The sequence below is a fragment of the Somniosus microcephalus genome, chromosome 6 (assembly GCF_052327205.1).
Source record: "Somniosus microcephalus isolate GS21.2 chromosome 6, FLI_Smic_1.0, whole genome shotgun sequence".
NCBI lineage: Eukaryota > Metazoa > Chordata > Chondrichthyes > Squaliformes > Somniosidae > Somniosus > Somniosus microcephalus.
Window position 1 is genome coordinate 123059254 of NC_140992.1, and position 72089 is coordinate 123131342.

At 47.0% G+C, this 72089-nt stretch overlaps 1 long non-coding RNA gene across 2 annotated transcripts; it reads left to right on the top strand.

Annotated features, from left to right (window-relative positions):
- The first annotated feature begins 1740 nt into the window (after positions 1-1740).
- On the top strand, positions 1741-44397 carry LOC147116052 (uncharacterized). 2 transcript variants are annotated; one of them, XR_015078737.1, is made up of 4 exons: positions 1741-1902; positions 33074-33201; positions 35301-35373; positions 43145-44397. It is a non-coding gene; the product is annotated as an uncharacterized LOC147116052 (long non-coding RNA). The 2 variants fall into 2 exon arrangements; XR_015078736.1 differs by lacking the exon at positions 1741-1902 and adding an exon at positions 22685-23124.
- Positions 44398-72089: the final 27692 nt, after the last annotated feature.

Genomic DNA, 72089 nt, shown 5'->3' on the forward strand with positions numbered 1-72089 from the left:
AACTCTTGCTATCTGTTTTTATATTTTTTGCTAGTTTACTTTCATAATCTATCTTCCCTTTCTTAATTAATCTTTTAGTTATTGTTTGCTGGCTTTTAAATGCTTCCCAATCTTCTATCCTCCCACTAGATTTGGCTACTTTATATGCCCTTGTTTTCAGTTGGATACTATCCTTTATTACTTTACTAAGCCACGGATGGCTGTCTTTTCTTTTATTCCCCTTTTTCCTCAGTGGAATATATTTATCTTGAAAGATGTGAAATACCTCCTTGAATGTAGACCACTGCTCTTGTACCGTCTTACACTTTAATCTGTTTTCCCAGTCCACTTTAGTCAATTCTACTCTCATACCTTCATAGTCTCCTTTATTTAAGCTCAGTACGCTGGTTTGAGATCCAACTCTCTCATCCTCAAACTGAATTTGGAATTCAACCATATTATGGTCACTCATTCCAAGGGGATCCTTTACTAGGACATTTTTTATTAATCCTGTCTCATTACAGGTTTAAGGGGGTGGATTTAAGGGTACAATTAACATGAGTTGTTGTCCCTCGATGTTCCGTGTGTTTCCTTATTTCATGATGATTTTTGTCGAGTATAAGATGCCTGTATTTGCCTTAGTTAGTATTGTGTCGTTATGATTTGTTTGTGTTTTTCCCTCCCATGTACTCTCTTATCTGCTTGCATTTGATTTATTTTTCCTTATGCAATAAAATTTCATTTTGTTTCATCAAACTTGGTCTACAAGAGTTTTCTCTGCATTGTAGTTCCTGCCCCAAAGTCCAGAGTATAGAATCTAAGGGGCGAGTGGGTCGAACCACTCAAGGTTTTACTGTGCAAGAGGGAGAGGCTTCTAGAGAGAGAAACCTGTGCGATCGAAAACCCCTTACACCTCTTCCATTATTTGAAGGGGCTGCTCCTCTATTTCTGGCTGCACTTCAGTCCCACACTCCTGATCTTTGGCCAGCCGGTGCGGAGGGGAGCGGGCAGGTTGGAGGACCTCCTCGTCGGCCTGCTCCTAGCCCTGGCCATCAACAGGTCCAGGCAGGGCACGATCGGTGAGGGTGGTCGCTCTGGCTGCCTGCCTGCCTGCCGCTCTTCCGCGACTAAGTCCACGCCCAGGTGTCCCTGGAGAGGGAGCACGCGGTACCCGCCAGAGTTATCTCCGGTGTCCTGGCCAATATTTATTCCTCAACCAACATAAACAAAAACAGATTATCTGGTTATTATCACATTGCTGTTTGTGGGAGCTTGCTGTGCGCAAATTGGCTGCCGCGTTTCCCACATTACAACAGTGACTCTACTTCAAAAATACTTCATTGGCTGTAAAGCACTTTGAGACGTCCGGTGGTCATGAAAGGTGTTATATAAATGCAAGTCTTTCTTTTACACTTGAGGCTTTCCGCGACCGGTGTTCACCGGAGGGACTGGTGTGCATTGCGAATAAAGGGAACAAAGTTACAATTTGAGACTTTTTTCTGGAAGTTAATTCTGACCTCATTTGAAACTTATGTTTGTGCCCCTCTAAAAAGGGGGCATTTATGGTTTAAATATGGATTATATGTTCCTGTGTGATGATTTAATCATCCTTGCTGATTAACTAAAGGAGTTGAATAGCCCTGCCTGTTTACACGCTTGCAATCTGAGCGAGCACTTTAGAGACGAGCCCTAAAGGGAGGGGGCAGAATGATACTTTCCTTTGTCCTTTTCAAGCACGTGGTGGGAGGCTTTTGGTAAAAAGTGAATGAAAAGTTGGAGAGCTTTGTTTTTCTCCCTCCCCCCTCTTGGTGAGTCAGCATTTGATACAAGTTTCTTGCTGCCGTACTGAGGTCTGGATTACAGAAATATCTAAAGGTTTAACAAGTTGGGCAGCAGCCAGTGCCTGTAATCTACGAGAGAGCTGTGAGTAAATATTTCAGGAGACTTTGCACTGGGACGATGGTTGTAACCCACGCGTTTAGCAGCAATATTGTGTGTGTGTTTTTTAACGTTTCCAACTTGTTAGTGACTTTGCTTCATTATACAGCAGGTTTAAAGGGATTTTGATCAGTCGGTAGCTCTTTTAATGCCTTTCCTTTTTTGAATATCGGATTGTAATATTTTGGAGGCAGCAGTTCCCCTCCAATCACGCGAAGAAATTCTTGCAAACTGAGGTTTTTAGTTTACAATAAAAATCCGATTTGTTTTTGGAACTTTTACAGAGCAGTCCCAAAATAAAGGAATTGCGTTTTTTAAAAAAAAAACAAGGCAGGTTGATGGGAAATTAGAGCTTTAAAATAATTTTAAAAAACCTCTGCAAGTACTGGAAATAAAACCAGAAAATGCTGGGAAACACACAGCAGGTTTCCACCAACACGGAGCAAAAACGTGCCTAAAAGGCTGCGTTGAACGAGATGGTGGCAAATTACTGGAAATGTGTCTCGGTGCTTTTTGTGAAGTGAATTTGTTTGGTTGAACAGATTGGAGCAGAGCAGTTAAAAGTTGCAAATACACAGCAGGCCAGTCAGCTTGTGAAAATGCCTCCTTTTACCACCAGCTCACTCAAAAGAAGCAGTCCTGATCCTTTGTCTTTTCCAAATTTCCTGCCTGGGCAATGCTTTGTACACGCGGGATCACCTTTTTCCACAGTGATGTAATTCTGTTTTAAATGGTGGAAGTTTGCACGATTCCTCTTGTCACCATTTGTGGGGTTGAGAGAGTGGTGACCATCCCCCTGGGTCACTTTGGCAGTTGGTTAAACGCGGCATTGTGTTGAATCAAAGCTTTCACTGTCTGCGTATTTTTTTTTAAAAAGAGGGGATTCCCAACTCCAGGGAGTGGCAGATCTGTGTAACTGTTTTCAAAGAGGGATCCCTGCAACTCTTCTCGTCATAGAATCATACAGCACTGAAGGAAGCCATTGTGCCAGTGCTGGCTCTGTGAAAGAGCTGTCCAATTAGTCCCATTCCCCCGCTCTTTCCCCATAGCCCTGCAAAATTTTCTTTTTCAAGTCTATATCCAATTCCCTTTTGAAAGTTACAATTGAATCTGCTTCCTCCGCCCTTTCAGGCAGTGTATTGCAGACCATCGTAACTCGCGTAAAATTCTCCTCCTCTCACCCCTGGATCTTTGCCAATTATCTTCAATCTGTGTCCTCTGCTTATTGATCCTCTTGCCCCTGGGAACAGTTTCCCTTTATTTATTCTACCAAAACCCTTCATAATTTTGAAGATTTCTATTAAATCCCCCCTCCACCTTCTCTGCTCCAAGGAGAACAATCCCAGTTTCTCTAGTTGTTATTACATTCCTTTTGAAAGTTGCTTTTGAATCTGCTTCCACCACCTGTTCAGGCTGTGCATTCCAGAAATCCAAATTCAAATAGAAGATGCTGGAAATACAGATCAGGTTCTGAAAAGATAGATTAACGATTTGGGTGTAGATATTTTGTTAGAATGTAAAATTTGTGTATCATCAGTCTTTGCGTCATGAAGGTTGAGCTTTTTGATGTCTTTCATGGAGCTTTTGTGACTAACACTAGTCCTACTGCAGGTTTGCTCTCCTCAGTTTTATCTGTTGGATGAACTCTGTCATCCTTAATTTGACCATGCAGAATTTCATAATTTTGTTCATTGAATAATTTTATCGCTGAGATTACATGCTGATGCATTTTCACGATTTGGACATCAGCTTTCAGTTGAATTGATGAGAATAGTTTTTTCTACCATCGCCGGAAAGGGGTGGGGGCGGATTTAAATGTTTTCAAAGGGTCAGTACAATTGGATTGAAGTGCAAAGGGAATGATCCACAAGGAGAGATGAGGGACGCTTAATCTTACAGTATCGAATGGAGCCACTGTTTGTCTGGGAGGTAATGGACTCCTCAAGATATGTGATCTATTAAATTGAGGCAAACGATGAATGTTACTTTAAAGTACATGCGGCCATTACATTTGTGAAAAGTAAACTTGTAACTATTCAACAAAAAGTCTCTCCTCAAACGATAACATACTTGTTGCATTTATATAGCGCCTTTAACGTAGGAAGACAACCCAAGGCACTTCACAGGAGTGTAAATCAGACAAGCATTGACACCAATCCAAAGGCGAGATATTGGGAGGGGTGCATAAAAGCTTGGTCAAAGAGATGGGGGTTTTAGGAGGGTCGCAAAAGGTGGAGAGAGGTTTAGGGAGGGAATTCTAGAGCTTGGGGATAGCTGGCTGAAGGCACGGCTGCCAATGGTGGGGCGAAGGGTGATTTATAATTGAGTGGAGTCATAGAGAGAAAATGTTTTGAAGATGTTCAAATACAGTTGAGGGGTGAGATTGGGGAATTTGGGTACTAGAGGAATGAGCTTTGGGCGATTTTTGTCTTTTCCTCATCCTTAAGTGCTACTTGCGTCATTGCAGAAAATAGCCTGAATGATACTAATTTAGTTATTTCTCTTAATTCCTCCTTGGCCTAAATCTGCTGGTAATTTCTGTGACTTCTGTTTGAGGCTAGATGCTTCAGAAGCAGGTCTGGGTGGGAGGTGGTTCTAGCTGCCCATGCCTATCTTGTACCAGTCAGTGTGGACCTTGTGCCTGCTGACGACCTGCCTCCATCTTCCAGTGTCAGTGCATTGAATTGCGTCCTTGTTATCAGTCCTTGTATGAAGTAACCCATGCTGTGGGATAGACTTGATATGTGATCAGATTCGTGCTGATCGATAATTTGTATGCATAGTGTGGGTGGGAATCAATTGTTGAGGTGCTGTTTTTGCATGGCCTTAGCGTGTCATTTAGCAGCTTCACCCACTCTACAGATTCCAATCCACAAATTGTCAGGATTGAAGGAGGTGTGTGTTTATAATTTTTTTCATTCTCTTGAGAGTGAAGTTTTATCACTTGTCCATCCCCCAATTCCTGCTGTCGACCATTGGCGGCCATTTCTGGTTTTAGAAGGACAAAAGGTCCCATGAGTCATCCAACGAGGCTTTGTATGGTCGGATTGACTTCGTCAAGTGAAGTGGGAGCAGAATGGTGAAAAAAAAATGCAGCAGCCTTCAAAAAGGGAATAATTTGGAACATGTTATTGGGCAGTAAAAGAGATCTAACAGTGTACCTTAAACAGCATGTTGTAACCTTGTCACACCTCGGTGTAAATCGTGAGCTCACAGCCCATAATTTGCCATCTATTAATCTTAGTGCAGCTCAGGAAATCACAGGCATTATCTGCAAATTGGGAGCACCATATCACTGAGTCACAAGGTACATGTACGCTTTCAGTGAACTCATTTGATCTATTGTGCATTTGTATCAATCACTCGAGAGACACATTTTATTGTTGCCTGTTATACTACTTGTACAATTGTTTTAGTTTGTCATCTCAAATTAATCCTGCTGTGTAACCTGTGCAGTACATAAAAACATTAGGAACAGGAGTAGGCCATTCAGCCCCTCTGGCCTGTCCCACCATTCAAATCGATCATGGCTGATCTGTACCATAACTCCATTTACCCACTTTTGCTCCGTGTCCCTTGATACCCTTATCTAACAAGAATCTACCGCACTCAGTCTTGAAAGTTCCAAATATCCGAGCATCCACAGCCTTTTAGGGGAGAATACCCCACCCTGAGCCTAGAAATTAGGGGACACATTCATTTGTCTGCTAATTTAGCCGAGGCACTAACCCCTTTAAACACGGGCGCTAACTTGTTTATTTTAAATAGAAAGGAAAGAAAGACTTGCATTTATCTAGCGCCATTCATGACCTCAAGATACCGCTTTACAGCCAATGAAGTACATTTGATCTGTAGTCACTATGGTTATGTAAGAAACGCAGCAGCCAATATGTGCACAGCAAGCTCCCACAAACAGCAATGTGATCATGACCTAGATAATCTGTTTTTAGGTGTTGGTTGAGGGATAAATATTGGTAAATCTTCTTCGAATAGTCTTATGTGCCATGGGATCTTTTACCCGAGAGGGCAGACGGGGTCCCGGTTTAACATCTCATCCGAAAGATGGCACCTCCGAGTGTCAGCCTAGATTTTGTGCTCAAGTCCCTGGAGTGGGAACCCACAAATTTCTGACTCCGAAGCTAGAGTGCTACCCACTGAGCCACAGCTAACACAAAGGTGGCACATTTGAAATTGGGAGCTCACTGTGTGGGAGATCAAGGTACACAGACCTCTCTATCCCATGGCACATAAAAGGAAGACACTGACTGAGATTGCAGTTTCGACAAAAGGTTGGTGCATACCCCCGAGGTTAAAGGTTAACCTAAGCTTAAAGATGTCCTGGGAAAGCAGCATCGAGGCCTTTTCAATGTGATACTTTTCAATTCTTCCATTGACCTGTAATGGTTGTATTTAAAGGGGCATTGTCCTTGCACATTGGCGAACATTTGGGTAGCTTCAGTTTCCCAGAAAGCTAGGAAACTGCATTCTGCTTAAATGGCATGCTGGCCTCCGGGGTTAAGTCCAGCAGTGCAGCCTCTGCTACGGCAGGAGCCCGTGCAATCATTTATAATAATTGGTTGTCAGGAATCTCGGTGGGGGAGGGGGGCGATAATTCCAAAACCAGCCTTCACTTACCAGTTGTTTACATAACTGTGCTGTACAAACTTGGTAGAAACACTGAAAAAAAACAAAAATCATCTTTTAACGTGACATTGTTCCACTTCTTGTTTTTTCTGAACGTTATTGTTCAACCTGACATGGAGACGGGACATTTTCCCATTTCGGAAAGCTAGAAAAATGTATTCTGCTTAAATGATTTTGCATTGGCCTCTGAGGTTCAGCTCAGCTCAGCACTTCAACCCAGTGTCGGCTTCAAACATTCCCAGGTCAGATAAAGCTCCCTCACGGTCTGCCCTAAGAATGCCCCTTAGCCCCACCTTGAGCTGAACACTCTCTAGTGCGCCAGTGGGCATTGTGGATCCATTTATCCTGTTCTTTTGCAGCAAATTTTACGATTCATTTAATCAAGGACCCTTCCAGTGAGCAGAGAGAGGAGACTTCCATCCTTTTAGTCTATGCTGGGTTTGAACCCAGATGTGAAAGGACAGTGTGCTAACTAATGTACTTTGGGTCAGGCCAAATGTTGGGCAGTCTTGGGCCACACATTTTTAACCATCCAGTGTTTAGAATAAACTTCACTGATGTTGATAAACAGGAAAATGGAATGTGTCCAGGTAACTCCTCAACCTTAACTGCTGTGGTCTCCCAATTATATGTGATTGGCAATATATAATTAATTGGATTAGACAATCACCATTCTGTTGAAATGTGGGTGTGTGAAATTATCTTCAAATATGAATGCTTAAATTTCTGTATTTGGGTTGTGGTTTGTAATGGGTGAGATTTTGACAAGTCACTGGCATGTGAAAATTTCACTGAACATTGAGTTTTGATGAAGCATATGAACAGATTCAAATTTCTTTCATAAATCCTTCAAAAAAAATCCCATAGCACTTTGCATCGAATGTTACATTTTTCATTTGTATAGATAAACATGGGTGACCATTTTGTGAGAAGCAAGGTCCCACAAAGAGCAGTGAGATGAATGGCCGGTTAATCTCTCTGGAATGTTGACTAAGACACGGGGAGAACTCCTTGTGCTTCTTGGAATAGAGTCATGGGATCTTTAATTTCTATGACCTGAACAGACAGATGGAGCCTTGGTTTATGCCTCATCCACTGACCGTGCAGCACTCGCTCAGTTGTGCACTGGAGTGTCAGCCTAGATTATGTGCTCAAGTCTCTGGAGTGAGGTCTGTACCCTTTGAGGTGGGGTGAAAGCACCACTGATTGAGGCAAGCAGGTTCAGAGTTGATTTGGGCACGACTCTACAACAATGAATACCAAGTAAAGTGGCATAGCTATTTCACTACATGCAGAGTAACCAGATACCTGGTCAAGTATATTTGAAAGCATGTATTTTTAAAAACACGTATTTGTCTTCTTTTATAGCGAATGTATGTCCCCACCAAACAAAGATCGTGCATTTATATAGCGCCCGTCACGACCTCAGGATGTCCCAAAACACGTTACAGCCAATGAAGTACTTTTAAAGTGTAGTCACTGTTGTGACGTAGGAAACGCAGCAGCCAATTTGCGCACAGCAAGCTCCCACAAAGATCAATGTGATAAATGACCAGATAATCCGTGTTAGCAATGTTAGCTGAGAGATAAATTTGGCCAGGACACCGGAACTCCCCTGCTCCTCTTCAAATAGTGACGGGGGATCTTTATGTCCACCTGAGAGGGCAGTCGGGGCCTCGGTTTAATGCCGCATCAGCAAGAAGTGGTGCTGGCGAATGGAACACTTTATATAAAAAATCTGTCCCCAGTATCTTCAGGAACCATTCCTAGTTAGCCCTCGTGTTCATTCGGGGATTCCTACACTTGCTTATCTTTAGTCTGCGGTGTGAAACTTGCCTGCTGTGGCAGTGATCTGTAACCAAGGGCCTGAAACCGTGGCAATACGGCAGCTGTGATAAATGTAGGTGCCTGTAATGTTGGCCCGCTTCTCCTGATGACACTGCCTTGCTGCGATACGGGCCCGCAGACAGCAGTGTAAGCTCGGTTAGTATGTTTGCCACCGCAGGTTGGCGAAACACACTGCCAGTTTTGTGCTGTGGACTCATGCCCACTATACACTCAGACACTTCTAGTAGGGGAAAGGGAGTGATTTTGATCCTGTCAGTTTGGGTTGGATTTAAATGCTTGTCCCCCAGAAGTGAGAGGACAGGATTCTAACATAATGTGAGCCCACATCTTAAACTATCTGAAAGAATCGTATTTCAAAAAGCACCTATTATCAGCTGCTTGTGTAAAGCAAACACACACAACAAAATGGGCCAGTAATTTGTTGGGATACAGTCCCGGAGAAGAGGCAGCAGGTCAGATTCTGAGCATTTGCTGATGCAGTGTGTTCTTCTGTGTGCATTCATTCCCACACAGACGTTGTATGTAAAATTGCTCCTCTTCCCAATACACCGCAATCAGAGGCTGAACAAGTCAAGGTCCTCGTTTAGTCTGTGGCGCTACGGGGATTTTGTCAGTAATTTGTGGATGGCACTTCATTATTCCATCAATTTAAACTAGACCTGTTGGTTCATAGTGACTTTCCATTTTTTAATGACCATATGGGATTCTAGGAATTTTAGGAGTGTTTTGGAAATCAACTAACATTATTTGATCCATTTTTCTGTTAAAACTGTTGATCAGTGGCCTTGCTTATAATGCTCAGTGGCCTTGCTTATAATGCTTTAACCTGCCACTCTTTTAGATCCAAGATGCCCAAAATGACCGATTCCTTTTGGATTATTTAGTTTCTGTTCAATATCAACAACAGCTTGCATTTATATAGTGCTTTTTAATGTAGAAACAGCCAAGGCACTTTACTGGTGTGGGGAATTTAAATAGATATCAAGGGAGTAAAGGAACAAACAAGATTTGTCAACAAGAATCAAATGCACCACCAGATTTTTAATGTGCCTGGTAGGCTGAACGGTTGCATGCATGTCAGCTGTGCTCAGTGGTAGCACTCTCTCCTCTGAGTCAGAAGGTTGTGGGTTCAAGTCCCACCCCAAAGACTTGAGCACAAAATCCAGGCTGACACTCTAGTGCAGTACTGAGGGAGTGCTGCATTGCCGGGGGTGCCGTCTTTCGGATGAGACATTCAACCAAGGCCCCGTCTTCCCTCTCGGGTGGATGTAAAAGATCCCATGGAACTATTCAAAGAAGAGCAGTCAGCGGAGTTCTTCCTAGTGTCCTGGCCAATATTTTATCTCAACCAATATCACTAAAACAAGTCATTATCTCATTGCTGTTTGTGGGACCTTGCTGTGCGCAAATTGGCTGCTGCATTTCCCGACACTTCAAAAGAACTTCATTGGCTGCGAAAGGTGCGATATAAATGCAAGTTCTTTCTTTTATGTAAACGCATTGTGGAATGTGATTGAATAGTTGGGGACGGAGTTGTTTAGTTGACTTATGAAACCTTGATTTGCCCTGTGATGCCCAGAGTCCCTAACAGCTTGAAATTGTGACCCCCCCCCCGCCTGACCTCTGAGAAATGGGGCCAGGCTGCATTCAGCCTCGGACAAAAGCAGCAGCCGATCAATTGGACCCCAACAAAAGCCCTACCCAGACGGCCAAGTGACCCTTCAGGTTTTATCTGCTTTTCTAATCGGAGCGGAGTTGCCCTTTCAGATGTCCTCGGCCTTTTGAAAAAGAAAAAGAAACTTTTAGATTTCTTCCATTTGTGCCAGTGCGGGCACGTTTACAATGGGGGAAAATGCTAGGTTTGTGAAACAGCAACATTTGGAGAAATTTGTTGGGCTGTCCCAAGCTGGGATTTAAATATTTAATCATTTGAAAAATGCCTCTCATCAGTGGCCTCCTGGCGAAGCCACCGCCTGGTGTAGCACTAAGCCATGCATACCAGAAGAACCCAAGTTTGATCCTTTTCTTTGGGATGGCTTGGTTGACCTCGCCTGTGGTTGAAGTTGAGGTGCCGAAATTAAGCTCCGCATACGAGGCAACTCGTGCAAGGTTTTCCTGCTCCTGATCATACCGCCCCCAGCTGAGGCCCCTGATTGCATGCATGCTCATAAACACCAGATGAACGCAGGGATGGTCTTGGCCATGTTGGTCTTCACAGTTCAACAGCTTGCAGGAGGCTTGGCGTCTAGGCTTGCACGTGAATGATCCACTTGAGTGAGGTAGAAAGAACTTGCATTTCTGTAGCATCTTTCGTGATCTCAGGACGTCTCAAAGCTCTTTACAGCCATTGAAGTACTTTTGAAGTGGTCACCGTTGTAAGGCAGGAGATGCAACAGCCAATTTGTGTGAGCCAAGCTCCCACAAACAGCAATGAAATAAATTACTGATCATCTGTTAGTTGAGGGATAAATATTGGCCAGGATACCAGGTGAACTCCCTTGCTGTCCTTCGAATAGTAACATGGGAACTTTTATGTCCATTTTCGAGGGCAGTCGGGGCCTCCGTTTAACGTCTCATCCGAAGCATGACACTTTCGACAGTGTAGCACTCCCTTAGTACTGCACTGAAGTATCAGCATAGATTATGTGGACAAGTCTCTGGGGTGGGGCTTGAACCCACGATCTTCTGACTCTGGTGTTATGTCTGAGCCAAGGGTGACATCTTGGATACTGGTGGCGGGTTGAGGGGTGGTGGATGGCTGTCAGTCCCCCTGAAACCACCTCCAAAGAGCCAGTAAAGTAGGGGAGAAAATTGGCAGGAACAAAAACTTCACTTTCTGGCTGGCTGGTGAAAAATCCAAGATCATGTTTACACAAGGGGCCTGCTCCCAAGAGGGTTAATACCTTCCGAGGCTTTGCTGCTTTTGAAAGCCAGAGATCTGGTTTCCTCCACATGGGGCTGTGCAGATGTCGTCTTCAGGCTTTTTCTTGTTGGCAGATGAGGAAAATAATGGCACAAAGGCAGCAAATGGAGAAATAACATTGCATTTTGATGTCTTGCCGGAGATCATCAGTGATGTGACCTCTTTTGTCTGAGAGGCGGGACTCGGCTTTCACGGGCATCTCTCTGGAGACCTTTGTCTTGTAGGACAAAGAACAGCAGGTACAGAAAGGCCACTGAATGACTGCGCACCCCCCAACGCCCTGGCTCACAAAAACCAGAGGTTCAAAGTATCTTGCCTCTTAAATCTACAAAAGGCAAAGGCTGTGGAGCCGAGTCGCTTCTACTTTTATCTCTTGATATAATTCAGTGCTGTCCCTAAGATCTCTTAATTGTAGGTGTGTGAAACTTTCACACTGTATCTTGAACTGTGAATGACGCAGTACAATTCTAGATGGTGTCTTTCCAAACTGGGGTTGTTTGTAGGGCGCATTTTGACCGTTTAATTAAAAAAAATCTGAGATGTGGGCAACGTTGCCCAGAGGAGGCCACGGCTCCCATGATGCTTTTAGATGGGCGATTCCAGGATTTTGACCCAGTGTCGATGGAAGAGGCTGTGACACACAGGACGGTGTGTGACTTGGAACTGACGGTGTTCCCATGACCTGGCTGCTCTTGACCTAACTCGGGGCGGGGGCACTATTGATATTGCCATGCGCTCATGGTACATTTGATGGGATGTAAGGTGAGATTCCATTCTGGTCTGCAAGTGGATTTCCTGCTTCAGGATGGTTGGAAAAGACTGTCTGAGTTCAGAGAGATTCCAGGTCTGCCATTTGAGGGTCATTGTGCAGTCCCCAAAAAATTGGAGCGGATTACTGTAATACTGCAGCAGGGGTCCCTGGAAACTGAAACACACCTGCCACCCTCTGCTGGTTTTCTCTCTTCTGGCTTCGGGCGCACCTGCTGCTACAACTGTTTTTCTTTGCTCAATTTGGAGAAGTTTTGAAAGTGTATATGTCATAACGAAGGCATTAATTCATAGAGCCACTGCATTGATCGAGAGAGATTCCTGATTGCTATTCAGGGTCTGCAACTAGAGAGTGCCGAGGTGCAGATGGCTGGGTCAGGACGGGATCTGGCTCGGCTGCAGGAGCCCCCTCGGGTAGTCTCTGACAACATGCACTTCCAGGCCCCACACACAATAGCCGTTTGGATGAGGTTCTGGACTGTCGAATGTGCTGGATGAATAGTCCCCAGCACGTCTGGGAGAAGAGCCTGACTTGGCTCAGTGCGTAACGCTCTCACCTGAGTCAGAGGGTTCCGAGTTCGTGCCCCACTGCAGGACTTGAGCGCATAAGCAAGGCTAACACGTTAGTGCAATACCGAGGGAGTGCTGCACTGTTGGAGGTACCATCTTTTGGATGAGATGTTAAACAGAGGTCCTGTCTGCCCTCTCTGGTGGATGTAAAAGATCCCATGGCACTAAGGAATGGGAGTCCTGGCCAACATTTATCCTTCAACCAAGACCACCACCAAGATCATTCATCTCGTTGCTGTTTGTGGGATCTTGCTGTGTGCTGACTGCCATGTTTGCCTACAAAACCGCAACTACACTTCAAAAGTGCTATAAAATACTTGGGGAGAATGGGTGCACACACAGGGACAAACTTTAAGTGAGAAGGAGTTGAGCTATTGTGTCTCTTAATTTATTTATACTCCAGATCAGTGAACATCAATTCAGGGAAAACGGGATTTAGCCAGGAAAGTACAGATTAAAATGCGGGGTTGGGTGGGGAGGGGGGGGGTGGTGGTTGGAGTGGCGGCTGCGGTGGTAGAAGAGGAAATAATTTAAGAATGCAAACCAAATAGTTTGGATGGAAAAAGATGCGCTTTTAAGCATCTGGGCCAGTTGGCCACTCTAAAATCGGGTGTGATGTTCTGATCACATTAACGTAATATCTCCAAATCAATAGGTAGTGATCTGTGTTACAAAAATAATTGATTTTGTTTATTTAACCTCCCTCTCTCTCTTTCCAGTTTACCTTCATGTGGTCCACGAGACTTCTGATGGTCCGGTGTTTTGGGATTTTGACCAGTGACATATATGTTTAGAATATAACAGGATTCTCTTTTTACCTTTTTTTTCCCCCACTCCATTTCCCCATTCCCCTCCTGCAGGTGTCACTCCAGGTAGGGTACAGTTTCACGGGTGCCAGCTGTCTTCTGGTATCTTGGCCAAATGATCATTCTTCACGTGTGGGTTTAGGCAGTATTGCTGAGGCTTTCTATATTGGTTATAGAATCATGCAGCACAGAATCTTGCGGTCCATCGTATCTTTGAAAGAGCTCTCCACTTAGTCCCACTCCACTGCTCTTTCCCCATTACCCTGCAATTTTCTCCCCTTCAAGTATTTATCCACTTCCCTTTTGAAAGCTACTATTGAATCTGCTTCCACTACCTGCACTCCAGATCATCACAACTCGCTGAGTTTATAAAAAAAAAAAAAAAAAAAATTCTCATCTCGCCTCTGGCTATTTTGCTAAATACCCTAAATCTGTGTCCTCTGGTAACTGACCCTCCTGCCACTGGAAACAGTTTCTCCTTATTTACTCTTATTAAAACCCTTTGTGATTTTGAACACCTCTCTCCCCTTAATCTTCTCTGCTCAAAGAACAGCAGTTGCTCCAGTCGCCATGTAACTGAAGTCCCTCATCCCTGGTAACATCCTAGTAAATCTCCTTTGCACCCTCTCAAAGGCATTGACATCTAAAGTGTGGTGTCCAGCATTGGAATATGGGGAATCTCTGGGGGTGGGAGCGGGACTTCCACCCACCCTGCCGACGATGCCCGCCCCCCCCCCCCCCCCCCCCGACCCCAGCTGTTTATCCAGCCGCAGGGTCATTTACACGTGGGAGCTGGGCTCCCCAGCCAGCAGCCGTCTAGGCTCCACACTCTGGAATTCCCTCACTAAACCCATCCACCCCCTTCTCCTGTAAGACCCTCCTTAAAGATCCAACTTAAAACCCATCTCCTTCACCAAGCTCCTTATCTCCCCTTCTTTGTTTCGCTGCCCATTTGTGTCTGATTCCACTGCTGTGAAGCACATTAAGACGCTATAAAAATGCATGGTGTTGTTGGTGATACTCTGAGGGGCAGCAACCTGCTGTGGGAGGCCTTGGGCCCAGCCACAGTGAGGGGAAAGGCAGCCAGTGAGGTGCCTGTTGCCCCCACCCACCCCCCACCCCCCCCCCCCCCCCACCCAAGAAAAAAGAAAAGCTCTCTTTCAAAGAAAATGTATTTCATTGGAGCCTGTCCACGGCTGCGCTGTGAGAAAACTTGCACCAGCCTCCTCTTCTCTTCATGCCCCAAGGCCCCCTCCATAGATCTCCGGACAATGGCGGCTCCTGTAGCCAGTGCTCAGAGCAGCAATGGCGGGGAAACCAAGCAGGGGCTGCACTTTCCATATTTACACATCGTATGCTTCACATACTGGCAAGCATATTGTTCCCTGACGGGACTGGCCTCCAGTCAATGCTGGTGGGGCAGCAGAGCTTTCCATCTCCACCTGCCCCAGACCCACTGTAAATTCAGAGGTGGAAAGGCTTGGCCTCCATGTCTTGGAAGCCCTACTTGCCATCTTTCTTTAGTTCGATTTTATATAAGGTTGGTGTTGACTGACACCTTTTTCTCCCCTGTACCTGTTGTTGCTGGGCTACAGTTCCATGATCCCAGGCACCTTTCAATACCTTGCTCAAATCACCATTCTTCATCAGTATTGAGAATTTCAGCAGGCTACTTCACCACGGAGTTGGGGGTGGGGGCTGATACTACCCTCCCAGGCCCCGAGGGACAAAGATCAATGATAGTGCCCCAGTGAGCAAGGTTGAGGACATCTGTCATTTTAGGGTTAGGGTGTTGAACAGGCTTTTGGTGAAGAAATCAATTGAGCGATATAACTAGTGAACTGTGTATTCTGGTTTTGAACACCAGGGCCTGGTCAGAGGGATTGAGATGGTCATTTTGGATCATTCTTGTGTTTCTACAAATGTTCTGCTGGCTGAAATGAGCAACAACACCGTACATTTATATATTGCCTTTAACATAGTAAAACATCCCAAGTAGCAACTTCAGCACGGACCAGAAATTGAATATGGAGTCTTTTGGCTAGTCTGGCTTTGTGTTATATTTGGCTACTTTTACTGACTAGGTTAATGAGGGCACTTCACCACCTCTCTATGTTCGTTTGTCTATTTACATTTGGTTTAGACTAATGGTTGGACTGTTTTTTTTTTAAAACACTGCAATAGTGCAGATATGTCCAAAATAAGAGCGGAGCTGTGTTAGCTGATCTCTCCCGATATGGTGCTGAACCACAGATCTGGATTGGCCCAACTTCCATCTTTGGTCTGTGCTCAGTTAGCTGTTCTCGCGTGGGGATTCCATTTCCATTTGGTTTTGGCGGGGGAGAAGCTCCTCCACATAAACACGGCAGTTGGCTCTGAGGTGAAGTGACCGGCAATTGCTGCAGATCACTACCTGGTCTCTGCTGAGTTAGCTGATTTCAGCCAGGGTTATTGTAGTCGACGTCCGATTGCCCCAGGTTTAGGAAGGAGAAAGTTGGTCAGGTTAGCCGCTCCAGGAACTTTAACCTGTTGAATCTTTTACAGTGTATCTGCGTAGTTCTGGCCTGCAGATCTCCCTTGGGATTGTTTGTGGTGGGACAGTTTTATATCGATAGTGTTAGTAATGGAGTTTGAGTGGGCAGGTGTTGCAGGAAGTGAATGTGACGCATACAGGGAGTGCGTGCTATATCGCAAAACCTTTAATATATTATAGGTGTATGCATTTAGGATGTATAAAGTTGTTGCTGCTTGACTTTGAGTGTGGTAAGTGTGCTATTTATAAAAAAAAAAAAAAAATTACAAATTTTGAGGGGCCAGCTTCCATCACTATTGCCATTATTAAAGAATGGCCCGGTGTCTGGGCCAACATTCCTCCCTCTACCACCACCCAAAACACATTCACTGCTTAGCTCATTCAGTTCGTTCACTGATTTGCAGGATGTTGCTGCATGCAAATTGTAGCCAGTGATTACACTTCAAAGGTAATCCATTGGCAGTAAAATGCATTGGGATGTCCTGAGAGCGTGAGGAGGGGTTTATAGAAACTCAAGTTTGCAGGTTCGTTATTTACAGAAGTGGCTATTGGACGCAGAGACTATGGGGTCGTTTTACCAGTCAGTGCTGCCGGCAGCAACATATCTGGAGTTCGGACACACGCTGCCATTTTCCAACGATCTATGGTCAGAAAATTGTAGGACCTCCTTCCTACATTTCTGATGTCTGTTGTCAATGGACGAAGCTCCCTCGTCCCCAAATCTCTCGTTTTAAAAGAGAATTAGGTCAGTATTTGAGAAGAGAGGATATGAGGCCATGGTAGGGAAATGGATTCGTGCAGTTTGCATTTGAAGAGCTAGCACCAGCACAGTGGTCTGAATGACCTGTTTCTCTGCTCTAAATTCCATGCTTCACTGAAGCATTTTATTGGATGAATATTAAATAGGAGCACCACGGATGCAATTGTTTTTTTTAAGTAGAGTTGAAGTGCAATGCTGGTCATTAAAAGATTTAAATGACAAAATAGTGGCTGACAATCCTTTTTCCTTTTTTAAGTAGTTGAAGCCAGTGGGGAGCATTGCTGTGACAGTCCTTGGTTGGACTAGTCCTCCTATGGAAAGGGAGATGTCGTTGCGTAGCACGTGGGCAGAAGCAGCGTGAGTAGAGTAAAGCTGAGGTTTGAAGGTAGAATTAGTCCTGGAAATGCTGGTTCAGGATCTGATGCCGCCAAAACACTTGTGGTTCTCCAGCATTTTGATAAGAGGCCATTTGGCATTCAACTGCTGCAATATTGAGTTTTTACCACTAGATGGCCTTGGGGATCAATTTGAAGAGAGTAGAAAATGGATACTGGAGCATTTCAATTTCCTCCACAGATCCAAAAGATTCTTGCAGAAATTCCCAATTATATATTTGGAAATTTAGAGAACTGCATGGCCAAGTTAGACACTGGTCTTTCTCCTTCTTGGACATGGGTTCAATGCAACTTGGTCTGCTTGATGATGAATGAGGTCTGTTCAGTGTCAATTCAGTGCTGAGGGCACAGCACAACAGACAAAATTGTCCCTAATTCAACACCAATTTGCAATCTCATGTGGATCATAGGATGCCTGGTGTAGGAAATGGAAAAACATTGCATTGATGCAATAGGGGTTGAGGCACATTGTTGGAGTGAAGTAAGGGAGCTTAATTCCGCATCAAATCTTACCTGGCAGTTCTTGATGCTGAGACTGGGCGCTTGAAATGGAAATCGTGGTGTTAACATATCACACTTCGAACACACATAAATCCTCAGCGTAACATAGTTTCAGTCTTCAGTGAACTGAGCTTTGTTTGTAATGCAAATTCATTCACCTTCTCTCCTGAAATCATGACCTTTTTGCTGGGGTATAATTGGTTGCCCTCTGGTATCTTACCCATGTGACGGTTAATATGAGCTGAAGCTGGGAGTATTGGCAGGCTGTTTGACCATGGTGGCGCTGCTTCATAGCCAAGCTCAATTCTATTCTCTCCCAGAATCTACACACGCGCACTTTCCCACAGGTGTTGCTGGGTAATGATCAGCAGCAGAAACCCTGGCTGGTTCTCCCCACCGCCCCCCCCACCCACCCTGTCCTAACCAGTTGCTCCCTTCCTGCCGCCTCTGGAGAAACCAGAGATGGAAGCTGGGCTGATCTTGCCTGTGTGGCTGTGTATCGTACCAGACCACACCCTTTACATGTTCGCTTCTGGAACCACATAAGCATTGCAACTTGAAATTTGTAACTTCAGGACGGATTTCTTTCCCAGCTAGGGATTTCCTTGGGATGGTTTGCCTCGAGATTTGAGAGGCTATAGCTTTGAAGCCTATTTTGACGAGATTGGTGCGTGTCAGAGGATTCATTCCTGATGAAGTGAGAAGATGAACTCTTTGTTGGATGGAATGATTCAGCTTGTCCCTGCAATGTCTGGACTCCTTTCCATGGTGTAATTTCAATATGTCTTGATGTAAAGGTCCCCCCCCCCCCCCCCACCCCAGTGGATGGATAACCAAGGGAGTATATCGAAGTCCGATGCTGCTTTACAATGGTTGTAAAATCATTTATAATGGATGTGATTCTACATCAGTCGTTATTAATTGGCAAGATGATTAAAGGAATTGATCGGGTAGATCGAGAGAACCTGTTTCTCTAGTGGGCGAGCCCATAACAAGGGGGCATAACCTTAAAACTAGAGAGAGGTCGTTCAAAGGTGATGTCGGGAAGGACAGTGGAAATCTGGAACTCTACCCCAAAAAGCTGTTGAGGCTGGGGGGGGTCAGTGAAAATGTCAAAACTGAGATAGATAGACTTTTGTTAGGCAAAGGGCATCAAGGGATTTGGAACCAAGGTGGTTAAATGGAGTAAAGATCCAGATCAGCCATGATCTAATTGAATAGTGGAGCAGGTTCGAGGGGCTGCATGGCCAACTCCTGTTCCGATGCAAGTTTTATAACCTGGTACCCATTTGAATTTGCACTGATCCAAAGATAAGGCAAACTGAAGATTGGGCACGTGTGAAGGCAACTGATTAATTTGTTAGGAGAGGGCAGTATTTTTCTTCATAACCAAATGAACAGGAATACTGTTTAAAAATGGAGCTTCCTACACTCAATACTTCGCTGTATTTTAAACTGAAACAACTATCAATCCTTTTGATGAATTGTGCTAAAAGACACTCGACACCATTTTTGTACCAGTCTCTGTCAATCCAAACTACAGTTCGAAATCATTGCAAGATCCAATATATGATCATCCAACATGCCCGTGTATGTGTGCATGTGAATGAGTTTGTGCGTAATTACCATCCAGCTTCTTTCAAAGACTTATACACTCGCTATCGTTCATTTGGATCTATCTTTCTCCCCCCACCCCTTTTGATTTCCTGTACCTTTGCTGTCCTGAAGACGGTGGCTCGCGCTCGAGTGCAGTTTGGTGGCCAAGGTGTTATCAGTAGGATTTCAGTGAAGCGCACTGGTAGTCAGATGAGATTTGAATTGTGGTAAAGCACCCAGTAGTGCATCAAGAGACATTTTTGTCCTTCCAAACCCTGGGTGGTAACCGGAGTGAGTATTTTGAACTATATAACACTAGGGTGAAATAGCTGGTGGTGACGAGACTGTCCTGGAGCGAGCCTTTGGCTTAGTGGTAACATTCCAACCTGAGTCAGAAGGTGCAGGGTTCAAACCCCACTCCAGACAGTCCTAGTGAACGCCAGCTCTGAATTCTGACATCCAGCAGGATACTCTTGTCTGGTGGCTGTGGCTCCCCTCCCCCAGCAGCGATGCTTATCTCTGCTGGTAGAACTGTTCTTGTTTCCTTCCCCAAGCCAATAGAGGCAAAATTATCCACCTTAAGCTCAACGGTTCAGTGGATTAGGCTGGCCTTTCACCTCTGGGACATGGATCGCAACACAGCCCAGACCAATGGGATGAAAGTCTCCTCTGTCTGCTGGTTGTAAGTATCTTATGTCGAACGAGTTTGGACAGTCCCAGTCCAGTTCCGAGTGAGCAAAAAACTCATTCACTGGGAATCCCATTCTGAGACAATAAGGTGCTTGTTTGATGACCTGGTTTGGGAAAACTTGCTCTGTTTACATTAGAATTTTTATTATTCATTCCTGGGATGTGAGTGTCGCTGGCAAGGCCAGCATTTATTGCCCTTGAGAAGGTGGTGGTGAGCTGCCGCCTTGAACCGCAGCAGTCTGTGGTGAAGGTACTCCCATAGTGCTGCTTGAGAGGGAGTTCCAGGATTAACCCCAGCGACTATGAAGGAACGATATATTCCCAAGTCAAGATGGTGTGTAACTCAGAGGGTAACTTGGAGGTGGTGGTGTTACCATGCGTCTGCTACCCTTGTCCTTCTAGGTGGTAGAGGTTGTGGGTTTGGGAGGTGCTGTCGAAGAAGACTTGGTGAGTTGCTGCAATGCATCTTGTAGATAGTACACACTGCAGCCACGGTGTGCCGGTGGTGGAGGGAGTAAATGTTTAAGGTGGTGGTTGGGGTGCCAATCAAGTGGGCCAGAAACTTTCACTCCAATGCATCGTGCAGCCTTTCAGTGTGGGAAATGTGCCCTACTGGTGCAGTAGGAGGTGCCCTGTTGAGGTTGGGGCAGAGAAGAGGGAGGTTTACTCTACCCATGGCTGTGCTGTGCCATTACCCAGACGCTAACATCCCTCATCCCCAATGGGCACCAAACAAGGAGCTACAGCTGCAGCAGTAGTCCTGTGCTCGTTTTGTATCGGGGAAACTACTTCTGACCAAAATAAGAGCCAGTTCCATTGGTCCTAAATGTGCCCCAGTTTATACTGAGGACGGTTTCAGGGACAACTACTGTATAATAATAATAATCAACTTTATTGTCATTGTTAGTGCACAAGTGCAGTACAATGAAATGTAGGCTTGCGGCTCCCGAGAGTGCACTTATGTGCAAAGCTATGTTTGCGGGCCCCTGCTCCATCCCTGATGTTAGCGACTGAGGGGGGAGGTGAGGGTGCTCCCAGCAATGGACTGTATGAATCCAAATAGTGTGGTTGGCCACAGCCATTTTCTTCAGCTGGTGGCACTTGCATGCTCATCGTAGGACGCAACCTTCTAGGAACATAGAAACGGAGTTGGCCATTCAGCCCCTCGAGCCTGTTCTGCCATTCAGTTAGATCATGGATGCTTTGTGCCTTGACTCCATTTATCCACCTTTTGACCATATAGCTTGATACCCTTACCTAACAAAAACCTATTGATCTCAGCTCTAACCTATTGATCTCTGCTCTAATTGACCCACAACCTTTTGGGAGAGATTTCCACTACCATTTGTGTGAAAAGGTGCTTCCTCCTTTCTCTCCTAACTGGCCTGGCTCTAATTTTAAGATTATGCCCCTTTGTTCTGGTTTCCCTCAACAGAGGAAATAGTTTGACTTTATCTACCCTATCAAATCCTTTTTTATCATTTTAAAGACCTGGATTAGATCACCCCTCAATCATCTTCTAAACTCCAGAATACAGACCAAGTTTAGGCAACCTGCCTTTTGTGATTTAACCCTTTTAGCCCCGGTATCATTCTGAAGTAAGAGGCATGAAAATGATTTTAATCGGCACCTCTGGAACCTGTTCCCATCTGGTTGGGAAAACTACCTACTGGCCCAGCAAGAATGCTTCTGTAGTTGTGTATATTGTAAAATGCTGGAAACTTTTATGCGGCGATGAAATTATTCGAATTTTACCAGTTCCATTTTTTTTTTTTAAATTGATGCTATTTTTATTTCCTCTTCCATTGACCAGGTTATATAAAGTCATCCTTTGTTACTGTATTATGATGTTTACAAGCAAGCTGGGAAAGCTATGAGGAGATTTCAAATGTTGAAATTACATTTTATTAACTAATGTTGATTGAAGGTTGTTTCCAATATCCAATTTGTGTAATTTTCTAGACATAATTTTTTTTTAAATTTCTGGTTGGTGCTCCATCTTGTAAAACACGTTTGTTTATAAGATGAGAGAAACTGTAAACATTTTTAGAGTGCTTTTTGTTGTTGCTCGCTGCCGGGAGCGTTTCTCCGGTCTTCGATAGGGCTCCAGTGGAAGCGAGGGCGAGTCTCTCTCTTGTGTCGGTAGTGTTTTTGGGCGAAATTCTGCGAGGAGGCAGGAATTAAAACACACCATTTAACGAGGGTGGGGAATGGAGTGCTTGAAGATGTCAGCGGGGCTCCTCAGCCCGTGCTTGCCTGCCTGCCTTTTTTTTTCAAACGGCGCCCAGTGGAAAACATTGGGTGGGTGCGAGATTTCAATTTAAATTTGTAAAGGCAGCGAGGAGTTTGCAATTGGAGGAGGTTTCATAGTTTGCCCTAATGCTTTGTGAACTGGACGTCTTTAAACGGGCTTAAGAGTAATTGTCCTTAACGTGGGGTAAATAGCCTCGCCGCATTTTTATAGCAACTTTTTTTAAACGAACGAATACAGAAAAGTTATTCTGAATTCAGCCATCCATTTTCACGGGAGATGCTATCGAAGATTCGCACTAGAACTACAGACCAACTTTTGGTTTTTTTTGATTTGGGGAGGGAAGCTGATTTAACAGCCCTTTTTAAAAGAGTTTGAGCTTTGGGGCTGGGCTCTGATTTTTTTTTTAAAGAACATCTCGTTCACAATCCTTCCAATGGTCGGGAAGCCTTGCATCAAAGAACCATGAAATTAAATGGGAACCGACTGGATTTTTTTTGCATACTGATTGGCAAGCCCATGACATCACTGCCTTCTACCCCTCCTCCCTCCCTCCCTTTACTATTTTGCAGCCAGAATCTGTGTCTATTTTCCATGTGTCTTCAGTTTTTTTTGTTTTTCATATAAATACATATATTCTATAAAATGATATAAAGTGTCTTTAGAGACCCAAAGGAAGTGTTGGATCGGATGCTGAGGAACACAACCGTAAAGGGGACGGCGGAGTGTTAAAAGGCGGTGAGGAAAGTCTAACCTCCCTCCCTCTCTCTCTCTCTCTTTATTTTCCCCCCTCACTGATCTGGGGTTTGAAGGGGGTGATTCCCGGAGGCGAGGCCGAGGGATGGAACGTTGTGGTGGCCGAGGTTCCACCGCTCGATACATTGTCGCCGCCCCGCGTTCCATTTCCGAATGTCGGGACATTGTAAGTTCCACGGCTTGTAAGTTTCGGGCTGATCGCGGCAGAGGCGCAAACACGTGGGAAGAAGGGGCACCGTCGCTTTTCTTTCTCTCTTTCACCCCCCCCCCCCCCCCAAAAAAAAAATTGTTGGCTTCGGTCTCTTGCGCTGCGGGTGGGTTTCAGTTTTATTTTGTGCATGTGGATGGGTGTTTTTTTTTAAGAGTCGGTTGTTTTATTTCCCTTCTCCCCCTCCCCCCCACCCCACAAAAAAAAAGCTTATTACGAGAGATTCTGCACGCTGGGCTCGGGCAGCTTTGGCTGAAGTGCGCCACTTTTGTTAAGTTGAGTTGCAGCAGGCCTTTCTTCCGGCTTGTGGCCTTTCCATGCTCCCCTCTCTCGCTTTCCTCCTCTTCCACCTCCCCCTCCTTCCGAAGAGAGAAACAAAGGCAGAGGGGGAAAGTGCAGCACCGGGAGTCGGGGGGGGGAAATGGTGGAAAGGGAAGGGAACGTGAAACCGAAAGGGGAAATGAAACCAGTAGCAATGTGGGGTGAGAGAATCTGTGGATTTTAGTTGTAAATCCCTCGCCCTCCCTCCAGAACTAACCGTACGGTTCAAATCACAACAGACGCGCGCCTTTCTGCACAGATCCCTGCCCTTTCGACGCATGTACTGGGCGCAAAGTTCACTGCAAAATGTTTCCTTAATTTTTCTTCCTTCAATTGTATTTTTTGGGGGATCAGGCATCCTTTTCCCCATCCCGCCAGATCCTTTCTTTTTTGTAACGACTTTAAACGAGCTGGGGAATTAGTGTGAATTGATGTGTGTGTGTGTGTGTGTGTGAGAGAGACGGATCCGGCCAATTTTAAATGTGCTTTTTGAAAACAAAATTGCCCTTTGCCCCATCCCAGGATATTATTTGACGATGTATTTATTTTTTAATGATCAGCGGTGGATTTTTATGGAGCAGGTTGTTGCTTCATTGAGGACAGTGCTGTGTATACATTACTAGCCAAAAATGAGCAGTGAACAAAAGCACTTTCTCCCCTCTTCACCAATGTCCTTGTGATTTGTGTCTTTCTATCTCCCCATAAACCACTGGCTCAAACTGTGGAATAGTTGCACAGGTGCTGCATTTTGCCCAATTCTCCACATGTTTGATAGTGGCAGGCGCCCCATCCTGGCCTTCCCCAAACATCCAGGTGCATGCACTTTCCAACTAGAGCCACCCTGGCTGATTTTTGCAGCCCCATTTCCCCCAGCCTGGGGAGGCACTGAGGCCAACTGTGTCAGCCAGGCTCGGACCCAAGGATCAACCCTGAGTATTTCTGGTCTGTGTGGGTCATTTTCTCACTAAGGAAGACTGAATCTTCATTCTGCACTTGTCCCACAGCCACCAGTCTTGTCACATGATCTCAAAGCAATAAACTCTGCAGTTATATAATGCCTTTAATATAGAGAAACGTCCCATGGACGCTCAGAAGAGCCAAATGGGTACAGAGTATAAATGGGGAAGTTGGGAGAGGTGAGCAAAAGCGAATACGTTGGTTTTGAGAAAAGTAGAGCAGGGTTTAGGGAGGGTGTTCCAGGGAGTAGGGTGTGACTCCTGAAAGCTCTGTCGCCAATGGTGGAACGGTTAGTTTGGGATGCACGGGAACCCAGAATTGGTGGAAAGAAGGGCTCGGGGTGGGGCAGGTTGTTGAGATAAAGTGGATTAAAGCCACAGTGGAATTTGTCGGCGGGGACGAGGAAGTGTTGGGGCGATAGGGAGCCGGCGCATGTCCACGCGTTTTGGAGTGATGGGTAAATGGGACTTTGTGATTTGGTGGGAGGGTGGGTGTATTTGGGATTTGGTGGGAGGGTGGGTGTATTTTGGATTTGGTGGGAGGGTGGGTGTATTTTGGATTTGGTGGGTGTATTTGGGATGAGTTGGTGGGAGGGTGGGTGGATTTTGGAGTTGGTGGGAGGGTGGGTGTATTTTGGATTTGGTGGGAGGGTGGGTGTATTTGGGATTTGGTGGGAGGGTGGGTGTATTTTGGATTTGGTGGGAGGGTGGGTGTATTTGGGATTTGGTGGGTGTATTTGGGATGAGTTGGTGGGAGGGTGGGTGGATTTTGGAGTTGGTGGGAGGGTGGGTGGATTTGGTGGGAGGGTGGGTGTATTTGGGATTTGGTGGGAGGGTGGGTGTATTTGGGATTTGGTGGGAGGGTGGGTGTATTTTGGATGAGTTGGTGGGAGGGTGGGTGTATTTGGGATGAGTTGGTGGGAGGGTGGGTGTATTTGGGATGAGTTGGAGTTTGAGAGGGGCTGATATTGGAGCAGATAAGTCTGGGGATGAGAAAAGTGTGGATTAGGTTTCGACTGCTGAGAGAGAGGCGGGTGGGGGGGGGGAGAGAGAGAGGCGGGTGGGGGAAGCGCGTGATGTTGCAGAGGGAGATGTTGGTGCTGGCCAGCGTAGGGAGTTCGGAAGGATTTCAAATCCCCGTGCTTGTAGCAGGTGCCTCTGTTCATTTGTGACCTGTTCCTGCTTTGTGTGCCAAGTGCCTGTTCATTAGACCAACTTGGTTCACACTTGTGGTTTGGAGCATGGTCCCCACCTGTAATCAATGGAGAAGTGTCACTCAATCCTCTGCCTTTAACTGACAATAGACCATCTTGTCTGGGTGCTGGATACAGCGATGGTCAGACCACCTGTGACTCTGGTACCGGGTCTTGCTGCGGGGGTTGGCAGGACTCTGCAGCCGTACCTCCATCCAGTTGTCTGTTCTGAAGATGCCGGAGTGGCGGGAGCATGGCTCTGCTTTGTTTTTATTTGGCAGTTAGTGCTATAATTGCATTGTTTCCGATCCTCTCACTTATCAGATCCTGCTTGACGCAGGGATGCTTCAGGAAGAGATGAGGTGTGGGGAGAAATCCCCTGCATTTATATAATCCCTCGTCGCCACTCTCTGAAACATCCCAAAGCACTGTGTATCCTATAACTAATTTTGAAGTGTCGTTACTGTTGTAGGCAAACGTGGCAGCCAATTAGTGCACCACATGATCCCACGAACAGCAAGATCCCACAAACAGCAAATGACTGGTTAATCTCTGTTTTTGGCATTGGTGCTTGAGGGGAAAACTGTTGGTCAGAATACCAGGAGAACTCCCTGCTCTTCAAATAGTACTGTAGGATCTTTACTGTTCATCTGAACCACTGCCTACAGCACTCCCTCAACGCTGCTCTGAATTGTCCGTCTGGAGTGTGGGGTTTGAACTCCAAGCCAGAGTTTGGTCATCTGCTCCCAGCAGGTACTGAGGCATGCTCATGTGCGTTAGCTGTCCGTGCCCCATGACTCCTAGCTCTCTGCAGGTTTCCTCCCAGTGTGCAGTTGCTCCAGAGCCACTTCGCCAGTGTGGGTAATGTGGGAGAGGAAGGCCCATGCAGGCCAGCGTTGAGGCAACTGCGTTACAGGTCAGTACGGCTGGATTAAACACTTGTAACACTGGCCTGCGACATCCAGCTCTGCCAGTGTCCACTCCCATCTGCTCCCAGTTTTGTTGTACTTCTTGCAGCTGTGGGTTGGGTCGGGGTTCGAGTGCACCCTCACTTTGCTGCCCTGTCCCCAAAGTTGGGCTCCATTGCACAGTGATTGCAGCACCAGGTGTAGAATGCAAATTAAAGTGACTGGTGGGATTCGAGGGTAATTATTCCTGCACTGGGTAACAAAAGTCCTTGCATTGGACGGGACCATGTGATAGCGATGAATGGGCATCATCTTTCCCATTACTGGCTGCGTTCTGCTCCCAAGATGGGGTTAGGGCACTGTTTGAGTATTTTATTGAGAAGTCCAACACAAGCTTGTGTGGTCACTTTTTGCAGTAAAATAAACAGGTTGAAAACCAACTGTTGCCTCTGATCTGTGAATGGAGAGGATGGTAAACCTGCTTTACCGCCTGCTTCAGTCGGGCTTGACATCCCAGCGAATTTGTGAACAAGAGGATGTGAAGTTAACAAGCCACCAAAAGAGCCATTTGCGTCGTGTAAGTTCAGACGCTCCTTAAAACCTACCTCTTTGACCAAGCTTTTGGTCACCTGCCCTAATTTCTCCTTATGTGGCTCGGTGTCATTTTTTATATTATAACGCTCCTGTGAAGCGACTTGGGACGTTTTACTACGTTAAAGGCGCTATATAGATACGTGTTTTTAGGAGTTTGACCACCGTAACGTTCAGCTTTTGAATATATTTGCGTTGGTTAATTTTTTCCCCTCCCCTGAGGGCCTTGACTCTCGCTGAGGTACAGTCCCACTTGGATGGGTCTCTGGGGCCAGGTACCTCTGGGCCAGTTTGAAGTCACCCCACCTGTCTTCTCTTTCTCCCCACCCCCCCCCCCCCCCTTTAGAGTGGCCCAACAGGGAGGGAACACCCCCACCAGCAACCCTGTGGCACTTGGCACAGAGGCCACGATTGATGCGAGAGTCCAGATAGGACCTCTGCTGAGCCCCACCCTGACATCCCGCCGTGTACATTTTCCAGTAGGATTCACTTGGGATAGTGTTTGCGAACAGAATAATGGCTGTTGTTTATCCATCTTCTCCCCCCCACCCCCAGGCCATCCCCTTGGAGTCAATGAGCCCAATTGTAGTGCCCGACTGCACCTAACCCAGCAAAAACTGGTGAGCTGTGATGGCTGTCTCAAGTTAGGATATCCCAAGGCATGTGTGAGCGAAGAATTACCCGTTTCTCTGTTCTACTTTGTGTCCTGGCCAATGTTTATCTCGAACCAACATCACCAACCGATTAACCTGGTCAGTATCTCATTGCTGTTTGTGGGATCTTGCTGTGTGCAAATTGGGTGCCGAGTTTCCTACATTGCAGCAGTGACTACACTTCAAAATGTACTTCTTTGGCTGTAAAGCTCTTTGGGGTGCCCTGAGGTTGTAAAAGGTGCTGTAGAAATGCAACTTCTATACAGGTTGAGCGCCCAAAATCCGGAGTTCTGGAATTCAGACTCCGGGGCGATTGGTGGCAGGGTCGTCCGAAATCCATAAAATGTTCCGGAATCCGGACACCCTGTTTCCGCCGCCTGCCGGGCCCAGGCATTTCCAGACTCTGAATGTTTCTGATGTCCGAAGTCCAGACATGCCCGAGCCCAGGTTGCGATATTTCCGGACTTTGGACATCAGAAACACGTTCCGAAGTCCAGAAAAACCGGCTCGGCCTCGGTCCCAAGGTTGCCGGATTCGGGACGTTCAACCTGTTTTTTTTTACTTTGAGGGGACATACTTTTTTTTAAAAGAAGAAAATGATACTTCTTGGAAAATAAAGTTTCCTTCTGCAGAGTAGGGTCTCCACCCCCTTCCTCCCCCCCCCCCCCACCTTGCTCGGGGGTCAGGCCAATGTTGCTCCTCTGCAAGTATGGGGGGTTTGGGCCCAGAAATGCAGGCCACATGCTAGGATGTCTGCTTTGCCTACCTGTAGTGTGAAACCCTGGGGTGGGGTTGAAATTTCTTTCAGTGGAGCTGCAGTGGGGCTCCTGTGACTGACTGCACCAGTGCAGCCAAATGGAGGGAGACTGCACACGAGAGGCTGCAAGCCAGCAGGAAAAAGGGGGAGGGAGCCCTTGGGAATTAGAACAAAAACCTCTCCGATTTCTCTAACAGCTAAACACTGACCTCTTCTCTTCTTTGCACAGTCCCCTCCAGAGAATTCGAAAGTTGCTTTCTTTTTTACACACTTGCCCAAAAAATTGAATTCTGCGATAATCTGAATGTAGCGACTTGGATTTAAGAGTAGACTGGGCCCATGTGACGGGCATCAGGTAATTGGGAGTTGGGAGTGTGTGCAAGATCAGTGATTCTTCCCATTGTGCAGAAGCTGTGCTTCCACCCCCAGGTTTGAGGTCCGGTTGAAGGGGAGAGTTTGATATTTGAGTGGGTAGGAGGGCAGAGGGAGCTTGCTGGGCCGTCAGCAAATGGAAGATGAATGGTGGTTTCATGCATGTGGAGTTTCAGATCTCGCAACTGGGCAAGATTGAGAGATTGACCTGAGTTGAAGCGAGACAATAGCTATCTCCCTCTGTTCTCTCACTTCTCTCCCTCCCCTCTCTGTTCACTCTCCTGTTTCTCCCCCCACCCCCCCCCCCCCCCCCAAAAAAACCCAGAGGTTCATTTGGTGGTGGTCACCGAAATGTAACTAAAACATTTTTTAGTAGGTTTTTGTGGCTTTTAATAGAACTCTGTCAAGAGATAACTCTGCATTGAGTTATGAGATTTCCTCTTAACAGGATGTTGCTGTTTCATGCCCATTAACATTTTCAATTCGACCCCCCCGTTCTAACTGATGGCATTTTCTGTTGTGCAGATTGGATGCAGGAAATGGCCCAGGGCGAGTATCCTGTTAAACAGACAATAGAGAGCAGAATGTCGATCCAGAGAGGGCATGCATCACCGGATAGGGGTGACTTAGGCTGGTTTTAACTCGAGAACCTGAGGCAAAGGACCCAAGTATGTAAACCCAAGATTGAAAAGAATAGGGGGTGGGGAGTAGTTTTTAGATGACTCTCAGCTTAAGTTTTAAAAGTCTGTAGATTTTAGAGGAAGAAAAAACAAAGCTATAAAGTGCCACAGTTTTGAAATCCTGGGTAAGAATGAGTTGCCTGAATCTTATCAAATGCAATCATTACAGATCATTTAAATTTGAAGCGTTGGCCTAATGTTTGACCCAGTTTCCTCCCCTCCAATCCTTTCTCCTCTCATTATTCAGGCTGGCATATAACTATGTACAAGTGCCAATAGCACTACAATCCCTAGTTCAAGCAGCCATTCTTCATGGCCTGAGAGTGTACTAAGACTATTTGACTGTTTTTGGTTTTTGGGGGCGGTGGGGGGGCTGGTCCATCGCAAGTCCCATTCTACCAAGACCCACACAGCTAGCGGTCAGGGACGGGAGCCCGGGCTAACTCTCCTTCCTTTCCTTCCCGGGTCTCGAGGCATCGATGCCGAATGTAGCCATGCCGAGGTCAAAGGTTAGCTGAAAGTTTCCCTTTTGAGTGTGATGTGATTTGCAACAAAAAAAATGGCCAGGCTGTTAAAAGAATCTGAGATCTGAGTAGAGGTTGCTGAGGTATTCTTGGTACTGTTGTAAACTGCCTTTACTGATGTAAGTGGCTAGAGTGAAAAAGCAGCTCGAGTTACTTGATGTTTGCAAGTAGTGAACTTGTCTTCTGGCCATGTCAAAGTGGAGCACTTCACCCTCCCTCCAGGTGTGGGTTGACTCTCTCGGTTGAACCTGAGTATTTTGGTTTTGTGCTGTAGACTGCCACGTATAAGAATTGGCTTGAGATATTCCAAGCATCGTTCTCAGTCAAATCCTTTGAGGAAGTTGTGATTGTAAAGGGCTGGATTTGGCCTGGAATCTTGGGTGTGAAAGGACAGCATGCCAACCCCACTGTATCAGTTAACCCCACCCCCTCCCCCAAGAATGCTCCTTTTAGTATCAAGCTCTCAGTGCTCTGGACAAGGCATGTGGCAACCTTAAGGCTAAGGCTGGGCACAGTGAGTTCTTAGTTTCTTCTCAGGAGACCTTGACCGAATGTGCAGTTAACTCTTATCGGGCGCTACGTACGACTATGGCTAACTGCTGGTTTCTGAGGTTTTGTTTATCACTGCTGACGGACTTTTGAGTTGTGTTTTTCCCCCTTTTCTCTGTAAAGTGACATTCCAGAACATTGGCTGTGTTTTCCTGAGAAAAGACATGGACCCACCCCCTCGGGCAGGAACTAATGATTGGACCAGTTGCTGAAGCAGCAGTATTGCTGCAGTCTTTGGACGGTACCTGTCCTGATTTGGTTGGGATCTGGAACATTTGGAGTGAGAGCCAAACATTTGGAAGAACCATTTCTAGCTTGAATTTCCACCCCCCCACCCCCACGATCTTCCCAATGTTCGCCTCGCACTGTCCCTGCTGGAGTTGCTCCATACGAGGATGCAGTTCTGTGGGTACCAACAGCCTTCAGGTGCCTCCCCAAGTGACCATCCTTCCTGTGCGGATGTTGCACAATGAGTGGCATTAGGCTGTTTGACTGGGAGGAGACCCATGACCGCAGCCTCTGTGTGGAGGTCACATAATGCTTTCTGACAGTGGTAACAAGTCGCAATTGGGAGCACTGTTCAGTTCTCCTTTCCCACTCCCTGAGCCTAGAAGCAATTGTAACTGCCCCTACTGTTAAATCTCTACTGATATTAAGCCAGCTATCTCTCCTTGTCGGGTTCGGCAACTCCTTCAATCCACACCCGGTGTTACTGACTGCATCTCTACCAATGTTAATCTCTCTAACAAAGTTAATCCAGCTCCCTCACACTGATACTCAGTAACCCCCCCCCCCCCCCCAGTGCCCTGTGTTACTGACTGTGTCTCCACTGATGTTAATCCAGCTCCCTCACGCTGTCACTCGGAGCTGGGGGAGGGTTACTGAGTGACCGTGAGAGGGAGCTGGATTAACATCAGTAGAGATACAGTCAGTAACACAAGGTGCTGGGGGGAGGGGTTACTGTGTCACTGACTATCTCTACTGGTGTTAATCCAGCTCCCTCACACTGTCACTCAGTAGCCCCTCCCAGAAAATTTCCCTGGAGAGGTTATCTGAATTAAAAATATTTAACTTGCAGGAATAGACTGAGGAAAATGTGCGAGTCAAGATGTTCAGGGCAGCTTGGTATTGGTTGTGTGGATGTATTTTGCTTAAAAGTGAATGCTATTTCCCTCTGAAAATTTGGGTAGTGCAGCACATCTTGTCAGGCTGCACCACAGGGTAATAGGAAGTAAGTTCTTGTTCATGATCATCCTATGTGATAATTCCATATCTTGGCTGGCCAATGGGTTGAGACCCTGTACTTGACGTTTTCCTCACTTTTTAGCCCTCATTACCTCCCCCCCCCCCCCCACCCTCCAAATATGGAAAATCAGCACAAAGAAATGGATTGTACACCCCGAGTGTGTGTCTACTGCGGTCCATCTGCTGGGCTGAGGCTTGAGTAGGCTGTTTTAGATTTTGTCAGGTAATGTTCTGTCAATAGGTAGTGGTGGCTGAGGCCTTTGCAAATAATTTGTGTTTAAATCTGGACATTTTTACTCTGAGTGAATGAGGGCTAGTTTGGTCCACTTGAAATTCAGTGTCTGGGCCCACAGTAGGCTGTTTCTGGTATAATGATGAATGTTACAGTAGGAGATGGAGTTTCGTCCGGCCTGTTGGTGATTTTTTTAAATTCCCTCCTGTCCTGAAGCTGCTGGCTGCTGCTGGGATTTGGTTCCATGGGTGCGTTCTGCCCGCTGATGCCCTTGCCTGTGTGCCCATGATTCGTGTGTGAGCCTAGACAGTGATTGTCTAGCGGGCAGGACAGCCGAGCCTCACCCAGTGCTTACCAACGTTCACACGCACACATTTTGCAGGGATCATCTGCCCTGGGAGGTATTACCTGGCTTGAAAAATAAGACTTTCATTTATATAGTGCCTTTCACGACCTCCGAATGCCCCAAAGTGCTTTAAAGCCAATGAAGTACCTTTTTGAAGTGTAGTCACTGTTGTAATGTAGGAAAGGCGGCAGCTAATTTGTGACAGCAAGCTCCCACGAACAGCAGTTGACCCGATAATCTGTTTGTGATGTTGATTTGAGGGATAAATATTGCCCAGGGTTACATCCACCTGAGACTGCAGATGTGGCCTTGGTTTAGCATCTCATCCAAAACACAGCACTCCTTCAGTACTAAAGTGTCAGTCTGGATTTTGTGCTCAAGTCTTTGGAGTGCGACTTGAACTCTCAACCTTCTGACTCAAGAGGCGAGCATGCTACCAACTGAGCACTTCACTGAGGCTCATTGTTTTCGGGCTCCCTTTGCCCCCGCCCGGCCCCAACTTTGAAAGTGACGGTGACGAATTTGAAAGTCACGAGTGAATGCTGCAGAAGAATTACGATAAATTCTTTTCCTATTTCAGGATGCCTCTGAGAATGTGATGAGCGTCCTTAACCAGTTGAACGTTCCTGAGAGGAAGTCGTCGAGTCAATGAAATTGCTGATGTTTGGTAGATGAGGGGAGAGCCATTTTTGCCTCCACCTTGACCAGGTGTGTATCGTGCTGCCGTTGCGATGACCCCATGTTGTACCGCCAGTGGCTGTGCTGACTTGTTGATGTAACTCTCTCTCCTGTGCCCCATATGGTGTGCCTCATCAGAACAGCACCCCCTACTGCAGGCGTAGGCTCGATGTAGTCACTGAGCCCTGTCGGAGCAACCTTTAATGCCCAGGTAACTCGGCCCTTGTAGGACTCAGTCTGCAAGCCGGCACTCCCAGCGGTGTTCACAGGGAGCACGTTTTGGGAAATTGGCCAGGCAGCCCACGGTTTTCCCATCCGTTCATTTTAGTGGACGGATCCCTATGAGCGCCAATCCCTGCTGGCAGTGTGGAGTCTCCTATATTTCTTATTCAGTGGGTTTACCCTCTTTAAATTTTAAGAGTTCGGAGGTTTAGAAAGGGCTATTCCCAGCGCTATTTGCCTCGTTGGTGGATAAATCCTCAATCAGAATACCAAGAACTGTTCGTGTCAGTGACTTGAGATGGACACAATTTATGGGAATATGGATTTAAACATTCTTTAGGCGCCCCTCCCCCGAGGCGCTATAGAAAGAAATAAAGACTTGCATTTATATAGCGCCTTTCCCGACCACCGGACGTCTCAAAGCGCTTTACAGCCAATGAAGTACTTTTGGAGCATAGTCACTGTTGTAAGGTGGGAAACGCGGCAGCCAATTTGTGCTACTATGTGTCCTATAAAGACGCAAAGCTTGCCCGCTCCTGCCCTATGCACCAGTGGCCTATCTGAAGGAGATTGCTCATTTAATCATGAGTTGCGTTGTGCTGTGGGCCATCCTCACTAGGATTTGAGTTGAGTCTGTCCCCAAACTCATTTCCCATCAAATCCTCTTCCTTATTGTATGACCTTTTGAGATGACCAAAAATACTCCATCGAGATGTGGGAAACTTTGGCTGTTTCTGTGCCTGAGGTTGCGGAGGGGACTCTGCTCATTTGCTGTTTGTTGAAAATTGGTCTTTTAGTTGCTCAGCGCATTCATCCAAGGACTAGCTGGGTAAAAGAGACCAGGAATATCCTAGGGGTTTGATTCGCAGTCTGTACCGTTTCTCTGCAAATCCGTGCTGACTCTTTGAACAGCTCATACTTGTCCAAGTGTTCAGCCACTCTGTCTCCAATGAAAGATTCCAATAACTTCCCCACAACTGACCAATCTGTAGTTTCCTGGTTTCTCCATTCCTCCCACCCTTAAATAATGGAGTGACATTTGCAATTTTACAATCCAAAGGCACAATTCCTGAATCTACAGATCTTTGGAACATTATGACGAATACACCTGCGATTTCCTCAGCTATTCCTTTCCACTCTTAGGTGCAAACCATCAAGACGTGGAGTTTTGTCTATCTTAAGTCCCATTATTTTCCCTATTACTTTTTTTAATTTAAAAAAATTATATTAAATCTGCTAAGTTCCTCTCCTTGACTTATTTTTAGGTTCCCTTGTACCACTGCTATTTTGTCTCTTCCTCCACTGTGAGACATACATAGTCTGCCATTTCCTTTATTGTCCAGCTCCCAGTTGGCAATATTAAGGAGCTGGAGCCCTTGACACTTCTGAGGAGTGCTGAATTACACAAGAGGCAGAACTGAGTGGTGTTTGTTGTGTAAATATTTCTGTTGCAAAGCAGTTCAAGGCTGCTTCCTGGCACTGTGCCAGCAGCCAGTGAGTTGAGCTGTTTACAGGTGCGCTTGCTGCAGGCAAGCGAGGGAGACAAAAGAACCTAATACGAGTGTGGAAAATAAAGAGAAAAGGCTGGATACTGCCATGCGCTGGTACTTGATCTTGGTTGTACTGGTGGGCCGAGCTGCAGATTGGAGCAGAGGGTTACAGCGTTGAGTCCAAGACTTGATTGGTGGGCATTTTCATGAACTCTGGAAGAATACCCAGCCGTGCAGTGTATAGATTTACTCATTCCGAAAGTGCTTTGCCTGGAAGGAGAACTTTGAGGTACATAACACTGGGGTGAAGTCTGTCGGGGTCTGTTTGTGTGTGTGGGGGGGGGGGGGGGGGGGGGAACGTGGATGATAAAATGAAAACTAATCTAATGGTTTAACTGTGACTTTTCTTGTCGTCAGTAAAGGAAGAAAACTTGCATTCATATAGCGCCTTCAGGAGTGGGACTTGAACCCACAACCTGCTGACTCGAAGGTGAGATTGCTACCCACTGAGCCAGGGCTGGAAATAGGTTAGACGAGCCTCAAATGGGAACCAGCTAGGGGCACTGAATGCTGAGTCTTGCCAGCCTACATACAACCAGGAGCTGGCTAGCAACATTCCCTGTAATTTTTTTTTGGCCAAGGTGGCTCCTTTAACGGGCCATTCAAAATTCCGCACATGCGCGGTTTTTATATTTAAAAGCAGGCTCACCTGCTGCCCGAGACCTCGAGCTCTGTGCATCCGCTTAGGGGGAACATTGCTGGCCAGGCTCTTCAGCAGAGAGATCAACCTGGTCTCCCTCTGGTAGATGGACCTCCTGTCTGAGGCTGTGGACTCCCGCCTCCTAATCTGGGAGGGAACATTATAAATAAGAGAGCTTACATATTTTTTTGGATGGGAGGGGGAGAGCCAGTTTGTGAAGATGTAGATATAGAGGGAACCCCCCCCTCGTCCTCTTCATCCTTTATTAAATGAACAAGCCAAGCTGCAGCATTGCTGTGTAGAACTGACTTGGTGTGAGTACCGAGAAAGCGGTTGTTTCTGTTGGAGATGCGGGGGGAGAGGAGAGAGATAACAGAAGGAATTGACCAACTGGATTTGACTGAATCCCGATCCGATTGGAATTGGCGGGAGTTGGCTGAGCATTTACTTTGTTGAACCTCCCCACCCTGCTCTGTACGGATCTGTTTCTCGGGCTTCTGCTGCTATGGCGCCAAAAGTTGAGGGCTGTCCGACAAGAGGTGAATTCTGGGCGTCCTTGGAAACGTTTCCGCGGTAACCCAAGTCGCGCCTATTATCTGCTCCTGGAGGCTGGTTATCCCAGACTGATTGTAACCAGTCATTTCATTCCCCATCCTGTGTGTTCAGGGTGAGCTAGGAATCCCTTGTTTTTTTAAAAATCTATTCCGTTAACTGTTCTGTTGATGAACTGAATTCAAGGTTCGAACGCAGGGTCGGACAAGATGTGTGTGTTTTATATAGGAAACGAGTTACTTGTTGGAGGGGTTGTGTCAGACTGTGGGCAGGTGTCAGGCGACGTTCCCCCAGGGGTCTGTGCACAGCCCCCTGTTGCTTCTAATCTGCAAGGATGACCTGAATACTGTAAGGTTGTCAGATTTGCTGATGATCACACGACTGCGTTAATGACAGCAAATTGAAGGGTCGACGCTGTGATGGGGGAGAGCAGGACAGAGCAAAAGGTTTGCAGAAGGGCTTGGATTGTTGTAATTGTGGCATTAAATGGCAAGTGAAGTATTTCACATGGGTCAAAAAGTGTGGGACATAAATCTACAGTGAATGGAACTGAATTAGCACAGGGTGATTTAGAAAGGGGCAGAAGAGTGATGGTTGACAAATCGGCAGCAACAACAACTTGCATTTATATAGCACCTTTTAACTTGAGTGTAATCAGACAAAAATTGAGACCAGGCCAAGAGGAAACATTAAGACAGGTGACCAAACACTTGGTCAAAGAGGTAGGTTTTAAGGAGTGTCTTAAAGGAGGCGAGACCGAGGGGTTTAGGGAGGAATTCAAGCGCTTGGGGGCCTAGGCGACTGAAGGCACGGCTGCCAACAGTGGGGCAAAGAGGTTGTTTGAGATTTTGCAATTCATTAATCAGATGTCACTCTGGGCACACTTCAGTTCAGGTCACATATAAATGAGATGCCCAGACATCGGAGAGGTTGCAGAGAGGACATATTCCAAGTGTAAATGGCATGTGACAAGAACGGATTATACAGGCTTTACAGTCTGGAGAGGAGATGTTTAAGGGAATAACTAGCCTTAGCTTGTAGGTGGTCCTTGGTAACATTAGGCTCACTGGCTATCGCAGCAGCTGAGGGGCAGGAGCAGTGGCTGTCAGGGTACACACCTCTATACTGATTGTATATGAAGTTAGACGAAATAGGATCTGTGTTCAAGGAGTGCCCCATGGCCGAGGCCCTGTCTGCTCCCGCAGGTGGACGTAAAAGATCCTATGGCACTATTTTGAAGAAGAGCAGGGGAGTTCTCCCTGGTGTCCTGGCCAATATTTATCCCTCAACCAACATCACAAAGACAGATTATCTGGCCATTATCGCTTGCTGTTCGTGGGAGCTTGCTGTGTGCAAATTGGCTGCCGTGTTTACTATAACTAACTACACGTCAAAAGTACTTAATTGGCTGTAAGGCGCTATATAACTGCAAGTCTTTTCTTTCTAGCTAAAGAGCACATTGACATTTATATTTGGTGTGTTTGTGTGATGAGAAGGAGCAGACAGTTTCTCCAGCAGTGGATGAATCGGCGAGACTGCGCTTACTGGCAAACTGTTGTTTTCCACCCAATCAGGATCTGCCCGGCCAATTCTGGAGCTCTGGGTGGGAATCTTTGGGGAGATGAGGAAGCTCCCAAGCCAAGCTGCTTAAGGAAATGATGACATTTCTGATTGTCTATCCAGAGAAGAGGCTTGGCACGTTATTGCCTGCAGAGCACAGGCTGTTAGTGTGAGTCCTGTGATCAAATGAGAATATGGCGGGTGGGGGCGTGCGGAGAGGGGGTTAATTTAGTTTTTAAAACTGGAATATTCCCCGCTGGGAACGGTACTACCGGGAAAGGTCAGAAACAGTTTATTTGGGAAGGCAGGAGGTGTGAGCGATGAGATGGCAGGTGCCTGTTGTCCTAATGTAGAGCTGAGTGAAAGCCTATATAATGAGCTGAGCGAAAGCCTATATAATTCGGTGTTACCAGGATTGCAGTGCAGTGTAATGAAATTTCCATACTGTGTCCACCTGGAACAGCGAAAATCCTTCCTCAGTACAATTGTAAATTCTGCCCTTCCAAACATTGTCTGGAGACAGCATCTGGGGCTGCGTAATCCTGGGGCAACGCACTCCTGGTTCAAAGTCTGCCACTAGTCTATGTAGCGGTCGGGTCAATTTGCGTTGATGAGCTAAGAGAATTGTACAGGAAGCGTACGACACCGGACTGGAGTGTTTATCGGCTTTCCTATAGACTGTTGGTGCCCATACACCGAAGAAGCTATGTGACCATACGTGAAATATTAATGCATACTTTAGTGACTCTTTGCTCGGCAGGGCTCTGGTGGTCAGTTCTCTTCATCTCGCAAATGCGACAAAACATTAAATTTGGTACTTTTTTTGGGGTGGGTTTGTGAAGAGCATCAACGGCCCTAATGTGGGAGTTGAACCGAGTCTGCTGCAAAATGGCTACCTAATCGAGTGAATGTGAGCTGCCATTTTGAATTTAAGGTTTGGGTAGGAGATCTTGCCAGCCTCCAATCTCTTGCAGTTGGCTACTACATCTGTTGGCGATTATAATGCATGGAGTGGAACCACAGGATGAGATGTCTGAATGCTTTGCACGGCAGTTTATTCTTTAATAAACTCTAATGTGGCTGAGCTGGACAAGTGTAAAATGGTAGCTCTGAGGCATTACAGTTTAAAAATTAAAAAGAGACGTCCATTGATGCCTTTCTTTCTCTCCCTCTCTATCTCTCTTTACTTTACCGCAGTAAGGGCCGTCTTATGAGGCTGTGTGTATGGTGCGTTGTTGGGTCTTGGGCTGCTCAACGCTGATATTGGGTGGTAAAAGTATGACACTCCCTGACACTGCCATCCTTCATCTGTATGGGTATAAATTAAGATTGACTGTATGTTTTCTGCTATTGGTTTGTCTTGATCGGTCAATTTAATGACAGCACTGTGAAGTGTGAGGGAGGAGTTTCACAGCTCCACAGTGTAAGGGGACCAACTTAAAGATCAGTAGGAATGCACCCGGTCCGCTAGGATAGAAATGAGCTTGTTTTCTCAAGCGCGTTAATGCAAAAAGAGGCAAATGATCAGCCAAGCAACTGTTCCCAGTCGGGGTTTCCTGATGTCCTGGGCACTCTGTTTTAAGTGGGGGAGGGGGTGTGTCCTGGTGGCTAATCTCACTAATGCGGTTTGCTGTGACCGTCCGTTGATAAACTGGCCCATGCAAAGACAGTAAAGAGGGACATGGCTGCTGTGAGTTGTTGAGCTGGTTTAATCAGAGCTAACACTGCTGAGTGACCTTGTGGTCAGTGTGTGTTTATCTCTTCTATCTGCTTTTCCAGCTCGGCACAGTTGGTTCTTTCTGTTCAGGGCCATCTTCAGGGCTGGTTGGCAGATAGGGTTTGTCTCTCTTGACTTCCTTGCCCCAACTCCCCACTGTCTTAATTCGAGGGAAACTCTGCTACGTGTATGTGTGAGTGTGTTTTTAAAAACATTTCCTCTACCGTTCATTCATTGCGCATTTTTTTTTTTTTTTTTTTTCTTAAAACCTCATCTCGCAAACTTCCTTGCACTCTTGTGTGCCCTACCAGTAACATACAGGCATATTATATGGTCGGGGGGGGGTGGGGGAAGAATATCTGGAACTGTTTCCCCTCTTTGTAATCCGCCTGTTTTACAGGGTGGGCCAGTGACCAGGTGGAGATGAGGAACTTGCCTTGTAAGGAGTTGTAGAAATGATGGGAGAGTATGTTGGGAACATGGCTCCAGTCAGTCATTCAGAGCATTGTGTCCGTCCCGGCCGTAAAAGAGTTATCCAGCCTAATCCCACTTTCCAGCTCTTGGTCCACAGCCCTGTATGTTACGGCACTTCAAGTACATAGCCAAGTACTTTTTAAATGCGATGAGGGTTTCTGCCTCTACCACCCTTTCAGGCAGTGAGTTCCAAACCCCCATCACCCTCTGGGTGAAAAAAGTTCTCCTCAACTCCCCTCTAAACCTTTTACCAATTACAGGAAATTTTGTGATATCCAGCACCGACGGGGCCGGCGTGTTGCCGGTCTATCAAAACTGCCGGACATACAAAGTTAATGTTGAAGCATACGGAGGTTTTCATCTCCGTATCTGACAACAAACACTGTTGCTTAGCAACAGCTTCTAAAGAGTCGGCTGCAGCTGCAAGCATCTCTAGCTGAAGCTGTTGCTATAGCTACAGACCTTGCAGTGCCTGACTGGAGGAAAAAAAAGAACGAGAACTAAAAAAAAAACTTACAGAAAACGGCTCCTGACTTTTGCCGTTAGATCGAGTATTCTGGACAGACAACCTCCGGATAAACCAAAGTTTCCTGTATTTTAAATCTATGCCCCCTGGTTATTGATCTCTGCTGAGGGAAATAGGTCCTTCCTATCCACTATCGAGGCCCCTCATAATTTTATACACCTCAATCAAGTCTCCCCTCGGCCTCCTCTGTTCCAAAGAAAGCAACCCCAGCCTATCCAGTCTTTCCTCATACCTAAAGTTCTCCAGTCCTGGCAACATCTCTCCTCTGCACCCTCTCGAGTGCAATCACATCCTTCCTGTAATGTGACCAGAACTGCACGCCTAGTGTTTTATACAGTTCAAGCATAACCTCCATGTTCTTATATTCTATGCTTCAACTAATAAAGGAAAGTATCCCGTATGCCTTCTTAACCACCTTATCACACTTGCCGTCAACAAACGCAGCAGCCAGTTTGTGCACAGCAAGATCCCACAAGCAGCAATGAGATAAATGACTAGTGGGCTGTCAATTAATCGCGGTTGATTTCCGCGATTTAGCACGTTGATGTTTATTTGTGGGGGGGGGGGGGGTCGGAGAGAGGATTTTTTTAACGCCCATCAATTGGAGACGTTAGAGTACCTGGGAGGCATCTTTGGTGTGCCTTGCAATTCCTCGCCTTAAGCTTATCTTCGTCTGTGCACGTGGCCATTTATGTCTTGCTGTGCCATTGCTAGTGTGACGGCAGTGGTGTTCAGTGCAGAGCCTCTGGCCTGCTGTCGACCGCTTCTCCATCAGTCTTGGGCCCCAGCAGGCCTGCTACTCCATGAATGCCTGATCATGGCCTGCAGGTTCGAATGTTACCAAGATTAAAAATTCAGATTAACGTGAGACTAAAATTATTCATCACAATTAGGTTTTATTTGAATCGCTCAACTGCCCTAGCGATCAATTAATCTGTTCCGGTAGTGTTGGTTGAGGGGTAAGTATCAGCCATGACGCCCTGCGAACTCCACTGCTCCTCTTCCCGTAGTGCCACGGGATCTTTTACATCCAATCTGAACAGTCTGAGCCTGGCTTTAACCTCTTATCTGAACGATGGCACCTCCAACAATGCAGCTCTCCTTCAGTACTGCACTGATGCAGCCACCTAAATTGTGTGCTCGAGACTTAAACCCATGACCTTCTGACTCCGAGGCGAGAGTCAAATTGACTGTGGTTGAAAGTGGAAGGCTGCTACTACCCACCTTGTCCACCAGGCCCCCCACAGCAGTTCACACTCCCTCTTCCATTCTGTGACTCTTCCAGGCCAATTTTACACCAGGATTCCCCAAAAAATTACAATCAGATCAAGTTTAAATCCATGATCCCATTACTTCGCTGATACTACCCGATCTCAGTGCTCTGGTTTAGGATTGATTCATCAAATGAGGCAACTGCACTCAGACCAACCCTTTCCAAACCTCCAGCCCCCAAAATTCCAACAAGATAACCCAATGAGTAAGAAATATAACATTAGAACATAAGACGTAGGAGCAGGAGTAGGTCATTTGGCCCCTCGAGCCTGCTCTGCCATTCAATAAGATCATGGCTGGTCTGATCTTGGCCTCAACTCCACTTCCCTGCCCGCTCCCCATAACCCCAGACTCCCTTATCGTTCAAAAATCTGTCTATCTCCACCTTAAATATATTCAATGACCCAGCTGCCACAGCTCTCCGGGGAAGAGCATTCCAAAGATTCACGACCCTCAGAGAAGAAATTCCTCCTAATTTCCGATTTAAAAGGGTGCCCCCTAGTTCTAGATTCCCCCACGAGGGGAATATAACGACAAAATAGGGCCGAGATACCCAGGCTTCAAGGGCCAGACTGCCAGGGCTCCGGGACCTCGTGGCTGCTGTGTTGCATTTAGGGTTAGGGTTACTTCTGGTTTTGAGATGTGTCCAAAGGATCCCAAGTACTCGCAGTTTAGTCCAACCGGCTAGCTTAAACTAGAAGTTGCTGAGACGACATCTTCAAACATGCTGAACGCTTGCTCCCGTAAAGTGTCGTCACTGGCCAGCTGCTTCATATGATGGAACTAGCACGTAACACTAATGTTAGGGGATCTATTTCTTGTGCTACACTCTTTGTTTGTCACCTGACTGCGCCCCCTGTTACCATCCCTGTACTGCACCCACGGTGTTCTATAGACACAGAGCAAGTTTGAAAGAGCAAGAGTCAAAAATTGTTGTGCTGAGTAGTTTATCGCGGTTCAAAGGGACGCAGTGCAATCCTGTTACACACACGCCATTGCACTGTGCTGAAATACATATTTTGCGGGGGGGGGGGGGGGGCGCGAGAAAGGAAGCAGTCCAGGTTTGAGTGGCCTAATAATCTGGCCTTCAGGACTCCTCCTGTGGCTGTGTGACTCACGCTGACACCATAATGCTTTCCTGGAGTGAATGGACTCTGTGTATGCACGCTGTCTGTTCTGTGATGTGTACAATGTATTAAGTACCTCGCGCTCTGTGAAGTGTGCTGCAGTTAGGAATAAAGTGTGCTTTTGGAAAACAAAGCCAGGGTTCCCATTGGATTTGCAGACTTTGGCCTGGGAATTGTTTAATGGGAATTATACACTCATTCCTCGTAGGTACTTGTGCTCTTTGATGAGTGAATTCTCCAGTGTTTGGATTTTGCAGGAGAATTAGTTGTAAATATTGAGAAGTGTACCAATGCTATTTGTTCATTTTAAACACTGCCTATTTCTGTTCACAGGGCTTGGGATCAGCACTGAACAGAGGCTCCTGATCACCAGCTCCAATATCTTCCATAGAAACCTCAATTGCAAGCGAATTTTTAAAACTGAAATGGCTTGAATGAAATTCAGGATTCAGGTGATGTGTGTGGCTCATTTAACCCGCTAGCAAAGGTAGGTATAGATGAGCAGCTCTCTTCATTTCTCAGCTCCTTTCGCCCTTTCAAGCCCCACTCCAGAGACTTGAGCATGCAATCCAGGCTGATTCTCCAGTGCAGTACGAAGAGAGTGCTGCACCGTCTGAGGTGCCGTCTTTTGGAGGAGATGTTAAACTGAACCCTTGCCTGCCCTCTCCGGTGGACATTAAAGATCCCATGGTGCTATTTAGAGAAAAGAAAGAAGGAAGGACTTGCATTTATATAGCACCTTTCACGACCACCGGACATCCCAAAGCGCTTTACAGCCAATGAAGTACTTTTTGAAGTGTAGCCACTGTTGTAATGTAGGAAACGCGGCAGCCAATTTGCACCTAGCAAGCTCCCACAAACAGCAATGTGATAATGATCAGATAATCTGTTTCCTTTTGTTATGAGTGATAAATATTGGCCAGGACACCCTGCTCTTCTTTGAAATAGTGCCATGGATCTTTTGCGTCCACCTGAGAGGGCAGATGGGGCCTCGGTTTAACGTGTCATCCAAAAGACGGCACCTCTGACAGTGCAGCACTCCTTCAGCACTGCACTGGAGAGTCAGCATGCTTTTTGTGCTCAAGTCCCTGGAGTGGGACTTGAACCCACAACCTTCTGACTCAGGCGAGGGTGCTACCCACTGAGCCACTGGCTGACGCTCTGACACAGAAGAGCAGGGCAGTTCTCCCCGGTGTCCTGGCCAATATTTATCCCTCAACCAACATCACCAAAAATCTATTCATTATCTCATTGCTGTTTGTGGGAGCTTGCTGTGCACAAATTGGCTGCTGTGTTTTCCTACATTACATCAGTAACTACACTTCAAAAGTATTTCATTGGTTATAAAGCACTTTGGGATGTCCTGAGGCTGTGGAAGATGCTGTATAAATGCAAGTCTTTTTTTATATGTTTTTCTGACCCAAATTCAAGGGAGGGGGGGTGGTATTAAACCGTGAATTGGAATGCCCGCGTATAAAGAATCACCGTTCATATGAGGTACCACAGCTCGCCCTCCCCTTGAGGCTGGGACATTGTCTGAACTCCATACACTGTTTGATTTGAGAATAGCTGGTAGTTTTTTTGGGGGGGAGGGGTGGGGTGGAGTTCCTTTCTCTTGCTGAACTCTTGACAGTCCATTGTTGAATTGCTGCTTTTAGTGGCCATCTGTGAACCCCTTCTATAGAGCTTTAATCCGAGAAGCCCCCTACCTGAGGGGAGGGGGCAGTGACCCTGAAGGCTCCATTGAATTCTCACTGGCCCAGGAATGCACGCCGCATTAGTCTGCGTGACAACGGTGATTGATGCCGCCAGAGTAGCCTTTGTTGGGGTCAGGGTGGAGAGGTTACCGAGGGGCCGGGGGTCAGATACACAATGGAGAATGGGATCAGTCGAACCCGCCTCTCTCCTTCCCCTTCCAAGCGTGAGAACCACGGCAGAGCTTAACAGGAAAGCGAGCAGGGGGAGCTCTGTCCAATCGGCAATCTACCGACGCAGTCATTGAGATGGCTTCACTAGGCCGACCTGGGATCAGCATATCCTGAGAAGGGTCGTGATCTCTCGTGAGGGGAGGTTATCTATACTCCCTGCAGATGTTTTATCTGCAGGACAGATGGGTACTTAGGCTGATTGAACAGCCAGCTGCACAGAGGCATCTTTTAGCAGCTTACTGGCTAAACTGAATAGCTAATGTGAAGTGTTTTTTTTCCTCTCCCATAAATACGCAAGATTTGCCCAGCTTATTGAGTGGAGCTCAAATTCTCCCCCCCCCCCCCCTTCAACAAGTTTTGGGGAGATTGCGACTGTTTAAAAATGTACTTGTGCAAAAAGATAAAATCTCTTCCTTGGAAGCTGTGTGCCTTTTCAGTGTGCTTGAAAGAAAGAACGAACTTTCATTTATACAGGACGCCCCCCAGTGCGCTTTACAGCCAATGAAGTACTTTTGAAGTGTAGTCACTGTTGTAACATCGGGAAAAACGACGGCCCATTTATGCACAGGTCCCACAAACCGCAGATAATCTGTTTTAGTGCTGTTGGTTGAGGTATAAATGTTGGCCAGGACACTGGGGAGAACACCCATGCTCTTCTTAGAATAGCGCCGTGGGATCTTTTACATCCACCTGAGAGCGCAGATTGGGGGCTCAGTCTGACATCTCCTCTGAAAGACTACACCTTCGACAGTGCAGCACTCCCTCAGCACTGCACTGGAGTGTCAGCCTGGATTATGTGCTCAAATCTCTGGAGTGGGACTTGAACCCACAACCTTCTGACTCTGAGGCAAGAGTGCTACTGGGCCATGGCTAACGTGAGATCGTCCTTTAGGCTCATCAGGTAGGGCTTGCACAATTAATTCTGATTTTGCTGCCCCAGCCCCTGATACTAGCCCACAGGCACGTATCGTGCTTATCTGCAGTTTGTTAGCGGTTATATCGCGAGGAATATCAAACAAGTGTGCAAGTGCTTGGACACTGTTATGCAGCCTATAAAATCTCCCAACTACACCTTTTGCGATTCTAATCCCTCCTCTTGATGGAGCCATTCACTTCCTACAGTGAGCTTTTTATCTTGCTTGCACACCCTGCAAAGTTTACAGCGACAGACTCCTCTTGTGTATAATTAAGGCCGGTTAACGGGTCAGTAAGTTTACACTTTTTTAACGGGGGGGGGGGGGGGGCGGGGAGGGGTGTATTTTCGCATGCGAGCTGTGCAGGCCTAGAAGGTCTGGGTTCAATCCCTGGCCTATGCTGAGCTGACCGATCTCGGTCAGAGTGGCACCGAAAAGCCTACAACTGGCCGCAGTGTCCCCTGGACTATTAAAAAGAAAAAAATCAGCCATGCTTCCCGCTCCTGATCACTATCCAGTGCCTCCAACTGGTTGTTGCTGTATGTGCACGTGGCATTTGGGCGAGGATGGATCAGACTTTCTCATAGTTTTTCGTACGCCGACACTTCCTGTCTAGGTGCTCACATAAAACCTGACCAATTGGCTGAGTAGGCCATGGTTGGATGGAACCAGGGAAGAGGAATATATGTTTAAATAAGAAATGGCCCCCCCAATATCGTGCTGGCAGGTCATTGGGAATTATTAAAAGAACATGGAAGCCCTAGGACAATGGCTGGGGTTATTGTGCTGATGGTTCAGGCAATGTCATGTTTGGAGTCTACATAATGTTCTGAGTCCCAATGCAAATATATTATGTTAAAATTGCTTAATGGTAACCTCCATTTAATGTTCCTTGCTCTCCTCCTCTTCCTTCCCCTCCCCATCTTCCTCCTCCCTCCCCATCCCAGTGTAGTATAGTTCCGGTTTTCTGTACAGTGCTTTGCTGCAAATGTATTGAAAGGCCTGTGATTTACTGGAAGGTTCGGCGGGCCTCTGGAGGAATGCGTTACCGTGGAAACTATTGTGTGGCCATCTGTCCGAGTAGTGCCAAAGTGCTGACAGTGCAGGTAGTGATGAGGCCTTCTACTGCAGTGTAAGCACTTAACGTGCTCCTTGTACACACCATCTTCCCTGAAGATCCAGCATCTCCCTGATCGCAAGCTGCCAATGCCGATTGTAGATCAATGATTGTACGGATAGAATGCCCTGTATTCTCTTACTACCCCCCCCCTTCAATGCATGGCTTGTCTTCACTTTCTGTCAGTCGCCATAACCAAGGATGCTGATTTTTTTTTTAAGCTTTCACTGAAGCTAATGAAGGGTGCGGTAGTGTAATGGCTGTGTTAATGGGCTTGTAATCCAGACACCTGGGCTAATAATCCTGAACACGAGTTCAAATCCCACCGAGGCAGTTTGACTTCAGTTTACGAAAAACCGGGAAATAAAAAAACTGCCATCAGTAAAAGTGACCATGAAGTTGTCGGATTGTCGTAAAAACCCAACTGAATCATTAATGTCCTTTAGGGAAGGAAACCTGCCGTCCTTGCCCGGTTCTGCCGATATGTGGCTCCAGTCCCACACCAACGTGGTTGACTCTTATCTGCCCTCCCAAGTAGCCTAGCAAGCCCCTCAGTTAGGTCAACTAGGAATGGGCAATAAACGTTGGTTGGCCTTGTCAGTGATGCCTATATTCTGAATGAATTTTTTTAATTTTTTTTTTTTTTTTTTTTTAAAAGATAGCAATCCCATGTCATTAAAGCAGAATTTATCTTCCTCAATCGCGGTGTATCTGTGGCCCTGGCCCCAGCCCAAACCAGCCTCTTGCTCCAGTTATGCCCCCGGCACGCTGGGGCACAGAGCAGATGAGCTGCACTGGCAGTTGCTGAGGTGGAGACGCTACACGTGTGAAAGGGTGCACAGCACTGATGATCTGAGGGTGCTGAGAGAGTGCAGGTTTGCTCTCGCTGAGTTGGCAATGAGAATGAGGGCCCAGCACCAAGTAACCATGTCCAGCCTGGGCAGGCTGTGAATGGAGTCCTGGAGTCTCTGGAGGAGCATTCTGCTTGAGGGTCAGCGGGCGAAGGAGGGATGGGTTTCAAGTTGGCAGGGAAGAGTTATCATGAGTGCCCGTTGGCATTGCCAGCTGTTGGCTCAATGTACAGCCTTCAACACCATGACTTGGCGACAACCTGCACAGAACACTTCGGCTGTTAACTTCCTGCCTGTTTCTGGATTCTCCTACACTTTCCTGACTTGTGGCTGACCATTTGCTGGCAATAATTATTTCCTGTGGGATCCAAGGGGAAGGAAGAACAATTTTGAGTGTGCAAAAAGATGTTTTTTTGCAAAAGATTGGCCTATTTCTTTTTCCCCTCTCAAAACTCTTCAGTTTTTGCTCTGGGCTTTTTTTGTCTCCTCTCCGTCCTGTTTTGTCGTCCTCCCCTGCTCCTACCACCTCTTCACTATATCAGTTCTGTCTGTGGAAAGAGGCTGAACGTGAAAGATGGTTGAAGTCAAAATTTGAAGAATTTGAAAAGGGGAAATCTCTGAATAATAGTGATAAATAATGGAGGCGAAAATCCTTTGGTAATGATTTAATTTAACAATATCCCCCTCTTCAGCTCTTGGTTTGACCTTGTTGGATCACTGCAATCACCAGGTCAAATGTACGGTGCTTTTTTGGGGGTTGACTCAAGCCCCAGAGTGAGGTAACTCCACCACTCAATTCTTCACTTAAAAATTCAAAAAATTAGATGGGCGGGGTGGGGCAGTTTAAAAATGAATACCAAATAAGGAATTCAGGCAGAGCTGTTTTAATAATCAGCATGAGGAAGAAAGCATCAGAACTAATACTGAAGCAAGTGGTCTAGATTTAAGAGATGGTGAGTTTCCCCGAGAGATAGAGAATGGATAGAGGAATTTGGTGAGAAGGTGCGAGGTTGAGATCAACCAAAAAGGGAAAGGTTTGTGATGGCTTATTATGTTTCTATAATGTCCATTGTTTAAATGCAGGTTTTAATAGTTCATGATGTTCCCGGCAAGTGCAAAGCAAATTGTGAATCTACAATAAAAGCCTCTTGGAGGTTGCCACGTGCCTTTTTTTGTGAGCAGCTAATCCAGTTTTTAAGCAATATGCACGGTAATCTTTATCTTTTTTGATGAGCTCCTTTCTGCCATTTGCTCCCGTGATTATTAAGGTTTTCGATGTGTTTTCCTTATCAGCGAAGCATAGCTCTGAACTCCGTGGTTGGTGGGGGGGCGGTTTGTGAGATGGTGATGGAGGGGGCAAGGGTGCTTATTCTGGGTCTGCAGTGCCAAAGTGCAAATAGTGGTAGGTAGTGCAGAGTGAATCCTAGCTACACTATTTACACTTCAAGCACTGTTGCACCTGATTGCTAACAGGAAATTGCCCTTTGACCTGGCCTCCATTTTGGATGCAGCCCTCATTACAACCACATGGTGCTCTGATCATAAGTTATTGGGATGGATTCCTTTTATTTAAACCTGTGAAAATGTACAAATACAGCCTCCCCTGAATCTCCGAGTCTTTTGGTGGATCAAACCGCACTGAATTAGAACAAGCCAGCTGTTTAACCGTGCAGTTGGCTTGCCCTGTTGAAGGTTGTGGTTTTCGGGAAAGATTTCCCCCGCCCCCCCACACTCCTGCAGGCGTTGACTTTCTAGGGTACGGCTTTGGGGAACCAGCTGTGCTCCAGTACCCCCCTCAATTGGCTGTTCTTCACATGTACCTAGACGGTGTGTGTCAACGAGATCGTGAGCTGTTGGCAATCTCAGGCCACCAGGCGGCTGCTGTGTAAAATGAGAAAATGTCTCATTGGTGCAGCAGAGGGCGCTCTTCTGAGATTGGGGCTGAATGTTTGATGGGACAGTGTAGAGGGAGCTTTACTCTATCTAACCTGTGCTGTACCTGCCCTGGAAGTGTTTGGTGACTGAAATGGTAAGTGTTTCATTTCTCCGCACTAACAATTCTCACTTTACGCACAGAAAGACCATTCTGGTTTTAACTTGTCTTTTTTTGTCCTCCGTCAAATAGTGTCTGCCACTTGGGGGTATTGAGACCGCTCAACGTTGAACTCTGGGACCATCGGCCATGCTCTTTGATGGCCCTGTATAACTGTTGGGATTCTCTGACCTTGCATTGTTTTAATTTCTCCACCTTCTACAGCCTAGCCTTGTCCTGACAGCAAGTCCTGCCCGTGTGCAGTTCTGAATTGATTGTCTTTCATTATCCACCCCCATCTGTTGGATATCCTGCAGATTCCAGATACGAAGGTGGCTCAACAGGGACAGGCCTTGCCTGTGTGGTGTTTGCTTCATCCTCTTACCAAGACTTTAAGACTACTCAACTTTTATGGGGATGGAGGGGAAATTCTCAGACTTACTGGGGGGGGATGCCCGAGATACAAGCAAGAGCTTAAAACTCTTGCCCGTCCTACTGATGACTACAATGACTACCCATCTTGAAATGGAGGAGGGCTGTGTCCACGCAGCCCAAAAGTGCTTGTAGTGCAGGTAGTCACATTGAAACCTACTGCAGAACAATCACTTTCAGCGCTGCTTGAATTCATGCTCCTGGACTTCCTCTCACCTAGAATGATCAACTGAAATCCAGCTGGAAATCCAGATGTCTTGTGTGATGGTTGAACAGTCGGCCTGGTTGCTTAGGCTTTTGGTTCAAGTCCTAACCCTGGATGAAGTCATTTGTCAGCCAGTTCTTTTTTGAATACATGCATTAGTAACCTTGTGCATGTTTAGGGGCGAGGGGAGGGAAGGAGTGGGGTGGGGGGATTGAAATGCACAGAAGCCCCAGCCACAGACCGGCAACTCCTGCCTGCTTTACAACTTCCAGTTGCAAGTTGGAATTTTTGCGTCGTGTTCGGAACAGGGTTGTTCAACTACAGCCCGTGAGTTAATCACGGCCCCCCCACCACCACCACCACCCAAACCCTCGCATTGCAACCATTGAAGCCCAGACAACCCAGCCTTATTCACTGGTTTGCCCTGTTTGAATTGGAACTCTCTTTTCCCTGCGCCCCCCTCCAAAAAGCTATTGAGGCTGGAGGTCAATTGAAATCTGAGATTGATGGATTTTTGTTGGTAAGACTATCCAAGGATATAGGCCCAAGGCAGGTAAATGGAATTAAGATACAGATCAGCCATGATCTAATCGAATGGCAGAACAGGCTCGAGGGGCAGAATGGTCTAATCCTGTTCCTATGTTCCTTATATGAGCCAGGCGGTTTGGAAAGGGCTCGTCTTAGCACACTGACAAATGTTAAATCAGAGCATCGAGGTCTGTTATCAGCAACATGGCATAGATGAAAATGTATTTGGAGTGTGGATTTAAACTTTATTTGTGGGTCACCGAAAGAAAATGGCTTGGATGCCCTTGACTTGATTGCCTGTCCCTGTTTTAATTACCCCATTTCTTGTGTGTAAATGAACTGTTTGGATAGTGTTGTCTAAGGAAAGACCAGTGATTGCCCTCAGTGTCTCAATGTTGTGATGATGGGCCTCCCACTTTGTCGCTGAGCTCCTTATCTTGGCTGCACCGCTCGGAGGGATATACCTGGAGTCGTCTGTGGGGGGGGGGGGGGGGCAATAGATCATCTTCAGTGTCCTTTATTGAAGTCTTGCTTCAGAACTGTACCCAAAGCCCTGGGAGCAACTTTGTGATTTGCCGCGGATTGTTTGAGAAGAAATGTTTGATCCTTTTTTTTTCCCTCCGCGATTGGACAATGGACCTCTAATGTTGTGGTTGGCCTCGGTGCTGGATGGGGCCGACTCGCGGTTAGTTTTGCTGGCTTTGCAGTCAGTTGGTGATTCTCATTGCTGTGCAAATCCACGCAAAACTGACTGCGTCGGCAATGGCGAGGCCGGACGGCATTCCCAGATACAAGCCTGGGCGGGTGAGTGTCGTCCAATCCCGAGCAAAACCAGGAGCTGCCTGTTTGGAGTCACAAATTAGAGGCTCAAGACTGGACCAGAAGGGCCTTGAGGACAGCAGCAAGCAACATGGTTCAATGTGACTTGTACATGAACAAGAGAATCTAGACCCCTTTATTACAAGAAGCTACCTGCCTGTGTAATGGAGCATTGGCGCGGTGACCCTAAGAGGGTTAGAAAGGAGAAGCAGTTGTTTAATGTTTCCTCCGTTACTGTATGGAAGCGAATGATCAGGGTAACGCTGGGCAAACGCTCGTCTATTTGGGTTGGGTATTTAGATCTGCCCTGGCTATTCTGCAGTGACCATAGACAGACAATTTAACAAAATTGGCATCGACGAAAGTGTTGGCGTTGGTATGGGTTTGGCACTGCCGGCAGTTGGGGCAGTTTTGTGGTGACTCTTTAAAAAATCACCCGACTAAATATTAAAATGCCTCGCGCACACATTTGATAACACAAATCCCAGGTGCAACTACACCGGGGCTGCGCTCATCTGTTTTAATGCACGACCAAGATGAAGTCTATGGCCCCCGACACTTCATAAGGAGTGGGAGCCGATGGGCTACGTTCTAGATCCTTGGGACAGCTGAGGTTGTGTTGTACTGCGAACTAAAAATCCACGGAGGATGCTGGGGTGCTCGTCCCCTGTTTTGTGTAGGTTGGGATGGGCAGCAGTATTTACAGTTGATTTGATATTGCACTTGTCCCGGCCTATACAGATCATGAGGCAAAGATGTCATGCGGGCCTTGGACATCACGTCTGTGACGCAATCACTGTATTCAGAGAACTGATCGACTGAGAGTTGTTGCAGCTGAGCCAAGACAACTGTGTTTTCTTTCCCCTCCCTCTCCTTTGCTCATCTCTCAGTTCTTGTGACAGTTACCCACTCCCCAACTTGCTCTCTCTGCTCCTCCCCACTCTGTTTTTCTCTCTCTTTCTCTCCCTTCCCACCACCCTCTCCCTGGTCAAGACTAGCCAGTGTTGAGAGGCGGAGACTGGAGCAATTGCTGGGTTTCCCATGAAGCATTGCACTTGTCTCGGTCCGACAGTGCTGGTACAACACCACGGCTCAGGAGGTTCCTGCCCACTGCTCGGGTGAATAGTCCCGACTGCCCAGGTTTAGAGCCATACAGATATGGACCACCTGAAGTTCAATCCCTGCTCCAGGCTGAGTCGGGTGAGTCAATCGGCGAGGTGGTGAGCTATAGTTGGATGCACTGTTCCCCGAGCTATAGTTGGATGCACTGTTCCCCGGGCAATGTTTCCAGTGTTGCCATAGTGGCAGTGATGGTCATAGGCATGTACCACACTGGACTAATTCCTCCAGGAGAGAATAGTTGGGGTGGGCAGGGGGGTAGGATTCTGTTGTTTTTTTGTTTCCAGGGGAGAGATGCTGGTTGGTGCAGAGTCTGTCCACTTCTGCTGCCTTGTGTCTATACTGCGCTCTCTGGTCAGGTATAGCACCAAGCACCAACCTGCCTCACGTGCTTAAGCAATCTTTCTTAACGCCAGCCTTTGAATGGCACCTTACCGCACCAGCCATGCAAGTGAGCTACTAGTTAGTATGATGGACGTGCGTACCTTCTAGGAATTAGATTGTGTGAAGGCCTTTTGGAGCGGGAGAGGAGACTTGGTCCTTTTTGATTCTGGTCTGGACTGGATTCTCATCCCGACCCAGAGGTGATGAGATAATGGTCGTACCCAACTGTACCACTGCTGGTTTATGTTTTAATTTGATTAATGAAAGGGTGCGGCTCACTTAATAATTGTTAATTTTTCAAAACTTAATGGAGACTGTTGCAGCCTGTACCCGGAATGCCTCGGACAGATCTGCTATCATGCCCGTGTACCTTGGAAAGACAATCATTAAACCTTTAATTACTGGATGAAGTGTGTGTGCTTTTTGCATTGAAAAGAATCACTGAACAGAGTAGCCTTATAGAGTATATCAAACATTAAGAATATATTTCTGCTGATTTGCCCCCCTTCCCCTTCCCCTCATTTATGTAATGTACACTTGAGGCGATTGGGCTGAATGAGCAGGATATTAAAGAGATCCAGGCTGCGTGAGTTATTGCGTCATCTCGATGGAAATGCAGTCTGGATACCACACAATGCTCCAAGTCAATGATGTGCTCTCCAGGTCATTGTGTGGTGGTCGTGCTACTGGACTTGTAATCCAGGGATGTGAGCTAATAATCCATGTATTCAAATTCCACTGGCAGTTCGAGAATTTGAAGGTGAAAGTGACCATGAAGCTGCAGGATTGTCGTTTCAAACCCCAACTGCTTCACATAATATAACTGAGGGAACGCAACCTGCCACCCTTACCCAGTTTGACCTATGTGTGACCCAGTCCCACACCAATGTGGTTGACACTTAACTACTTTTTGAAGTGACCCAGCAAGCCACTCAGTTGTTGGGATGGACAATAAATTGCCAGTGACACCCGGATCCCGAGACTGAATTAAAAAGTTAGCTCAGGTTGAATCTTGCCTGTCGGCCCCAAAGGACTTGACACGGTTAATTCAGACAAGCTGAGTGATGGCGTGATCTGCTTATATTAAAGTGGGGCACGTCAGGTGGTGACCCACAAAGAATAGAAGGGCTCTCAGTCCCTGCTCAGCACTGAGTTAGCTAATTTAGGGTGGGCCAAATGTAAGTCATTGCCATCAGATATCTGAGGGGGGGATATCCAGCCCATGTTCCTGCTGATGATGACAATCTGGTGACCCCTGTCAGCTATGGGCGGATGTCAACTGCAATGCCTTCCAAGGTTTCAGTGCCTGCTGCTGCTCATGGTTTAGGCTCGTGCAGGACAAGTGGCTGTTTGGGTTGGTTAATGGGGTGCTGTGGATACCTGGCGAGAACCCCGTTCTCCGCAGGAGAGGATAGTGGTGGCTGGAGAGGAATTTGGAAAGGGTGGGGGGTAAATCCAGTTGTCTATGGTGGAACAAATGATATAGCTAGGAACGGAGGAGGTCCTGCTGAGGGAGTGTCAAGAGTTGGGAGCTAAATTTAAAAAGCAGGAACTCTAAGGTTATGATCTCTGGATCATTGCCTGAGCCGCATGCAAATTGGCATAGAAGCAGTCAGATCAGGAGAATTAATGTGGTTAAAGGGCTGGTGTGGGAAAGGGGTTCCTTTTCATGGGACACTGGCAACAGTACTGGGACAGGAAGGAGCTTTACCGATGGGATGGGCTCCACCTGAACCAGGATGGGACCCATGTCCTAGCGGAAAGGGTAAAAAGGGAGGTGGCAAAGGCTTTAAACTAGTAAGATGGGGGAGGGATCTACAAGAAATGAAACCTGCCTAAATATAAACAAAACCGGAAGGGAGAGCATAGGAAAGAATAAAGTAAGGGAGGACATTGACGGCCAGGGAGAGTTACAGAACAGGAGTGTAAAAAGATGGTTAAAAATAAAGTGAGAGGAACTGCTATTAAAAATGAGTTCAACTGTCTAATAAAATGGGGAGCTGGAAGCAATCATGCGTTGCGAGGAACCAGACACTGAGACACGGTTACAGAAAAATCAGGACTGGGAATTTAACATTGCTGGGTATAACATATTTAGAAAAGATAAGGACAAAGGGGAGGTGGAGTAGTTGTACTTATTTGGGATAACAATGGCAGTAGAAAAAAGTGACGCAGCTATCAACAAGACAAATAGAATCCATGATCAATCACACTAATATGGGTAGTCTACAGACCACCTAATAGTGGAAGGGAGGTGAAGGAACAAATTTGGGAAATGAATAAAAACCATAGAATAATAATCACGGGGGACTTCAACTACCCCAATATTAATTGAATAGAAGAGGTAGGTAAAGGGGATAAGGGAGTGGAGTTCCTACAATGTGTACAGGACTCCTTTCTAATCTAATATGTAAAAAGCCCAACGAGACAATTTGCTATTGGATCTAGTAATGGGGAATGAACCAGAGCAGATAAGAGAAGTAAAAGTAGGGGAACATCTAGGCAATAGTGACCATAATAGAGTTTAAGATAATAATTGAGAAGGATGTAAGTATGACGAAGATCCGGGTAATAGATTGGAGTAAAGCTGATTGAGGGGCTAAGAATAGAACTTGGGGAAAATAAAATGGACAACAATATTGGTAAACCATGAAGTAGAACAGCAAGGGGAAACATTTAAAACGGTGTTCGAGTCCAGGAAAAATATATTCCACTTTAAAGAAACTAAACACTAATGAGGCACCATGGAGGAATAAAGCCATAAGGGGAAAATTGAAGGTAAGGAAAGAGGCACACATTAAGTACATGGACAGCAGGGGAAAGCATGATGAGGGAGAATACAAAGAGATTAGGAGAGAAGTCAAAAAAACATTTAGGAAGACAAAGAACTATGAAATTAAATTATCAAGAAAAATAAAACAAAATAGTAAAATATTTTACAGGCACAAATAAAAAAATGGAAGGACAGGATGGGAATAGGGCCACTAAGGGATGGACAGGATAATACCACAAGCAGTGACAGATGGCAGAAATATTAAATAGTTACTTTGCTTCAGCATTTGCCAGGTAGATAAAACAGGTGGATGTAATTATCTAGATTTTCAAAAGGCCTTCGATAAGGTACCACATAATAGACTAACGAATAAGGTCAGAGAATATGTCAGGGGACAAGTAACAGAATGGATATGATAGCAAAATACTGCTGTTAACTCTGTTTCTCTCCACCGATGCTGCCTGGCCTGCTGAGTTTTAACAGAATAGATAGCTAGCTGGCTGCAAGAAACCAGAGAGTAGGGGTAAAGGGTAGCTATTCATAGTGGCAGAAGGTGGGTAGTGGTGTTTCACAAGGATCAGTGCTGGGACCACTGTTCACAATTTAGACTGGAATCAAAAACATAATTTCTTAATTTGTGGATGACACCAAATTGGGGGAGGTGGGGGGGATAGTCAATACTGAGGAGGACATTAATAAACTTGCATAATGGCCATATAATTGCCAAATGAACTTCAACACAGATAAAGGTGAGGTATTACAGTTTGGTAGGAAGAATAGGGAGGTCACTTATCACTTGGAGAGTGCGAGTTTGGGTGGGGTAGAGGAACAAAGGGATCTTGGAGTACAAATAAACAAATCACAAAGTATTGACACAGGTTAACAAGGCCATAAAAAAGCAAACCAAGCAGGAGGGTTCATTCTAGAAGTATAGAATTGAAAAGTAGTGAAGTTATGCTAAACTTGTATCAAACCTAGGTTAGACCACACAGAGTACTGCGTACAATTCTGCTTGCCATATTACAAAAATGATAGAGGCATTGGAGAGGGTGCAGAGAAGATTTTCAAGGATGTTAACAGAAATGCAAGGGTATATATATCAGGAAAGGATGAACAGGCTGGGTCTCTTTTCTCTTGAAAAGTGAACGCTGAGGGGTGACCTAATAGATCTTTAAAATCATGAACGGTTTTGATTAGAATGGATACAGAATATTTCCACTTGTGGGGAAGAGCAAAACTAGAGGCAATCAATATAAAATAGTCACCAAGAAATCCAACAGGGAATTCAGAAAAAGCTTTACCCAGAGAGTGGTGAGAATGTATAGATGCATTCAAGGGTGGCTAGACAAGCATATGAGGGAGATGGGAATAGAAGGTTATGCTGATAGATTTAGATGAGGAAAGACAGAAGGAGGCTCAAGTGGAGCCTAAACGCCGGCATGGACTGGTTGGGCCGAATGGCCTGTTTCTGTGCCGTATATCCAATGTAAGGTGTGGTGGGGTGGGGCTGCAATAGGGCATGAGGCCTGGCCTGAAAAAGTCTGAGAACTACCACTGCAAGAAGTGACACTGAATTCACATTTAAATAATTGCAGACAACCTGTGGTCATACCACTCTGGGAGAAATCCCATTTCTTAGGTAACTACTTCTAATCCAATTAATACATAATATTACTGTTGCAATGCAGTGTGTGTTAGTTAAGAATGATTTATGATGCAACTTGGAAACGAATCATAGTTTACTCTAAAGAAGGCCGCCGTTCAGCCCATCGTGTCTATGCTGGCTCTTTGAAAGAGCTATCCAATTAGTCCCACTCCCCCTACTCTTTCCCTATAGCTCTGCATTTTTTTCAGTTTCAATTATATATCCAATTCCCTTTTGAAAGTTACTATTGAATCTGTTTCCACCACCCTTTCAGGCAGTGCATTCCAGATCACAACAACTCAGAGTAAAAAGATTTCTCCTCATTTCCCCTCTGGATCTTTTGCCAATTATTTTAAATCTGTAACCTCTGGTTACTGACCCTCCTGCCAGTGGAAACAGGTTCTCCTTATTTACTCTATAAAATCCCCTCAATTTTGAACATCTCTATTAAATCTCAACTCAACCTTCTCTGCTCTAAGGCGAACGAGCCCAGCTTCTCCAGTCTCGCCACATAACTGAATCTCCTCTGCACCCTCTCCAAGGCCTTGCCTCTGCTTTAAATGTTCTGTAATGCAGCAAATTGTTGTTCAGATTACATTCATATTAAAATGGTGGATAAGCAAACAGCGGCTTGGCTACAATTGCCGGGTGTGGGTGGTGCTGGCACGGCCACATTTATTGCCAATCTCTAGTTGCCCTGAGAAAGTGGTGATGGGGCTTCTCCTTGAACCGCTGCAGTCCTTGTACTGATGTTACTCCCACAATGCTGTTGGGTTTTCTTCTTCTTCTTGAACTTTGTAGCGACTGTCTTAGGGCATTCTGAGGGGGGAGAGGGTGAACAGCCAGAGGTCGTGGTCCATATTGGTACCAATGACAGGCAGAAAGAGGGATGAGGTCCCGCAGGCAGAGTTTAGGGAGCTAGGAAAGAGATTAAAAAACAGGACCTCAAAGGTAGTAATCTCCGGATTACTCCCGGTGCCACGTGCTAGTGAGTCCAGAAATAGGAGGATAGAGCAGATGAATGTGTAGCTGGAGAGATGGTGCAAGTGGGAGGGCTTTAGATTCCTGAGGCATTGGGACTGTTTCTGGGGGAGGTGGGACCTGTACAAGCTGGACTGGTTACACCTCAACAGAGCCGGGACCAATATCCTCGCCGGGGGGGGGGGGGGGGGCGCGTTTAAACTAGCTTGGCAGGGGGGTGGGAACCTGAGAATAGATTCAGAAGAGAGAAGTAAAGCTGAAATTAGAAAGTAGAAAGTGTATTTGGAAGACAGAGGAAGCAAGGGCTAGAAAATAGACAACAAGGGAGTTTGGCAGTGCTGAATGGTATATACTTCAATGCAAGGAGTATAGGCAATAAGGCAGATGAGCTGAGAGCACTTGGGAGTATGATATTATAGCTATTACTGAGACATGGCTGAAAGAAGGGCAGATATGGCAGCTCAACATTCCTGGTTACAGGGTTTTCAGACGGGATAGAGGGTGGTAAAAAAGGAGGGGGGTTGCAGTATTGATTAAAGAAACAATTACAGCTGTGAGGAGGGATGATGTTAGAAGGATCATCAAATGAGGTCATGTAGGTTGAATTCAAGAACAAAAAAGGGGCAGTCACACTGCTGGGAGTGTACTATAGACCCGCAAACAGTCAGCGGGAGATAGAAGAGCAAATATGTAGGCAAATTTCTGAAGTGCAAAAACTATAGGGCAGTAATAGTAGGGGATTTTAACTACCCTAATATAAACTGGGATAATATTAGTGTGAAAGGTAGAGGGTGCGGAATTCCTAAAATGCATTCAGGAGAACTTTTTAAACTAGTATGTAACAAGCCCAACAAGGGAGGGGGCGGTTCTGGACTTAGTTTTAGGGAATGAAGCTGGGCAGGTGGAAGGGGTATCAGTGGGAGAGCTGCTTCTTCTCTTAGGCAGTCCCTCGGAACCGAGGATGACTTGCTTCCACATTAAAAATGAGTTCTCAGGTGACTGATGAGTCCAATGCGGGACCTACAGTCTCTGTCACAGGTGGGGCAGACGGTGGTTGAAGGGGCGGGTGGGTGGGGTGCTTGGATTGACGTGCGCTCCTTGCACTGCCTGCGCTTGGCTTCCGCTTGCTCCCGGCGAAGAGTCTCGAGGTGTTCGGCGCCTTCCCGGATGCTTCTCCACTTTGTGCGGTCTTGGGCCAGGGATTCCCAGGTGTCGGTGCGGATGTTACACTTTTTCAAGGAGGCTTTGAGGGTGTTCTTGAAGCGGTTCCTCTGCCCACCTGGGGCTCTCTTGCCGTGCCGGAGCTCCGAGTAGAGCGCTTGTTTTGGGAGTCTCGTAGCGGGCATGCGGACAATGTGACCCGTCCATTGGAGCTGATTGAGCGTGGTCAGAGCTTCGATGCTGAGGATGTTGGCCTGAGCAAGAACACTGACGTTGGCGCGCCTATCCTGCCAATGGACTTGCAGGATCTTGCGGAGGCAGCGTTGGTGGTACCTCTCCAGTGCTTTGAGGTGCCTGCTGTACATGGCCCATGTCTCTGAGGCATACAGCAGGGCAGGTATCACTGCTGCCCTCTAGACCATGAGCTTAGTGCCGGGTTTGAGGTCCTGGTCTTCAAACACACTCTTCCTCAGGCGACCGAAGGCTGCACTGGCACACTGAAGGCGGTGTTGGACTTCGTCTTCGACGTCTGCCCTTGTTGACAGTAGGCTCCCAAGGTATGGAAAATGGTCCACGTTGTCCAAGGCCTTGTCGTGGATTTTGTTAATCGGAGGGCAGCACTGTGTGGCGGGGGCAGGTTGGTAGAGGACCTTTGTCTTACGGATGTTTAGTGTAAGGCCCATGCTCTCCTATGCTTCGGTGAAGGTGTTTACGATGGTTTGGAGTTTGACCTCCGAGTGAGCACAGACGCAAGCATCGTCTGCATACTGTAATTCGACGACAGAGACTGGGACGACCTTGGATCTGCACTGGAGGCGACGGAGGTTGAACGGTTTCCTGTTTGTTCTGTAAATTAGCTCCACTCCAGTGGGGAGCTTACTGAGGGTGAGATGGAGCATTGTGAGTGGGAGAGCATATTGGAGCTCGTGATCATAATTCCGTTAGATTTAGGGTAGTTATGAAAAAGGACAAAGGTAGACCAGGAATAAAAGTTCTCAATTGGAGAAAAGCCAATTTTGCTAAGCTAAGATGGGATTTAGCCAAAGTGGACTGGAAACAGCAACTTCAAGGTAAATCAGTGTCTGAGCAGTGGGAGGCATTCAAGGAGGAGATCCTGAGGGTTCAGGCAAGTATGTTCCCTTAAAGAAAAAGGGTGGGACTAACAAATCTAAAGCCCTTTGGATGTCAAGGGACATGCAGGGTAGGATAAAGAAAAAAAGGGAGGCTTATGACAAATACCGAGGGCTCAATACTGCAGAAACTAGAGGAGAATAGAAAGTGCAGGGGTGCAATTAAAAAGGAAATTAGGAAATCAAAGAGCATGAAAACATTTTGGCAAGTAAAATCAAGGAAAACCCAAAGATGCTTTATAAATACATTAAGAGCAAGAGGATAACTAAAGAAAGAGACCATAAAGGTAATCTGTGTGTGGAGGCAGAAGACGTGGGTATGGTTCTTAATGAATACTTTGTGCCTGTTTTCACAAAAGAGAGGGGCAATGCAGACATTGCAATCGGGGAGGAGTGTGAAATATTAGATGAAATAAACATAGTGAGAGAGGAAGTATTAAAGGGCTTAGCAGCTTTGAAAGTGGATAAATCCCAAGGCCCAGATGAAATGTATCCCAGGCTGTTAAGAGCAGCAAAAGGAAATAGCAGAGGCTCTGACCATCATTTTCCAATCCTCTCTGGCTACAGGTGTGGTGCTGGAGGACTGCTAACATTGTACCTTTGTTTAAAAAGGGAGAAAGGGATAATTACAGGCCAGTCAGCCTAACCTTGGTGGTGGGAAAATTATTGGAAAAGGTTCTGAGGAACAGGATAAATCTTCATTTAGAAAGACATGGATTAATCAAGGACAGTCAGCAGGGATTTGTTAAGGGAAGGTCACGTCTGACTAACTTGATTGAATTTTTTGAGGTAACAAGGAGGGTTGATGAGGGTAGTGCGTTAATGTAGTGTATATGGATTTTAGCAAGGCTTTTGATAAGATCCCACATGGCAGACTGGTCACAAAAGTAAAAGCCCATGGGATCCAGGGCAAAGTGGCAAGTTGGATTCAAAACTGGCTCAGAGGCAGGAAGCAAAGGGTAATGGTTGATGGGTGTTTTTGTGACAGGAAGGCTGTTTCCAGTGGGGTTCCGCAGGGCTCAGTACTGGGTCCTTTGCTTTTTGTGGTATATATCAATGATTTAGACTTGAATGTAGGGGGTATGATTAAGAAGGTTGCAGATAATACTAAAATCGGCTGTGTGGTTGATAATGAAGAAGAAAGCTGTAGACTGCAGGAAGATATCAATGAACTGGTCATGTGGGAAGTACAGTGGCAAATGGAATTCAATCTGGAGAAATGTGAGGTAATGCATTTGGGGAGGGCTAACAAGGCAAGGAAATACACATTAAATAGTAGGACACTGAGAAGTGTAGAGGAACAAAGGGACCTTGGAGTGCCGGTCCACAGATCCCTGAAGGTAGTAGATAAGGTGGTTAAGAAGGCATACGGAATACTTGCCTTTATTATCCAAGGCATAGAATACAAAAGCAGGCAAGCTATGCTTGAACTGTGTAAAACACTAGTTAGGCCACAGCTAGAGTACTGTGTGCAGAGTAATGTTACCCCACTATTCAAAAAAGGTGGTAGAGAGAAAACGGGGAATTACAGACCGGTAAGCCTGACATCGGTAGTGGGGAAAATGCTAGAGTCCATTATAAAAGATGTAATAGCAGAGCACTTGGAAAACAGTGACAGGATCGGACAAAGTCAACATGGATTTACAAAAGGTAAATCGTGTTTGACTAATCTACTGGAATTTTTTGAGGATGTAACTGGTAAAATAGATAAGGGAGAACCAGTGGATGTGGTGTATTTGGACTTTCAGAAGGCTTTCGATAAGGTCCCGCATAAGAGATTAGCGTGTAAAGTTAAGGCACATGGGACTGGGGGCAAGGTTTTGACTTGGATAGACAACTGGTTGGCAGACAGAAAGCAAAGAGTTGGAATAAACGGGTCTTTTTCCGAGTGGCAGGCAGTGACTAGTGGGGTACCGCAGGGATCAGTCCTTGGACCCCAGCTATTCACAATATATATTAATGATCTAGACAAGGGAACTAGATGTAATATCTCCAAATTTGCAGACGACACAAAGCTGGGTGGGCGTGTGTGCTGTGAGGAGGATGCAGAGAAACTCCAGGGTGATTTGGACAGGTTGGGTGATTGGGCAGAAGCATGGCAGATGCAATATAACGTGGATAAATGTGAAGTTATCCACTTTGGTGGCAAAAACAGGAAGGCAGATTATTATCTGAACGGCAATAGATTGGGAGAAGGGGAAGTGCAACGACACCTGGGTGTCCTTGTGCACCAGTCGCTGAAGGTAAGCATGCAGGTGCAGCAGGCGGTTAAGAAGGCAAATGGTATGTTGGCCTTCGTAGCGAGAGGGTTTGAGTACAGGAACAAGGATGTCTTGCTGCAGTTGTACAGGGCCTTGGTGAGACCACATCTTGAGTATTGTGTGCAGTTTTGGTCGCCTTATCTGAGGAAGGATGTTCTTGCCATGGAAGGAGTTCAGCGAAGATTCACCAGGGATGGCAGGAATGACGTATGAGGAGAGATTGTTCAATTGGGCTTGTACTCGCTGGAGTTTAGAAGAATGAGAGGGGATCTCATTGAAACTTATATAATTCTGACAGGACTGGACAGACTAGATGCAGGAAGGATGTTCCCGATGGTCGGGAAGTCCAGAACCAGGGGTCACAGTCTAAGAATAAAGGGTAGGCCATTTAGGACAGAAATGAGGAGGAATTTCTTCACCCGGAGAGTGGTGAACCTGTGGAATTCTCGATCACAGAAGGCAGTAGAGGCCAATTCATTAAATATATTCAAGAAGGAGTTGGATATATTTCTTAAGGCTAAAGGGATCAAGGGGTATGGGGAGAAAGCAGGGACCGGGTACTGAATTTGGATGATCAGCCAGGATCGCATTGAATGGCGGAGCAGGCTCGAGGGGCCGAATGGCCTACTCCTGCTCCTATCTTCTATGTTTCTATGTGCAGTTCTGGTCACCACATTACAGGAAAGATGTGATTGCACTGGAGAGGGTACAGAGGAGATTTATGAGGATGTTGCCGGGAGTGGAGAATTTTAGCTACGAGGAAAGATTGGATAGACTGGGTTTGTTTTCTTCGGAACAGAGGAGGCTGAGGGGAGACCTTTATTGAGGTGTATAAAATTATGAGGGGCCTAGATAGAGTGGACAGGAAGGACCCATTTCCCTTAGCAGAGGGGTCAACAACCAGGGGGCACAGATTTAAAGTAATTGGTAGGAGGTTTAGAGGGAATTTGAGAGGAAATTTCTTCACCCAGAGGGTGGTTGGGGTCTGGAACTCACTGCCTGAAAGGGTGGTAGAGGCAGAAACCCTCACCACATTTCAAAAGTGCTTGGATGTGCACTTGAAGTGCCGTAACCTACAGGGCTACAGACCAAGAGCTGCAAAGTGGGATTAGGCTGGATAGCTCTTTGTCGGCCGGCGTGGACACGATGGGCCGAATGGCCTCCTTCCGTGCTGTAACTTTCTATGATTCTTACAACTGGGTGTCTTGTTCGGCCACATCAAGCGTTAACCTCATAGTGTGGGACTGGAGCCCAGAGTTTTTCCCTGAAGGGTATTAGTGAATCAGTTGGGTTTCTATGACAGTCTGGAAGTTTTATGGTCAGTTTATTGGTGCAAGACCACAAATTATCAGATTTATTGAATTCCAATTGCACAAGCTGCCTTTGTGAGATTGTGAACTCATGGCCCCTGGGCTGCGAGTGCAGTCCCATAACCACCACACCAGCATACCCGCTGTTGTAAAACCATCGTTCCGAGTGAGTGCACCTGCTGTCATCGTCAATCACCGCTCAACTGGCCGTAACTAGGAAGCAACAAAGCTGATTCCAGTTTTCAGTTCTGAGGAGAAGGTTAAGGGTTTTCCATTTAGAAAAGAAGAGATTTTGAGATGTAACTGCAGTCTTCAAGTTTAAAACTTAGAAATAAGATGGGAAGTGGAGCATAACCTACTCACCCAAAGGACAGTAGAGTTGTGGAGAAGATTACCCGGGCAGCAGATAGCACAGAGGGGCTCGAGAGACAATTGGATGGACTCCCGGAGAGGGGATTGAGGAAAAGAAAGACCACCGGTTGTCTCAACGTACTTTTGGGGTGGAGTCACTGTTGTAATGTGGGAAACGCGGCAGCCAATTTGCGCACAGCAAGCTCCCACGAACAGCGGTGTGATAATGACCCGATAATCTGTTTTTGTTATGTTGATTGAGGGATAAATATTGGCCAGGACACCGGGGATAACTCCCCTGCTCTTCTTCGAAATAGTGCCATAGGATCTTTTACGTCCACCTAAGTGAGCAGACGGGGCCTCGGTTTAACGTCTCATCCAAAAGACGGCACCTTCGACAGTGCAGCACTCCCTCAGCACGGCACTGGAGTGTCAGCCCAGCTTTATGTGCTCAAGTCCCTGGAGTGAGACTTGAACCCACAACATTCTGACTCAGAGGCGAGTGTGCTACCCACTTTTTTTTAAAATACTTTATTGAACATTAAGAACATTTACAACATCGTGATCATTTTATTGTATCATACAAATCAATTCTGCCGCTCTGCACAGCCATTCCTCCACATTTTAACATCAAAACCTGAAGTTTAATTTGTCTCTCGTAACATATATTAATTGATTGTACTTTAAAAATTGATTGTAAAATACTATCTTTAAATTGCTTTCTGAATAAAACATCCACAGAGCCTTATAATGATCTTTTAGCTTATATTTAAAATACTCTTTTAGATTGATTCTCCTCCCCTTAAAAAACAGAGCATTCCTTCTTTGCACAATCATGAATCTAGCCAAACTGAACATTAAATTAATTGCTGCTCCGCTAGACTCTGGCAAACTCTCCTGCAATCTCCATCTCAAAATTGAGTCCCACGGGATTCCCATTCTCGCTCTTCGGTCCCCACCCCAGCAAAAAAAACTTCACACAACTGTCGAACATAGTAATTAAAATCATTTAACTGCGGACATAACACCAGTAAATGGGACAGAGTCTCATCCCGTGTCCCACACCCTGGGCAAGTTGCCCCCTCCACTCGTCCAATCTTGCACAAGACCGTCGTGGTAAAAATCCAGTTATGAGCCAATTTGAAATCCAGTTCAATCCACTCTGGACATTTAAAATTCGCCCACACTCCCTTTCAAATCCTGTTGAAGTCTAGCTGTGGGTATATACTCTGCCAAAACTCCTGACCAGCAGGTGTCTTGAATCTCCATTCTCTAAATACCTCATAGAAATCTCAAGTATTACAAATTGGACCAACTGCCCTTTCTCCAGCAGAAAGCTTGGAAAAGCGGGACGCATTTTACTTCCTTTGGAGATTTCCGTATTTATTTCTTCCATCCAATCCTGTGGCATTGCCCTCACAATCTTCTCATACATGATCCCTATTGCTTTTTTCTCTACCTCCTGATCCTCCTCCCACACCATGTCCCTCACCATCGCTTCCGGCAACCAACCTGGAATTACTTCATATAATACATCTTTCACATGTGGCGACATGCCACCACTGGACATAATCCGCTCACACGGCACGGACAGTTTAAGCAGACGCCCCCAGCCGGGGGCCCTTTTCTCCAGCAACTTGTTTCCCGCAGGGACAGGCTGCCGGGAGCACTTCCTGTCTGGGAAGTATTTAAGTGGATGCGCGGGCTTTTCCAGTTCTTCTTTGCCATGAGGTAGAATAAAAGCAGTTGTGTTTTACTAGCTCTGGTCTCGACTCCCATGTTTGCCGTGGTATCTCAACACTGGTGACCCCAACGCTCAGGACGAATCCTAAGCTAGCATAGCGGATACAAACGCAGTCACGGTTAAATTACCGGACTTTTGGGAGAGCCTGGCCGAAGCCTGGTTCGTTCAAGCTGAGTCCAGATTCCGGCTGAAACACATTACAGTCGACGCCACAAAGTACGACTACCTTGTCTCCGCTCTCACCTACGCCACAGTTCCCAAGGTTTGGGCAGCGCTGCAGAATCCACCACCGGACAGCAAGTACGAACATCTGAAGGCTGCGCTCCTTAAAAAATTTCAAACGTCCTCTTACCAGCGCCACTGCCAACACCTTGACCTCCCCGGCCTTGGTGACGCTTCACCATCAGACCTGCTTTCCCACATGCTGTCCCTCTCGGACGACAAAAACCCCGGCGCCCTCTTTGGCACGCTTTTCATTCGGCAGCTCCCCGCCAGCATCCGCCCGCTCATTGTGGAGTCTGGCTCCACGGACCTGAATGACATAGCCGAAAAGGCCGACCGGCTGCTCTCTGCACAGTCCGCTCGCGACGTCGCGCCCGACCTCACGGCAACGACCACGCGGTTGTCCCGGCCCACTAGGCCCGACCGCCCTACCACTCCGGGTCACTGCTACTACCACACCCGTTTTGGCGCTAGGGCCCAACGCTGCACGCCACCGTGTACTTTCAAACCCCCCCCACCCCGCGATGGCCGCGGGGCAAAAGGGGCCTCTACTGTACGTCACCGACGACAGAACCAACCGCCGATTTCTGTGCGACACAGGGGCCCAGCACAGCATCACCCCCGCCTCTGCCCTCGAAATCCAACGCGGCACACGGGGTATCACGCTGGCTGCAGCCAACGGCTCTGACATCCACACATATGGCACCCGCATGGTCACGCTCGACCTCGCGGGCCGCCGCTACCGCTGGGAGATCCTCACAGCCAAGGTCCTCTGCCCACTCATCGGCGCAGACTTCCTACGCGCCCACGGCCTCCTTGTCGACATTCCGAGACACCGCCTCGTCGACATCAACACTATGGCCCCCATCCCCGGCACATTTACCCCGGCCCGTTCGGCCGGCCTGACGACCTACTGCCTCGCCAGAGCCACGGACGACTACTCGGCACTCCTAGCCGAGTTTCCCGCCTTCACTAACCCGACCTTTTCGGCCAAAGCCGCCAAACACGGTGTGGAGCACTATATCCCCACCACCAGCCCCCCAGTTTCTGCCCACGCCCGCAGGCTCAACCCGGCCAAACTGGAAATCGCGCGGGCCGAGTTCACCACCATGGAACAACTCGGCATCATCCGCCGCTCCAGCAGCCCTTGGGCCTCGCCCCTCCACATCGCCCCCAAGCCCGGCAGAGGCTGGCGCCCTTGCGGGGACTACCGCCGCCTTAACGATGCCACCACCCCCGACCGATACCCGGTGCCACACATCCAGGACTTCTCAGCCCGACTGGCCGGACGAACCGTCTTTTCCAAAGTCGACCTGGTGCGCGGTTACCACCAAGTCCCCGTACACACCGCGGACATCCCCAAAACGGCCGTCATCACCCCATTCGGCCTGTTCGAGTTCCTGAGGATGCCCTTCGGCCTCAAGAATGCAGCCCAGGCTTTCCAGCGCCTGATGGACTCAGTCCTCCGGGACCTAAACTTCCTATTCGTCTATCTAGACGACATTCTCGTGGCCAGCTCCTCCAAACAGGAACACCTCGAACACCTTCGCATCTTGTTCGGGCACCTAGCCCAACACGGGCTCATCCTCAGCCCGGAGAAGTGCCAATTCGGCCTAACCGAGATCGATTTTCTCGGTCACCACATCACCCCTGCTGGGGCCGTCCCCTTGCCCAACAAGGTGCAGGCCGTCCAGCAATTCCCCCGCCCCACAACCATCAAGGGCCTCCAGGAGTTCCTCGGGATGGTGAACTTCTACAACAGGTTCATCCCCAGAGCGGCAGCCCTCATGAAGCCCCTATACGACTCCCTCCGAGGTAAATCCGGCAAGATGGACGTAGCCTGGACCACTGACACGTCAGCCGCCTTCGACGCCACCAAAAATGCGCTCGCCGACGCCACCCTGCGCGCGCACCCGAGGGCCGATGCCCGGGTCGCGCTCACCACCGACGCCTCCGACCACACGGTCGGCGCCGTGTTCGAGCAGTGGGTAAATGGCGTGTGGCAGCCACTTGCCTTCTACAGGCGCCAACTGCGCCCCCCGGAGGTCAAATACTCCACTTTCGACCGCGAGCTTCTCGCGATCCACCTGTCGGTCCGCCATTTCAGGTTCCTCCTGGAAGGCCGCCCCTTCACCGCGTACGTGGACCACAAGCCGCTCACGTACGCGATGGGCAAGCACACCGAACCCTGGTCCGCTAGGCAGCTACGCCAGCTCGCGGCCGTGTCCGAGTTTACTACGGACATCCAGCACGTCTCCAGTAGAGGCAACGTTGTCGCCGACTGCCTTTCCCGTCCCGCCATCTGCGCGAATCACCTCGCGGTCGACTACGCGCAACTAGCAGCGGCCCAGCTCACGGACCCAGACCTCCTCTCGGTGGCTGCCAGCCTGCCAGGGCTACGCCTAGTCAAGGTCGCGCACGGGCCCGAAGCCACGGCAGTCACTTGCGACGTCTCACTCGGCCAATCCAGGCCGGTCGTCCCTGAAACCTGGCGCCGCCGCATCTTCGACGCGCTCCACGGGCTCTCCCACCCGGGTTCCCGTGCATCCGTCAAACTCCTCTCCCAGCGTTTCGTCTGGCGCGGCCTCAGCAGAGATGTTCGGACTTGGGCCACCTCCTGCCTCGCCTGCCAACGGGCTAAGGTACAGCTGCACACAAAAGCACCCCTGGGAGACTTCGAGGTACCCAGCCGCTGCTTCGACCACGTACATGTCGACATCGTCGGTCCCCTGCCGCCATCGCAAGGCCAAACTTATCTCCTCACGATGGTCGACCGCTACACACGCTGGCCTGAGGCAGTGCCGCTGACCTCCACCACCACAGCCGACATCGCCAGGGCGTTCGTTAACACCTGGGTTGCGAGGTTTGGGGTACCAACCGACATAACCTCCGACAGAGGCGCCCAGTTCACCTCCGAACTCTGGACGGCCACAGCACGCAACCTCGGGGTGACACTCCACCGAACCACGGCATACCACCCGCAGGCCAACGGGTTTGTGAACGGGCCAGAAATTCCAGGCCAGAAGCGTGAGTACGGTCGGGTTACTCATGCATCTGGCCGTTGGAAATGCCAGCGTTCAGCAGGAACAGCGCATGCGGGGAACGCCGGCATTTCCAGACCCGAGGTCTATTCACAGCGCGTGCGACTGCACAGGCAGCGCTTGCGCAGTGAACTTTGTAGATTTCACTGATGGATTCAGTGAGGGTAAGTCCCTAGAACTTACACGTGAAAAAAGCAAGTGTAAAGTTGTTCATTGGCTGGGGAAGGAGATATATTTTATGGAGGAGCTTATGAAATGCAATATTTAGGTTTGGGAAAGGGAGGGAAGTTATTTTAAGAAATTTTAAGTAAGTTTTAAACTTTAATTTTTTTTTTTTTTAAACGGGTTTTCAGAACGGTAGGTAGAAGGGGCAATTGTGGCTGTGTGAATGGAATGTGAGAATGAGTTATGTATGTATGTCCACATATATTCCTTTACGTATATGTATGTATGTTTTATATTCCTTTACTAATGTGTATGAATGTATGTTTTTAATTATGATTTTCCAATAAGTTACTTTCTCTGAAAGTCATAATTAAATAATACATTCATACACATAAGTAAAGGAAAATATACATAACACGCAAAGGAATATATACAGACATACATACTTTCAGAAGCTCCACGATAATAAATATCTTCCTCCGCAGCCTCTGGAGCAACTGTAACCATGCTTTTTTCATGTGTAACTTGTAATGACTTGACCTCACTGAAAGCATTAATGAAAGCGGCGAATTATACTGCGCACGCGCTGCCTGTGCAGTCGCACGCGTTCTGCCTCTGAACCCCTTCGTTCAGAGGACAGGAAATGCCGGTTTTCCCCACATGCACTGTGCATGCTGAAAACCGGCATTTCATCCAGCCAGATGCGTAAGTACCCCGACCGTACTCGCGCATTTGGAAGGGAATTACTGGACCAACATTTTACATGTCAATAAAATGAAAAATTTAACAATTGCACGACTTGCCCCCTCGCATCTGCGACTGAGGGTCCAAGGAGGTGCATTGCGCAAGAGGTCATCATCGTACGTATCCTCACACTGTTCCCTTTGGGGAACTGTATGAAGTGGTGGAAGGATTTATGGCCGTGATTAACGCTCATTCCGTGACCGTAACCATCTTTGAACCAGCCATTAGGGTGGTTAGTCCTATGGCGGGAGGGTTTTACGGGCTCCCACAACCCATCTGAGGGGGGGGGGCCACCAACACCCACAGACGCAAGTATCCCGCTGGATGTCCACCCAGAATTTAAAGTTGGAACTCCGACTCCACTTGCCGGGACTGTCTGGAGTGGGGTTCAAAACCCTACTCCTTCTGGCCCAGCGGCGGGGATGCTTACTGCTACGCAAAAGGCCCACTCCGCACAAAAGGTGACACCCATACGTTTCCTGCGCCTTTTCCCTCCCCGTGACTGGAGCCCTATGCTGCCATTTCACGTTGCTAATCGGATTGGGCCTTTGTCATAGCGGTAGGATCCCCGCCGCTGGGCCAGATCAGGGTAGGGTTTCGAACCCCGCTCCAGACAGTCCCGGCAAGTGGAGTCGGAGCTCCGGCTCTAAATTCTGGGTTGACATCCAGTGGGATATTTGCGTCCGTGGGTGTGGGTGGCCCCCCCTCCTTGTATAGCTTGTGGGAGCCCGTAAAACCCTCCCGCCATAGGACTAACCGCCCTAATGCCTGGTTCAAAGATGGTTACGGTCACGGAATGAGCGTTAATCATGGCCATAAATCTTTCCACCACTTCCTCCAGTTCCCCAAAGGGAACAGTGTGAAGACACGTATGACGACGACATTGCTAAATAAATAAATGGAATTAAAAAAATTCTTTTAGGGCTTTTAAAAGTCTTTAAATTGCTTTAATTCTGTTTAAAACTACTTCAGATTACTCAAAATAATGTAAACATTTCAAAAAGTTTATGAAAGTTACCAAAATCTTCAAAAAACTTCCAAAAACCTATTTAAACTGCTGCTTTGCATGTAAAAATGGTTAGCAGCTTGACAGAAACATTGGGGGCGTGTCCAGTGAAACTGAGACCTCAAGGGGCGTGTCTCACTTGCACTGCACGCTCCTGACTTCGCGCTGGCTGCACTCCTGGGCGGCGTGACGTCATACGCTGCCCGGGATTCTTCTTCTGGAAACACCAATTCCAGGCGTCCCTGGAGCTGATCGGCAGTAGCGCGGGGTAAGTGTAAATACGGGGCTTGCACACGCTGCAAGCCCCGTTCTGGAATTTCTGGGCCAACGCTTCCACAGGTCACTCAAGGCCTCACTCCACGCCGGCCTGCAGGACAGTACCTGGACTGACCGCCTACCGTGGGTGCTACTAGGC